General features: G+C 41.3%; 1 protein-coding gene across 1 annotated transcript; it reads right to left on the reverse strand.

Annotated features, from left to right (window-relative positions):
* Positions 1–13,750: 13,750 nt before the first annotated feature.
* On the reverse strand, positions 13,751–33,588 carry LOC112117766 (beta-1,3-galactosyltransferase 2-like). Its single transcript, XM_026646942.1, has 3 exons — positions 33,538–33,588; positions 24,980–25,121; positions 13,751–15,295 (listed from the first exon to the last, which is right to left on the reverse strand). The coding sequence occupies exon 3, from the start codon at positions 15,021–15,023 to the stop codon at positions 13,869–13,871; it is 1,155 nt and encodes a 384-aa protein (XP_026502727.1). The 5' UTR covers positions 15,024–15,295; positions 24,980–25,121; positions 33,538–33,588; the 3' UTR covers positions 13,751–13,868.
* Positions 33,589–72,089: the final 38,501 nt, after the last annotated feature.

Consider the following 72,089-nt stretch of genomic DNA (forward strand, 5'->3'; position numbering starts at 1 on the left):
GTTCTAGAACAGGTAAAACCTAGTCTAAAACAGCCTTTTCTAACAATTTCCATTTTATGGAAATGGCTAAAATAAAGATCAGGGAGGAAACTCTGGAGCATGCAGACAGTATTATACAACATGTGTGCAGCCATGACAGCAATTATAAAATCTGATTATAAATTATTTTTTCCTCTGATGTACTTTTGGGTACCACTACAAGCAGAAATATCAGATTTTATTAGTTGATATGTCCTAATAAGTAACAGTAGATTTGATTGGTTTTTCCTGACATTAATATCGCCTGAGTGCAATATTAGTGTTTCTACCTATCTGATACACTGATTAGCTACTTTCACTTTGCACTTCCATTTTTTAATGTTGCAACAGTTGGATCTTCTGATATAGTTAAGGCTCTATCAGTCCCATTTTTAATATATGGGTAATTTATAGTGACACCAGGCTAGGTATAACGGTTCTTACATTTCACCATGATGATGTGGCTGTTGCCTCAGCTTCCTTTGTTTTCTAGGTAGGTTAGTCCTCTGGCTAAAGCAAAACATCACTGTTTCTGGGGTAAATGGAATCCAAAGTGCCCCAAACATTCACCCAGTCTCTGGCACAGCAGGTACTTGAACCTTGGTCTCTCATGTCCCAGGGGAGGGCACTAATCATCAGTCTATTGGTTATTTTAGCATGGGGGTCTCTTGTGTTTTTCCAATTTTTTTCCCCACACAGGTCTTCTTTTCATTCTGCATTGAGACAAAACAAATTCAACATTTTTAATAAACGGAAATCTTGTTTTCTGGCCAGCCTCAGGTCTGATCTCTACTTCTCCACACAGGGCCGGCTCCAGGCACCAGCATTCCAAGCAGGTGCTTGGGGCGGCAATCTGCAAGAGGCGGCAGTCCGTGTGTTTTTGCCCCCCCAAGCAGCAGGCCGAATTGCCGCCGTGTGACGTTAGGGCAGCACGTGCGTTTCCGCGGCGGCAGCAATTCGGCGGCAGCTTCTATGTTCAGCTGCCCGCGGCGGCAATTCGGTGGCTTCTGTCTTCCAGCTGAAGACAGAAGCAGCCGCCGGATTGCCGCCGCCGTGGAAACGCGCATGCCGCCCTAACGGCACACGGACTGCCCCCGCCGTCCGCAGCGGCAATTCGGCATGCTGCTTGGGGCGGCAAAAACAGTAGAGCTGCCCCTGTCTCCACACTTCTCATTGCCCCAAGGCCACTTCCTCTGCTCAGCCAAAGTCACTTATTTCCCCCCTTTCAGGCCTTGTTTCTCAGTTTGACCATGAAGCCCAAACACCTCTTCTACTCAGCTTTTTCCTAGATCTTTTCACTGGCTTTTTTAAAAGCCCCTCCTAGGCCTTTGGACTGGAGGGACCTGTCATAACAATTGGGGCCAGTAGAGATAATGAACCTAACATTGAGAAAAGTGGATAAAAGTTTAGAAAATGGTCCAATAAATGTTGATGGGAAAAGGAAACAAAATTCCAATTTAGCACATTGCTATTTTTTGTTTGTTTTTATAAAGAACAATAAAAGTGAAAAGCAAAAAAAAAAAAAAAAAAGACTAGGTTAGTCAAAAAACAATCAATCAATCAATCTAAAAAGAACTGTATTAAGCTCATGTTTGGTAAAGAGAAGTGTGGGATTGGAAATCAGTGGACCAAAAGTTGTGCGTTAGAAATTATGAGGGGCTGGGCTATTCTACCGATGACTCCCTTTTTAGGTGACCCCAAATGGAGGAATTTGGTTTCTGCTGTTAGCGCCACCCCTCCTGGGTCTTTTTCCTCCTTCTCCTTTTTTCTTCTTTTTAATAACATTCTGGCGTAGCCAGCCAAGAATGTGTATTTTGCAATACCGCTGAGACCAAAGAGGAAGCTCAAAGCAATGTGCTAAACAGCCTGATGCTGGTAAAAGTTTGCCTAGTCTTAGACTGGCTGATAAGGCCTTGTGCTATGCTAAGTTCCTCCAGCAATGAAGCTGCAAGTGAGAGCCAGCACCAGAGACAAAATGCATTTTCTCTTTTTGCTGTTCTTTTCTCTCTCCCTTTGTTTTGCCTTCTAGGAAAGTGTCAGACTTTAACAACAACTTCAGCCCTTTTCAACCACCTCCCCCGCCCACCCCCAAAAAAAGATATTACTATTTTAAATGTCATCTAATAAGAATGGCAAATAGATGTTTTCCTTCTAAGCGCTCTCCACAGCTGAAAGAAAGGAAATAAGGGATGTTGTTAAAATAAAAGCCTTCCTACTTTGCATTTCAAATGCTTTAACTGTTTTCCCTTCTTTTTTAATAGAATGTTAATAGAAGGTTAAAAAATAATAATGGTGCCACAGGACTAAGTAGGCCAAAGTCTCTGTACTCTGAACCCCAAACCTGGTTTAAAACTTAATGTTATACAGTAACAGAGTCGCGGTAACACATTTGACTCTATTGGCCCAATTATTCCATCAAAATTAATACAACACAATCACCAGCAGATTCTGCTCCTTTCAATTCTCTCCTGATAGAGGGATTCACATCACACACATTCCTTAACCTCTTAGCTTTTGTAAGGACAGGGATCTTATTTATAATCATTTCCTTTCCCAGCAAGCCTTGCTCTATCCTACAATTCCCATGATCCCTCTGGGAACTACAACCCCCAGCTATACCCTGGTTATTGGCTGAAACACTAATAATGCTGAACTGGGTCTTTAGCCTGTCTTAAAGGGTTGGTACCTAGGGAACTGATTTTATTTGTAAAATAGTATCTAGAGTGTCAACAAACATAACAAATTTAATGCAAAAATGAATGTTAGGTGCATTTATACTAACAGCTAAGTCACAAATGGATGACTGTTGTAAGATAAAATGTTATCATTTCTTAATTACTCAATTGCCTTTTGATTTTTTAAAAGGTTTTGGAATGGCTCAGACACGTCAACATAAGCATAAGCTCCAGGAAATTATAGAGGCCTTCAGTACCTTTCACAACTGTTTTTTAATGGCTTGTTCTCACTTTCTGATGGTAGGTATATGTCTCTGTTTAATAAAATTAAAGTATTAACATTTTTTTCTAAATGTGCATGATTCCTTGTTCTTGATAGGTCAGCTCAGACTCTGCTGTCTGTATCATGCATGGTGAGTGGTACTTATACTAGTACTTCTGTCGAATGCAATGGGACTACTGGCATGAGCAAGTACTTCTAAACATGAGTAATGTATCAAGAATCGGACCCATTCTCAATAAGAATAGCCTGATCCAAAGCCCATTGAAATCAAAGAAAACCTCTTTCCATTCACTTCAATCATCTTTGTATTAGGCCTCAGAAGTATATATTGCACTTACAAATAAGCAAAGACTAAGGGCTTGTCTACACGGTGCAACAATACACACTCAAAGGGTGTGAATTCTAAGTGCACCATGTTGCATGTTAACTGGCCTGTTATATGTCATGCTTATAAGAAGCACACGGGATCTTTTTCAGGGGAAAAGGCAATACGCCGCGTTTATTGGAGATATAACAATTAGCATATGCATTTAATTACACACACACTGTCCTGCCAGTCCATGTTATAGTTACCAGTCCAGAGTTCGGATCAATCTAGTGGCCAGCTAGGTTGATCACAGATAGGGAGGAGCCGGGTTCTTTCGGTCGTGACACGATGCTCCGGGGAAGCTTTGGCAGGACGAACTCAAAGTTTCATGGAAAAGCACCCTGTTTATATAATGATTTTTCTTTATTGGGACCAATGAGTTTTGCAGCATTGTGCTGTAATTAATTGTTGTTTGACGAGTGCTTGTTTTTTAATTTTTGTTTTTTGTTTTTGTTTTTTCTGTTAGTTTTTAAGGGAGTTACCCCATGCTGGTTTTGATTACATCTATTTTGTTCCCATTGATGGGTGCCTACCATATTTTTTAGAGTCGTCAATTTGCCCTCCTCTGACATCTCAATAGGGGCGTGTTGCAATCTCCTGGCGGTTTTACGACCGTCCTTGATTTTTCCCTAGAACATCTGGCCTGGTGATGGCCTTCACACTTAATTTTTAACACACACATTTCTTATTTACACACAGAACAGGATTGATTTACACAAAGGAAGAGGAACATCAAATTGCAATGCAGGAGAAAACAATCATTGCATTCTTTGACTTATTTTAAACTGCTAAACCTATAACAAAGTGGTCTGTTACTTCCTTGAAATCAGCTTCAGACACAAGATTCTGGCTGATGCATCTTTACCAATGGCACATTAGGCCATTCCTTTCTGAAAGCAATATGGTGCACTTTAGAATTCACACCCTTTGAGTGTATTTAGTATTTACCAGCAGGGTCTATATGTTGCATGTTAACTGGTATGCACTAAACGTTCTGTAGTTCTTATTAGTGCATATGAATAGGAGCTCCACAGGCCAATTTAGTGCACAACACATTTGTGTGCTAATTCACACCATTCTAGTGCACATTTCCACACTATGTAGACAACCCCAAAAGTCCTTCATTTTTAATTTATATTAAATGAGGATTCGTCTATGCACTATACAAAAGTTTTAATAAAATCTTTTTGGCCATGGAGGACCAACAATAATATTCCTCTGCAGTCAATATTAGAGAGTAGTCATTAGACATTTAATATAAAGAAGACAACTGTCCCTTACTTACAGGAATAATTCTGTGCAAAGATTTAGAGTTAGATGAGAGTTTTTGAATAGCCCAATACTTTTACCTTTTCCTTAGTTTCATATACAATATTTTGCTAAATATTCTTCCAACTTTGTTGCCTCATCCTAAAAATCACTCCATAAATTCATCTTTTTTCTTCTATATGCACTTTTCTCTTTACAAAGAAAAAAAAAAGTAATGCAAGGACATTTCTCTTTGGTGAATTTTAAATGCACAAACATGCAGTAAATAACCAAGTGTTAAAAACGGACTGCTGAGAGACTATAGGAGTGAAAAATTATTCACCCAAAGCAGCTGCCAGAAAATTTATAACACATTTTCTTATTGAACAGATATTACTAGACATATGATGACTGGACCTGTCCAATCTTGTAATTATATAGTTTTAGAAGCAGTTTTTCATGATTAACTGTGTCAAGTTTCCTACTGAAATCAATGGCAATATTCCCTAGCAAGCAACTTCAGCTTACTTCTTGATATAAAAAAACACAAAAGGAGTTAGCAAAGTCACATAACCTGAAATACCTTAATGTAGTAATTTAAAATCTTTCTGTAGTACAGATAGGAAACAATTTCCCCCTGAGTTTGTAATCAGTTGTGTCTGCATAACTCTTTCCCATTCAATAACACTAAACTATAAAAATATATACTTAAAAAATGCATCATGCATTTTATGCGTACACTAGAGTCCTCTTATCTCCCATTGGTACATTCACTTTTTGCCAACTTTTCATAATGTGATTTCTCTGGGTATTTGGAGCTTTGTTAACTTCATTGGTCTAGTATACTTTTAGAAATAAGCAAATTTCTCTCTTCTTAGTTTATATACAATATATTTGCCACACTAAGCTCCACTTCTTCCTTCTTGTACAGAGAGATGTACCTTGAGATGTCCCAAGAATATGCTAAGCCAATATATATATATATATATTTGTAACCTTTAGCGGTCATCACAATCCTTTCTGTAACTAACCTACTTTCTTTAAACGGTTTGCAAGATTTCAAATAAGTGGGGGGGAGGGAGGAGGGGGAAGAGGGAGGAAAAAAAGGATGTATATTGGTAGGAGAAAATATTTCTTTAGAGAATTTTTTTAAGTGATTTACAAGCAGGTTCTCCAGACTTTGGAAAATCACTGCCATGACATGTGGGAAGGTTGAATGGGAAATATAACAATCAAAGAAAAAAACAACACAGACAAATATAGCTGTATTAGACAAGAAATATGGCTAAGTAATATGGAAAAATGAGATATTTCTAGCTTTATCAATGGCATAAGGGCAATTTTTGAAGTCAGTATATCATACTATATGCCCAGTAATGCACATTGAAGCATTATAAGATCATTACTAGAAATGGGAGAAACACATTCTGATAAAATAAGATCTGGAACCTTTGCTAAACACTTGAACCAAATCTGATCTATTTTTGAAGATCAAAATCAAAATAAATTAAAACTAAAAATCACAGCATCGTTTTTCATTTCAATGTGCTTTTTGCTCTTTTTCATAAGTACAAAAAAATGAAAGTTATTTAAATGGTATTTTGTAGAGCTGGTCAAAAACAAACAAAACATGGGTTTTGTCAAAATTAAAAAATTTTATGGGAATGTGTCAAATTAGATGGAATTTTTCAACAGGAAATATTCATAACATAACATTTCATTTTGATAGAGTTGTTTTGATTCAGTTCATTTTGATATTATGCAAAATATTATATTTTTATTATATATCATATTTTCTATTTAAAATGTTAATATACAAGCTGAAACTTGGTCAATGAAATCAACACTATGGATCCAAAACTTTTTGATGATTTTGAATCAAAAAGCTTTTTGGAATTTTATTTAGAATACTTCTGCACAATGTGATTTATTTATTTGATTTTAAATGTTGGAATTTCCCACAGAATAGAAATTCCCGTTTCCAACCAGTTTTCATCATTTGGATCTGAATGAAAACTAAAGATATAGGAAATCTCGTTAGCTAGCCTGATATACAGTCTGGATTCCAAGACCTGCAAGGTTTGGAAAAATATGCATAAGTATCCAGGAGTTTGGAATTTGCCCCTTTCTAGCTATTGGCCCACCTGAAAGACTAACACTCACCTGGTGGATGGCTGTCTTTTTATAAAGAAAGCAGGGTACTAGTAGTTTATGGAGTACAGGCATACTCTTCACTGATAAGCCATATGAACTAAACATTGCACTCAGTGCACTGAGCCCATAGCAAAAACAAATTGCTTTCCTAGTAATGTCAACCACAAACATTCAATCATAAATCATGAAATATTGAGATTTTTAAAAAATAATCATTTTTAGGTTTTTCTTTAATTTTCCTTCTGGTTCCTGAGCCTTTAGGGTGTACTCAGTTTATGTTTCCAAACTTTTTGCTGCAATCACGAGGGATAGACACTACCCTTTTCTATGAAAATTAAAGCTGAGATTTTCAAACAGTTCAACTCCAGCAGCTGAGACTATGAGGAAAACATTCCAAATCATGAGGTCCTTAATAAAATCATGTAATTTGGCAACACTTCTTTCCTCTTCCCCATTGTGGTGCACAAGGCAAAAGGCACATTTCCTTCTATGTAATCTTAAACACAATTAAAACATTTTATTTTGCCTCTCTTTCCATATAGAGGATGATAATGGGGGGCACTGGGTTTGTCTTCTGTCCTGCTCCACACACAGCAGAATAGGAAAGAGCATTCAGCTCCTTGACAGAAGGTGCCACATTTGTCTACAACTCCCGCAGGGCACAATGATCCTGCTAGAAATCCTCTGGGCTCTTCACTCTTTAGCCAGGTGCAGTTTGTACCATCCATGATTGATCTTTACCTCTCAGTCATGACACCATAGGTGTGTGCACATGTGATTCCTTCCTGCTATCATCTCTGCTTTCCAGACAGTCAGACCTGATTTTCTATAATTTCACAATTAACCCAGCCAGTTGCTTCTTCCAGTAATTGGTGTACTGGCTCCTAAGCATTGCTATGACTAGCAGCTAATGTCTTATATTTTTGGCTGGTTGGAGGCTCAAAGTAACTGACTTACATAGACATTTTACCTTGTTAAGCGTTATCTCCTCCTTTAGTTATGTGGATATTTATTTATAATATTATATATTATGTGGATATTTATTTTCTTCTCCTTTATTATACATTTGTGACACTTCCAAGAGGGCCCAGGGTTGTGAAGCACCTCATCGCTCTCCACCCCTCGTGTGAGGAAGTCTTATCTGTGCCTGCTGTGGATCAGCTCCCTGAAAGCACCAGCCCCTGGGAACACAAGCACTGCCTTCTACAGGCCTCCATTTCTCTGTACAGGTTAGCGATGGGCACACAGACACCCCCAAGTCTTTCAACCGACCCTTCCAGTGTCCAGCCCCTTATCCACTGAACACTCACAGAATTGCTAGGCCTAGTTACAGGTACTAGTTATACCTTTAGAGCAGTGGTTCTCAAAGACAGTCCGCCGCTTGTTCAGGGAAAGCCCCTGGCAGGCCGGGCCAGTTTGTTTACCTGCCGCGTCTGCAGGTTCAGCTGATCGCGGCTTCTACTGGCCGCGGTTCGCCTCTCCAGGTCAATGGGGAATGTGGGAAGGGCAGCCAGCATGTCCCTCGGCCTGCGCCGCTTCCCGCAGCCCCCATTGTCCTGGAGCGGTGAACCACGGACAGCCGAACCTGCAGACACAGCAGGTAAACAAACCGGCCCGGCCCGCCAGGGGTTTTCCCCAAACAAACGGCGGACTGGCTTTAAGAACCACTGCCTTAGAACATGACTTTGCTGAACACACAACACAGATATACTTACAATGAAAACAAGAATAAGTTTATTCTCAAAGTACAGAGATTCAAGTGATAGTGCGTAAGAACAGGGGAAACAAACGGTTATATATAAAACAAAATCATAACCTGCTTTCTGGAGAGGAAAGCTAACTAACAAGTCATTCCCCTATCTCCTACAAGAAAGCTTACATCAAGTTCTTTCTCCAGCTTTTTCAGGCAAATATCCCTTTTCATAAGATCAAGCCCACTTACAGCTTGTCCTCTCACACTGAAGGAATAACCTGGGGTTCTTCTGAACCCTGGGCAAATATTTTCCCAAGCCAATGTTTTAGTTTACAAAACACACAACTCCCCTATGGGCTTGTTTTTTTCCTATATGCTTCTTTCACATTGATTTCCTATCCCTCCATAAGTAAGTGAATGGGCCTTCATTGCGAATCATATAGTACTTCATTTACATGTAACCAGAGAGACAAACTTTTGTTTTTAAACCTCCTGTTGGGGGGAACCCTTCTACGATAGGTCACTTTACATGCTTTAAGAACTATTTTTTTGTACAGACACACAACTCCTTAAATATCACCTGTACATACATCTTACAATGAATAAAGGGACCAGTATGACACAGGATTTCATTAGAGAGCTCACATGACCCCCTTTGGGGTTCCCAAATCCCTATATACCAGGTGTGGCCAAACTGCGGCTAATGAGCCACATGCGGCTTTTTTACAGTTAAGGTGGTGGGGCTAGGGTCTTCTGTCCTGTGGTGGGGTTAGGGGCTTCTGTCCTGTGGCGGGGTGGTGGGGCTAGGGACTGCTGTCCTGGAGGGAGAGGAGTCTTGGGGCTTTAGTCCTAATACCCACACCTAAAAAGGCACCACCCTGTGGGACAGGTTATCATGTCTTGCAGCTCTTAAACTTCCGAAGATTATCATATCTGGCAATTGGAATCAAGAGGTCCATGGGTCACAACAGCATCCCCCTATCATAACTCTGAAGGGATACATTCCAGCATAATAGCGGTGTGCCTGTTCTGCTTGTGTACTCCTACCTTGTGTGTGGTATGTTCTTCATATACATGGCTGCAGACAGCAGCAGCATCCATGTACACTAACATGAATTTGCCAAATCCTACTGTCAAGTTTTCTGAAAAATAGTTTATTCTGCCTCAGTTTCTAACAGTGCATACCAATATTCCAGCATAACACACGAGTAGGTCTGAGTGGTCACTCACACTGATTTGCCAACTGAGTAATGTAAATGATACTTGTTTAACTTGCATTATTTTCATCACTATTTAGTAATGAAAAATTAACTTATTTACTGCCTCTTTACTCAGTGTAACTAGCTGACATAACTAATCTTTGAAAATTATACAAGGACTGAGCACATCCTCATATCCAGCTGTATTCCCAAACAAAGCCTGGCTTATTCTTTGAAAAATTAATAGAAAACTGGTTTAGTACTCACTAATCACAACTAATTAATTAGTTATGTCAACTAGCTACATTAAATAAATTAGCAGCAATTCATAAGTAATAAAACACTAAGGAAAAGTGAAGGCTGAATAATGAAAACTAAACTGCTTAATTTCCACATTCAGTCTGGCAGAATTTGGAGTGGTCCAGAGGCTGGCCTGGGGTTGGAGAAGTGAAAAATGTGTGTGAAGCCATTTCCCTAGCTTCCTACTCCTTAGTTCATACTTCCACTCACAGACCCGAGAATTGGGGTATGCATGTTTAAGTGAGTTTACAAAGAAACACAAAAAGGACACACTGGGTTTTGTTTTGGTATGCTTGGTAATTTCCTTTTTCCAGCAAGTGAAATAAAACACTCACTTAACATCACTCGCTCAAGGAGGATACATTTCAAGCATTCATTCAGGTATTTCAGGCATTAGACTTTTTGAATATGTGAGCCACAGCTAGGATATAGGATTATGGGGAAAAACCTGCACAATAGAACAAATAGCTTGAATATGAACATCATAAAATGGAGCTACTATTTGGAATCTTTTATATCAAATAAAACTTTTTGATTCAGTCAATAATAACAAATACTGAACCATTAGCACCCTTTTGAGATTGTTCTTCAAAGTGAGATTCAGCACTGCATGTCTAATGCACCACACAGAACTTGCAGACAGGAAAACATGGGGGGATGGAGTGGCGGGGGGGCTAAAGCAACTTTAAGCCACCCTTGATCCCTAGGCTGCTCTGGAGGCTGGAGAAGCAAGTTTCTGACAAATTTAATCTGTATTATTTGCAGAAACATCCTGCCATTAATTCTCATTAGTCAATACCAGCTGGATACATTTTCTTGAATCTGACTATTATGCAATGACTGAGTAACGTACGGATTTGATATGTTTTACATTTTCTTTTTTACCATTTGACAAAGAAATAAGATGTGAGAAAAATGGTGCTTAATTTGCAGCAGGCTCACCAGATGGTCCGATTCTCTACTGCCTTGCACCTTGTGTAGTCTTATCTACCTCTGCAAAGTAGGTGTAAAGGGCTTTGCATCCACATCCCACAGGTGTAAATAACCTCACAGGGCAGTGAAGATTCAGGCCCAAAGCCCTTAGAAATAAAGCAAACATTAGCCTTGTAAAAGGTTTTATAAGAATAATATTTATCATCTTATTTATTTGTAGGTGTGTGCTTTGTTGCTCAGTATTGCTTTGGGCTTTTATACTGGTCCTGTGCTCCACCCAAGAGATGGCTGTATTTCAATAGCAGTTGATCTCTCACTATAAATAATTTGAGTAAAGCCTGTGCATTATTATTTAAATACTACAAATGTTATTAAAATTAAGTATTTAAAAAAAGTATTGACATTAAAAAGGTACTTTTACTTTCCAGTTTTCAAAGGCTTAAATATATATATATATATACACACACACACACACACACAAAGACATTTGGATAGTCACAAAGCAAAGAACCATTATTTTACAGAACAAGGCATTAAGGAATGAGAGATGCTTGAACAGACTTCATAGAAAGGATTAGTTCTCCACACAAAGCCTTGAAGACTTCTTTCTTTTAAAATAATTAAAGCTCTAGTATGTGGGCAGTATAATAAATAGATACATAATAATAATAATAAAGGCATTCTTGGGAGCATGGGGGATGAGGGAGAACAACCACCACCCAGAAATGGGAGGTATGAACATGGAGTCCTGTAAGAGCTTCATAGGATGAAGTTCAGGTGAAATCAGGAAGATGTGTACAGGTAAGCCCACAGGCTAACAAGCCTAAATTGAGCCTTGAGCTCCCCAATATCAGTGGCTGGGCATTCTCAGTAGAGGGCAGATTTAGAAGCTGCCTCCCCAGAACTCCTTAGCCCCAGTCTCCTTGCCCAGCCAGTCAGTTTTCCTCTTCACAGCTTCTCCTCTGATCTGGTTCTTTCCCCAATCCTGCTTCCAATTGCCCTACCCACGTTCCCCATCATCACTGGTTTCCAGTCCCAATCCCACTCCCTAGGCTCTTCATCCAAACGCAGTGCCCTCTCCCCTCATCCCAGTCTCTTTGCCCAGCCAGTCCCAACTCTCCCCCTATACCCTTGCTCCTTGTCAGATGTCTCCCCAACTCCTTCCTCCACTCCACCAGTTCTAAGGCCCAGTCCCAGACATGGCAAACCCGTGGAAAAAAACACAGAAATTGGTCTTGTGTTTAGCTTAATTGGCTTGTGAGTTGCTTGTTGACTAGTTTTTGACTTGTAGTTTGTTGCTTCTTTTTATTGAGCTGAGGGCTAAGATTCTCTCTTGGCCCCTGGTTAGAGCTGTGTGGCATCATAGCACAGACACCCTTTGCTGCTGGCATAATGGAGGGATGGGTAGGCCAAATTTGAGCAAGGAGCATTGAAGCATGGGTATTGTGACCTGTTCCATGGCATTGCAATGTGGCTCAAATTTGACCTCCCACTTTTGCAGTCTTTCCAGCACCAATAGGTAGGTGGCAGGTTTTCCCCTCACCCAGTGAAAGGGACACACACCATCCGCTATTCCACACAATAAACACATACATCAATTACTTACTCTGTTCCTTCATCAGTCCTTGCAGAACTCAATTCCCCAAAATATAAGAGTTTGGAGCAGGTGAATAGAGATCATCATGCTGAATCTTAGGTCCTGCAGACTGAAACCCAATTGCATGACTGCATTGGACTCATTTTGTTTGAACTTGCCCTGCTCTGGAATGCACCCAAGAGGAGAACGTAGCCAAAGCTTGGAAAAAAAGATGTGAAAGAAGGACTCAAACTGTCCTCTGCAGAAGCAGCTAAGGGAATACACGATAATTTTCCTCTATTTCTGTAGAGAAGGAAAGTAGCCACGGTTGTTGCATCTTTTGGTTTAAAAATCAAATACAGGTAATTATCAAGGGACGAGAAGGTAGCACAAGATGCTAGTACATGAGTAAACTATAATGTGTTAGGAAATAAAAGAGAATTCACTTATTTAATTCCTTTATTTGAAACTCATTTTGAAGTGAAGTAGAATAAAAGTTCCAAATCATTGCAAAGTTCAATCACATTTATACCAAAACAGTACTTATGCTGAAGTTGTTCTGTGGGGTAAAATACAACTTCAGTATAAAAAAAGTTTCTTTTTGTAAATATACATTAAATTGAAACCTTAATGAAGGATATTGTGTCAAGTCTGTCTCTTCCTCCATAGAAGGTTCATGGTGAACTCTGTCCCCATATCTATTCTAGAGACACCATCATAGGACTCAACCACATCAGCCACACCATCAGGGGCTCATTCACCTGCACATCCACTAATGTGATATATGCCAGCATGTACCAGCAATGCCCCTCTACCATGTACATTGGTCAAACCGGACAGTCTCTAAATAAAAGAATAAATGGACACAAATCAGACATCAGGAATGATAACATACAAAAGCCAGTAGGAGAACACTTCAATCTCCCTGGACATTCAATAACAGATTTAAAAGTAGCCATCCTTCAACAACAAAAAACTTCAAAAACAGACTTCAAAGAGAAACTGCAGAGCTACAATTCATTTGCAAACTTAACACCATCAATTTTGGCTTGAATAGGGACTGGGAGTGGCTGGCTCACGACACAAAAAAATTTCTCTCTCTTGGTATTGACACCTCCTCATCAGTTATTGGGAGTGGACCACATTCACCCTGACTGAATTGGCCTTCTCAACACTGGTTCTCCACTTGTAAGGTAACTCCCTTCTCTTCATGTGCCAATATATTTATGCCTCTATCTGTAATTTTCACTTCATGCATCTGAAGAAGTGTGGGGGATTACCCATGAAAGCTTATGCCCAAATAAATCTATTAGTCTTTAAGGTGCCACCAGACTCCTCATTGTTTTTATTCAGCAATGGTAAGGCTGAAATACTGTAGAAGCCAATATTGTAATCTCAGACAATCTCTGCCATACATTTGCTTTATTTACCACAGACATATTTGTTACTTTGCAATGTTTCCCAGTATGTTATCTGTTCATTTGGATAAATTCCATGGGAGGTAATCAGTCTGTTGTATGTACAAGGAGAAAATGGGACTTTATATAGATTAAACAAATCGTTTTTAGGTGGGGGTACCATATCAATTCCCTCTTGTTTGAGACAAAGAGCTACATAAATATCTTCCAAGTATATATACTTGACTTTTAAAGATGCATTGACAATTTTTGAAGCCAGGGTTCCAGATAAAACATACCCAGTTCCTGAACAAAAATCAGGGTAGCGCTCAGCTGAGTAGACTTCCTTTGGCATGTACCATTTGCTTTCATTATTTCGATGAGGCTGGCCATTTCTTAAAAGGTAGCCAGTGAAATAATACTGTGGAGGAGGCATAAGTGGTCTTAGGAGCCTTTGTATTAAATATTCTGTATTAACAAAAACATCACTGTCTGTTTTCATGACAAAATTTGCACCACCACAGTAGGTGGCAACCCACTTCAAGCCCATTATGGTTTTAAGAGTTAGGTTCTTGTAGGTGTCCAAAAAGTCTTGTTGAATGATGTCATGATATTGACTGCTTTCCCTCAGTAGGGCTTCATTTTGCTCTTTGCTGTTAACACCCAACATAAATAAGCGAACAACCTTTATTCCTGGAACCACCGATTCATTTCCCCAGGTTTTCCTGATGGCTTCCCTGTGCTGCTTTTCATCAGCTTTGGTTGCTATTAATAGTATTAAAAAAGGAGTTATTTCATTACATATATCTCTTTCATTAATAACAAACCTAAAGGATTGAATGTAATTGAGTTCACTAGCAAATGGTGCCGCATTTACAGTTAGTCCCCCTACCTTCCTGTTTAGTAAGAATTGTTTGAAGCTGGAAACATTGCTTCTGAAGGAAATGGTTTTTTTTGCTGTCTCAGGTTTGTCATATTCTTTGGCAGGAAATGCAGATCTTTCCATTAAACTCAAATCAATGTTTTCTTTAACTTTGATTTTTGCTAAAACAGCAAAGTAATTAAAAGTCTTAGGAATGAAAAACAAATATATCCCTAGAAAACAGATGGAGCCAATCAAGAAAATACACATCATGGAGCACCTCCAAGAAATGAGAAAATATCTTCTATAGCGGGTCATGTTGGTGGTTTTCAAATTGATACGGAACAAACTGCTCTTAGTCACACAGATATCTGAAGAAGAGTGTTTGTTTGCAGCTGATTGGTTTCCTCCATGACAAGTTCAGATGATCAAATCACTTTCATAATATTGATTCTTCAGGGTTCTTTTAATTAAAAATGTCCCCTAATTTATGTTCAGACTATACGCTGTAGATTGGTCATTTTCTTGTCAAAAGAACTGGTATCCAATGTTTGGACTTTACTGATACCTTCATTTTCCAACGTTTCTTTCTGAGGATAATACAAAAACAAAATTATAAACAAAACACTTATTGCCCATTGCAATTTATACCAAACTTTACAAAACTGGTCAACTTTTATAATATGAAAAACAAATAGCAGCAATGCAATTTCAGTTATATCCAAAATATAACTCCAAATGTTTTCCATATCCTATATGTGTTTCCATTAAAAGTGTGGCTTTAACACTAATGGACGTATCCTTTTATACTGAGAGAAGAGACCCCATAGCAAGCAAATATTTATGAAGAATACAGAGCACATTCTATTTTAAATATGTATGTTTACAAAACATGCTAAAATGAACCATATTTGCAGTAATAACAGCAACATCTTGACGTACAGATGTTTTATCTATCTATATCAATCATAGGTCAATTTGATATATACTCAAGCTCATCACCACCCTGCAGGTGAAAACTACATGACTGTACCTTCAATTTTAGTTATAATTTGTAAGTGTTTATATTCCTTTTATGATGTCATTGTATTTTTAAGTAAAGTGTTCTGCCCAATTGGGGCTAGGGGTTCTTTTAGGGATTCTCGGTGAAGGACTGAGTTGAATGACCCGGGACGAGGAGAACTGGATACAACTCAATTTTATTATAGGATGGTAAGTATAACAATTATTAATGCCACGATACCTTATCAAACAACTACAACTACAATACTATATAACTAAATTTAAACAAGTAAGGCAAGGGAGGGGAAGCACGTAAGAAAAACAAAAACCTCCCCCCCCCCCAACGAAAACACAATGGGGAGATAAGCAAAAACAAAGCAAACAGAAAATTCTGTCTAGGTAGTTACTTACGACCATGCAAATGACAGCCAGATGGGAGAGCATATACATAGTGAATTCAACCGGCAACACGACACGCACTCGGGCTGGATTCGAGACCTGGAGGGTCAAGTCCTGGTTGATCAGACCTGGACTGGTAGTGATGTTGAATCGTTTCGGGACACCTCTGATTGCTATACAGGGACGACTAAGTATATAGTACAGAAGGTAAGTGTGGCACGCATTGATTGGCTTCTTAGTGCCTGTCATAACTATAAAGGGAAGGGTAACAGCTCTCCTGTGTACAGTACTATAAAATCCCTCCTGGCCAGAGACTCCAAAATCCTTTTACCTGTAAAGGGTTAAGAAGCTCGGGTAACCTGGCTGACACCTGACCCAAAGGACCAATAAGAGGACAAGATACTTTCAAATCTTGGGGAGGGCGGGAAGGCTTTTGTTTGTGCTCTTTGTTTTGGTGGTTGTTCGCTCTTGGGACTGAGAGGGACCAGACATCAATCCAGGTTCTCCACATCTTTCTAAACAAGTCTCTCATATTTCAAACTTGTAAGTAAACAGCCAGGCAAGGCGTGCTAGTTTTTATCTTTGTTTTCTCAACTTGTAAATGTACCTTTTACTAGAGTGTTTATCTCTGTTTGCTGTACTTTGAACCTGAGGCTAGAGGGGAATCCTCTGAGCTCTTTAAGTTTGATTACCCTGTAAAGTTATTTTCCATACTGATTTTACAGAGATGAGTTTTACCTTTTTCTTTAATTAAATGCCTTCTTTTTAAGAACCTAATTGATTTTTCCTTGTTTTTAGATCCAAGGGGGTTGGAACTGTATTCACCAGGAGTTGGTGGAAGGAAGGAGGGGGGATGGTTAATTTCTCCTTGTTTTAAGATCCAAGAGGTTTGGATCTGTATTCACCAGGGAATTGGTGAAAGGTTTCTCAAGGCTTCCCAGGGAAGGGAATTAGCTTAGGGAATGGTGGCAGTGGACCAGATCTAAGCTGGTAGTTAAGCTTAGAAGTCTTCATGCAGGCCCCCACATTTGTATCCTAAAGTTCAAAGTGGGGAAGCAGCCTTGACATGGTGGCATAGCGGTGGGATTCATTTTAAACCCAAAAGCCAGTAAGATTTTTTTTTCCTTCTAGCTGCTTGGAAAGCAGAGCTGAAGGTAGATGCATATCTTATCTCTCCTTGCCTGAAGGCAGAGGTGTTAAGTTTTTTTAACAAGAGCCTTTGTTAAGAGAAGGGTTCAATTAATGAGCAAACAACTGGTAAAAGGAATTTACAAGCTGAATTGTTTTTTTTTCTTTTTACATCCTCGGGAGTAGTTAGTTAGAAAGTCTCTGTTAACTCAGCAGCAGCCTGAGCTGAGTGCATCCCAGTTTCAGTCAACTGCAGAGGGGTGTGACCCAGCACAAGAAAACAGGAAAATGACTACAAAAGAAGAAAAAGCCAAAGAGGAGGCCCACAAGAGAGAGATGGAGCTGAGAGAAAGAGAAGAGAAAGCCAAAGAGGAGGCCCACAAGAGAGAGATGGAGCTGAAAGAAAAAGAGATGGAGCTGAAAGAAAAAGAGATGAAGGAGAGAGAAAAAGAAAGGAAGCATGAACTGGAATTAGCAAGGGCTAGGCCGGATACAACAGCCAATCCTAACAACCCCTCTCCAGGTACCACTTCCCATCCCAGAAAATTCCCCACCTACAAGGCAGGCGATGATACTGAGGCCTTCTTAGAAAATTTTGAAAGGGCCTGCCTTGGATACAGCATCACTCCAGACCAGTACATGGTAGAGCTGAGGCCGCAGCTCAGTGGACCCTTAGCAGAGGTGGCGGCTGAAATGCCTAAGGAACACATGAACAGTTATGAACTTTTTAAAAACAAGGCCAGACTCAGAATGGGGCTAACACCCGAGCATGCCCGTCGGCGGTTCAGAGCCCTAAGGTGGAAACCAGACGTGTCATTTACCCGGCATGCCTACCACATTGACAAAAATTGTGATGCCTGGGTATCAGGAGCAAATGTTAAATCTCTGGAAGATCTGGTTTCCCTAGTAAAAATGGAGCAGTTTTTAGAGGGTGTTCCTGAGGAAATAGAAAGGTACATCCTAGATAGGAAGCCCAAAACTGTAACCGAGGTGGGGGAGATTGGAGCCAAATGGGTGGAGGTGGCAGAAAAGAAAAAAACTAGTAGCAGTTGGAGCGAATACCAGAAGGGGCAAGCCGAAACAAACCTTACCACCAGGGACAACCCAAGGCCCCACCCACATCCCAAGGGAAACCCCAGACGCCTTCTCACCCCACCCCACCAGTCTCCACCAACCAACATCGCCCCGGTGATACCTTAGCAGGGCGATGTTTTAAATGTAATGAACTGGGACATATAAAGGCTCACTGCCCCAAGAACCCCAACCGATTACAGTTCATTACACCCCAATCACACCAAAGATCCCCAGACCCAGATGCCTCTCTCATACCCTCGGAGCGAAGGGAAACCTTGAGAGTGGGCGGAAAGAAGGTTATCGCTTGGAGGGACACTGGGGCACAAGTGTCAACTATCCACCAATCCCTAGTGGACCCCAAACTCATCAACCCGGAGGCTACAGTGACAATTCAACCCTTCGTGTCACAGTCTGTAACCTTGCCTACAGCCAAGTTGCATGTCCAGTACAAGGGCTGGTCAGGAATGTGGACTTTTGCAGTCTATGACAATTATCCCATCCCCATGCTGCTGGGGGAAGACTTGGCCAACCATGTGAAGCTAGCCAAGAGGGTGGGAATAGTCACCCGCAGCCAGGCTAAGCAAGCTTTCACCCCCATCCCTGTTCCTGAGCCGTCCACCAGGGCCCCGTCTGTGTTACCAGAGACCCAAACAAAGGTGGTGGAACCGGATCCCCTGCCAACGACTGCAACAGCCATAGTGGATCCAATCCCAGAGGCCCAGCCAAAGCCAGTCCCAGAACCGGAACTGGCAACGCAGACAGCACCAGAACCATTGCCAGCACTGAGTCCAGCGCTTGCAAACCCGTCTACAACTCCAATGCCAGAGGGCACCAGCGAGCCTGAACTGGCGGAAGCAGCAGATAACCCTACCCAAGAGGCTCAGCCAGAGCCTGAAATACCACATAGTGCACCAGCGGACAGCGGTTCACAGTCAATGGAAACAGCCCCAGCACCTGCATCGCTTCCAGAGGGACCAAGCCCCAGTCCACAGTCCAAGGAGGAACTGATGTCTCCAGCATCAAGGGAACAGTTCCAGGCCGAGCAGGAAGCAGATGACAGCCTTCAGAAAGCTTGGGCGGCGGCATGGAGCACCCCACCACCTCTCAGTTCTTCTAACCGATCCCGGTTTGTTGTAGAACAAGGACTTTTATACAAGGAGACTCTTTCTGGTGGGCACCAGGAAGACTGGCATCCTCAAAGACAGTTGGTAGTTCCCACTAAGTATCGGGTAAAGCTCTTGAGCTTAGCCCATGATCATCCCAGTGGCCATTCTGGGGTGAACAGAACCAAAGACCGGTTGGGGAAGTCCTTCCACTGGGAGGGAATGGGCAAGGACGTTGCTAATTATGTCCGGTCTTGTGAGGTGTGCCAACGAGTGGGAAAGCCCCAAGACCAGGTTAAAGCCCCTCTCCAGCCACTACCCATAATTGAGGTCCCATTTCAGCGAGTAGCTGTGGATATTCTGGGTCCTTTCCCAAAGAAGACACCCAGAGGAAAGCAGTACGTACTGACTTTCATGGATTTTGCTACCCGATGGCCGGAAGCTGTACCCTTAAGCAACACCAGGGCTAAAAGTGTGTGCCAGGCATTAGCAGACATTTTTGCCAGGTTAGGTTGGCCCTCCGACATCCTTACAGATTTGAGAACTAATTTCCTGGCAGGGACCATGAAAAACCTGTGGGAAACTCATGGGGTGAATCACTTGGTTGCCACCCCTTATCACCATCAAACCAATGGCCTGGTGGAAAGGTTTAATGGAACTTTGGGGGCCATGATACGTAAATTCGTAAATGAACACTCCAATGATTGGGACCTAGTGTTGCAGCAGTTGCTTTTTGCCTACAGGGCTGTACCACATCCCAGTTTAGGGTTTTCACCATTTGAACTTGTGTATGGCCGCGAGGTTAAGGGGCCATTACAGTTGGTGAAGCAGCAATGGGAGGGGTTTACACCTTCTCCAGGAACTAACATTCTAGACTTTGTAAGAAACCTACAAAGCACCCTCCGACACTCTTTAGCCCTTGCTAAAGAAAACCTAAAGGATGCTCAGGAAGAGCAAAAGGCCTGGTATGATAAACATTCCAGAGAACGGTCCTTCAAAGTAGGAGACCAAGTCATGGTCTTAAAGGCGCTCCAGGCCCATAAAATGGAAGCGTCGTGGGAAGGACCATTCACGGTCCAGGAGCGCCTAGGAGCTGTTAACTATCTCATAGCCTCCCCCACCTCCAACATAAAGCCTAAGGTATACCATGTTAATTCTCTTAAGCCCTTTTATTCCAGAGAATTAAACATTTGCCAGTTTACAGCCCAGGAAACAGATGACGCGGAGTGGCCTGAAGGTATCTACTACGAAGGAAAAAAGGATGGTGGCGTGGAAGAGGTGAACCTCTCCACGACCCTTGGACGTCTGCAGTGACAGCAGATCAAGGAGCTGTGCACAAGCTTTGCACCAATTTTCTCAGCCACTCCAGGACGGACCGAACGGGCATACCACTCCATTGACATAGGTAATGCTCACCCAATTAGAACCCCACCCTACTGGGAGTCACCTCATGCCCAAACTGCTATACAAAGGGAGATCCAGGACATGCTACAGATGGGTATAATCCGCCCCTCTAACAGTGCATGGGCATCTCCAGTGGTTCTAGTTCCCAAACCAGATGGGGAAATACGCTTTTGCGTGGACTACCGTAAGCTAAATGCTGTAACTCGTCCTGACAACTATCCAATGCCACGCACAGATGAGCTATTGGAGAAATTGGGACATGCCCAATTCATCTCTACTTTAGACTTAACAAAAGGGTACTGGCAAGTACCACTAGATGAACCCGCTAAGGAAAGGTCAGCCTTCGTCACCCAGGCAGGGGTGTATGAATTCAATGTACTCCCTTTCGGGTTGCGAAATGCACCCGCCACCTTCCAAAGACTTGTAGATGGTCTCCTAGCGAGATTGGGAGAATCTGCAGTTGCCTACCTCGATGCTGTGGCCATTTTTTCTGATTCATGGACAGAACACCTGGAGCACCTGGAAAAAGTCTTTGAGCGCATCCGGCAGGCAGGACTAACTGTTAAGGCTAAAAAGTGTCAAATAGGCCAAAACAGAGTGATGTACCTGGGGCACCAGGTGGGTCAAGGAACTATAAATCCCCTACAGGCCAAAGTGGATGCTATCCAAAAGTGGCCGGTTCCAAAGTCAAAGAAACAGGTCCAATCCTTCTTAGGCTTGGCCGGATATTATAGGCGATTTGTACCACACTACAGCCAAATCGCCGCCCCGCTGACAAACCTAACCAGAAAGAAACAGCCAAATGCAGTTCAGTGGACTGATGAGTGTCAAAGGGCCTTTAACCAGCTTAAGGCGACGCTCGTGTCTGACCCTGTGCTAAGGGCCCCAGACTTTGACAAATCGTTCCTAGTAACCACAGATGCATCCGAGCGAGGCGTGGGAGCAGTTTTAATGCAGGAAGGACCGAATCAAGAATTCCATCCTGTCGTGTTTCTCAGCAAGAAACTGTCTGAGAGGGAAAGCCACTGGTCAATCATCGAAAAGGAATGCTATGCCATTGTGTACGCGCTGGAAAAGCTACGCCCATATGTTTGGGGATGGCGTTTCCAACTACAAACAGACCATGCTGCGCTACAGTGGCTTCGTACCGCCAAGGGGAATAACAAAAAACTTCTTCGGTGGAGTTTAGCTCTCCAAGATTTTGATTTTAAAATACAACACATTTCAGGAGCTTCTAACAAAGTGGCTGATGCACTCTCCCGGGAAAGTTTCCCAGAGTCAACTGGTTAAAATTTGTTCTTGGAATGGAACATATTGTTAGTTTTTATATAATCAGTAGTATGTCTAAAGGTACATGTGTCTTATTAACTCTGTTTTCTCCTAGAGCTCCAGGAAGAAATCACAGCCAGTGTGGAACTGGCTGTCCAACACTATCTGTGATTTGGGCGGCGTGTCATAACTATAAAGGGAAGGGTAACAGCTCTCCTGTGTACAGTACTATAAAATCCCTCCTGGCCAGAGACTCCAAAATCCTTTTACCTGTAAAGGGTTAAGAAGCTCGGGTAACCTGGCTGACACCTGACCCAAAGGACCAATAAGAGGACAAGATACTTTCAAATCTTGGGGAGGGCGGGAAGGCTTTTGTTTGTGCTCTTTGTTTTGGTGGTTGTTCGCTCTTGGGACTGAGAGGGACCAGACATCAATCCAGGTTCTCCACATCTTTCTAAACAAATCTCTCATATTTCAAACTTGTAAGTAAACAGCCAGGCAAGGCGTGTTAGTTTTTATCTTTGTTTTCTCAACTTGTAAATGTACCTTTTACTAGAGTGTTTATCTCTGTTTGCTGTACTTTGAACCTGAGGCTAGAGGGGAATCCTCTGAGCTCTCTAAGTTTGATTACCCTGTAAAGTTATTTTCCATCCTGATTTTACAGAGATGATTTTTACCTTTTTCTTTAATTAAAAGCCTTCTTTTTAAGAACCTGATTGATTTTTCCTTGTTTTTAGATCCAAGGGGGTTGGAACTGTATTCACCAGGAGTTGGTGGAAGGAAGGAGGGGGGATGGTTAATTTCTCCTTGTTTTAAGATCCAAGGGGTTTGGATCTGTATTCACCAGGAGTTGGTGGGAGAAAGGAGGGGGATGGTTAATTTCCCCTTGTCTTAAGATCCAAGAGGTTTGGATCTGTATTCACCAGGGAATTGGTGAAAGGTTTCTCAAGGCTTACCAGGAAGGGAATTAGCTTAGGGAATGGTGGCAGCGGACCAGATCTAAGCTGGTAGTTAAGCTTAGAAGTCTTCATGCAGGCCCCCACATTTGTACCCTAAAGTTCAAAGTGGGGAAGCAGCCTTGACAGTGCCCAAACTGTCTTTCCCTTATTAGGAAGAACAATACAATGCGGAAACTGCAGAAACGGTTTCTGCAGTAAAAACTATGGAAATAACCCACATAAGTTTCCTGTGGTAAGCACTGTGCCCTAATAAGGTCGTGCAGTCTATCATGGGCCTCTTTTCTTACTCTGGGTTCGCCGCGGGGTTTAGAGGCAGCCTGGCCAAAACCGGGTGAGGGGTTAGGCTATATTGACATAAAGCTGGGTGAAGTTTTTCATTTGAATAATTTGTTCACCAAAACAAGTTAGGTTATACAAGGGTCAGGTCTTTGGTTAATTATTTTGGATGAATAAAAAAACCTGGAAACATTGAAACAGTTTGTTTTGGCACTTCTGAAACAAAATGTTTTGACTTTTCTTTTCAATAAGCTTTTTCTTTTCAGAATTTCACTGAATTTTATTTTAAAAAAATATAAAAAGGAGGTTAAAAACATCAGAAATGAAATATTTCATTTTGGGTTGAAAAAAATGTTTCCTTTGACCTGAAACTTGTTTTTAACTCTTTCATTTAGTTGGAAAGAAAGTAAAAAAAAATAAAAATAAAAAAATCATTGTGTATTGTATTGACCCGAATGGAATTCTCTCTTCTTTTTTGGTTCAAGCCACCAAAATGAAAAATTGGCTACTCTCTCTGTTCTGTGAATTTTGAGCTCATGAAAGGTGCTAGATACTGAAAGGACTAGAACTACGTAAATGACTTAGGGAGTCAGATAGAAGTCCTCTATCCACAGACCCTGGAGATTATGGGCAGTGGTAGTGCAGGTTCTATCACCTCTCTCCACTCTAAGCCTTATTTCCAGATGGACAGCTTCTAAGGCTTGTGGGTAATTCTGTGTTCATTCTGCAGTATGTAAGGGTCAAACTCCAGTTTCTTCCCCCGCCCCAAAGCATTGGGGGAAAGCTAGGCATATTACCTGTATTGAACTGCCTTTCACAAACTGAAAGGGCAGAAAACCTGTGAGCTGCACGAGTTTAATTTTGTTGAAATAAATTAGTGCTTAGCCTGTATGTTCTCCTCACAGAAAGTCAGGCTATTCAGAGAGGAGATGCATAATGAAAGTCAGCACTGATAAAGCAAAGGTTCAGTAAAGGAAACAGACTGGTTCCCTACAATGGGATCCCCCAGCACTGTCCAGAAGGAGTGGCAGAACTCAGTCTAGTTTGTAGTTCCTTTCACAATCAGCAGGAAGCCTGACTTAGAATAATCCAGAATGAAGTAAGGGGGTAAATCCTACCCCAGTGGCAATAGACCAGATTACCCCTGCTTTTAGCTCAGAATGCATGTACTTTGTATTGTTATTATTTATTATTATTATTCCCATCATAGGAGAGGATTCTGCCTCTCCTTCAGGAGGATGTGATAATTTGATCCTAACTCTCTGCTGAGACCTCTATCAAGTTTAACAGTTTTGATGGTTGCTTTTTTATGGTATGACTTCATTCACAGATTTTAAGACCAGAAGGGACTATTATGAGCATCTAGTCTGATCTCCTGCATAACAGGCCATAGAACCGTATTCAATAATTCCTGCATCAAGCCCATAATTTCTACTTGAGCTAAAGCATCTTCCAATAATATGTCCAGTCTTGATTTTACAACTTTAAGTGATAGAGAATCCTCCATGTCCCTAGGTAAATTGTTCCAATGGTTAAGCTAGTATCAGCTTCAGCTCCCAGCCATTTGCTTTAACATTAAGTCATTAGGAATTGTCAACACCAAATCATTTCACACTGAAAGCCATCAAAGAGGAACCATGGATTTTCTATCACCCCTTACCTTATTCAGAAAAAAAAATACATAGAAAATGAAATGCTTCTTTTTCCATTGGCAAAACCCTGAGCATCAGAAAGAAAAGCATAACGATACCAAATGAAGGTTCTGCCAAAAGTCATCCTTCTGGAGAGTTGACCATTTTTTCCTGGGGAAAAAAAATAAATAAATCAGATACCATCTTATTGTATAAAGATCCAAAAAATAATTTAAAAACTGGCAGCTGGTCAGCCATCAATGATACAGAAGAAGTTATATTTTTAGGATCGTGCTTGTTTCTTATTGGCTAAAGTACAGAATAAAAATCCACACAGTTCTCACCATTTTGGATTTCTTACTAAAACATTATCAGGCTTCCGCTTTGCCATCTTATTTATTCATTTTAAAGCAGCTTGTCTGAGATTTGCTTAAAGGAGATTTTTTAAATAAAATACCGTAAGTGTCCTCTGAGCAAATAAGGACTCTTAGCAGCTCTTTTAGAATAAAAATAAAACAACATAAAATTTTAGAGCAATGTTTCCAAGACTAGGTTCCTGAATCAATATTGCAAAGCTCATATTCAAAAATCATGAGTTAGGCTTCCAATAGTCATGAGATTTAAAAAAAAACAAACAAACACACACCACTACTTGTGGAGTTCTTTTTTATTTGCCGTCTGACTTTTTCTCCTTCAGGGTTCAAATTTTCCAGCATTTTTCCACAACCATGAGGTGTAGAGGAAACTTGATTAAATAAAATAGAATAAATTAAAATAAACAAACACATTTTTAAAAATAGAAACTGAGATTCTGGTGTGTTCCCATGATTCGAAGACCGAGGTACTTAAGAAGAAGAACACACCAGATATTGTTAGATTTTAACATGATAAAGTTGCAAAAGTTGACAACTCTGCTAAACTTAGGCTCCAAAATCCATATTTAAGACTTTCAATTCAAATGGTCTCATTTTTAACCATGTACCCTCTCATTTTCAGCAGCAGTACCCTTTGAAAAGTCAGACCACTTTTACATAGACACCGAAATATGGACTTAGGAGCCTAAATTGAGGCACCCAGATTTGAAAGGCTTTAAGGTTATTTTATAACAAATATACTTGTGTGGTATGTGTGAAAGACAGTAATTACACATCTAAATAGATACACAATTGCACTTGTCTGTCCTTCAATATTTTAAATAAGTGGTTCTTACTACCAAGGAAATTACTGTATAAATAATTTGAAGGGCAGAAATTATTGACTGGACGTATGGGGTGGTCTCATCTAGTTAAGTACACAAGATCCATTTTCAACATGATGAACCATGGAACAAGGCAGCATGGGTCAGCCGATAGGCCACTGAAGTGGGATTTAGGACACCTAGACTCGATTCCTGGCTCTGACCTGCTGTGTGATCTTGGACAAGTAGTTATAATATAATACTTGGATCTTGGACAAGTATATATAATACTTCAGAGGAAGTTGAACTCCTTTGTAAAATGCACTGGGACATTTTTTCCCAGTGCTGAATACGAGAAGGGGATCATATGGTACCACCCGCAACTTGCTAGATTAAGAACCTTTGCTACTGGATTTGCAATCTTATGTGCCAGATTTTTTGATATTCTGGGACGGAGATTATCTAGTCCTCTTGATTTGAGCATATTAAACTCTGTGAGTTTTGCTTCCACCTGGGATGTGGTAATTTCCATGTCTATACAATCATTCCCATTAGCCATCCTGCCTTTGCTCCCATGTTCTGCACTATCATCCTTATTGAAAACTGAGGAATAATATTAATTTAATTTTGGGGCCATAGATAGTTTATTGTTAAACTCTTCCCTACTCTTGCTGCATAGCAGCCCTGCTTCTTTTCTTGTTCTTGTCTTACTTATATAGCTAAAAATCCTTTTATTATTTGTTTTAATTTCCTATGGCGTGTGTAACTCTGCTTGTCTTTTGGCAAATCTCACTGTATCCCTACACTTTCTGACCTCCAAGATGTAGTTTTCTTCATTGATCATTGCTTATTTATAATATATTTATTGAAGTGGTTATTCATCCAGTTAGGTCTGGAACACTTTCCTACAAGGCTTCCCCTTTCTTTGGGCACAAATTCTAGATAGTTTTTGAACCTTTGATTTAAAGAAATTTCAAGCTTCCTCCACATTCAAATCCCTGAGCTCTTCAGTCCAATTGACTTCACTGACTTCCACATTTCAGGAAAGATGTTGACAATTGGAAGAACATTCAAAGAAGAGCCAAAAGAATTATTAAAGACCATGCCCTATACTGATAGACTCAAAAAGCTCAATCTGTTTAGTTTAACAAAGAGAAGATTAAGAGATGACTTGATCACGGTCTATAGGTACCCACATTGCGCACAAATATTTGATAATGGGCAATTCAGTCTAGCAGAGAAAGGTATAACACAATTCAATGGCTGGAAGTTGATGCTAGCAAATTCAGACTGGAAAAAAGATGTACATTTTTGACTGTGAATGTAATTAACCATTGGAAGACTTTACCAAGGGTTATGGATTCCTTGTGGATTCTCCATCACAGGCAATTTTAAAAAAACAAGATTGGATTTTTTTAAAGATATGCTCTAGTTCAAAAGGAATTATTCTGGGGAAATTCTATGGCCTGTGGTACACAGGAGGTCAGACTAGATGATCACAGTGGTCCCTCCTGGCCTTGGAATCAATGAATCTAACTAGTTCCCTTAATTTCACAAAGCCTGCCCTTTGGAAATTGAAATCCCTAATAACTGACCTGTTTTTGATTATCCTTCCATTTAATTTAAACTGAATCACCCCATGATCACTCTGTCCAAGATTATTTTCTATAACCAGCTCTTCTGAAATGTCCTCACTGCTTATCAAAACTAAGTGTAAAACAGCATCACGTCTTGTTAGTTCAGCGATTATTTGGTGAAGAAATAGGTCTGCTATCACATCCAGAAATAATTAAGTCCTACCACTATTAATAGCATTTGTTCTCTATCTATATCTGGGAAGTTAAAGTCTCCCATAATGGCAATTTCCAGTAACAATTCTTCCTCTCTAATAATATTAACGAAATCTCTGTCCACCAGTAGATCCCTAACACTAGCCAGATAGAACCTCTTTTACAATCCTTCTCCAAAATGATTTTGACCTAAACCAGTTCTGTTTTATCCATTTCATCATTTATTTCTTTATAGTCTACTGCATTAGTGATATAAAACTCTACCCACCAGCTTTATCTTTATTCCTCTATCTCCTGAAGAACACCTGTGTTTCAGTCACAATTGCTATTCCACTAAGGTTTGGTTATCCCTATATCATCTTTCTTCACCAGTAGTTCTAGTTCTTCCATTTTGCTGTTTAGGCTCCTCACATCAGTGTACAAGCATCTAATTTGTTTCTATCTGACAACCCGATTTCCTAATTTTTGAAAAATCAAGTTCGTCTCACTGGCCACCAGTCTTTCTATTTTTTATACCAAATAATTTCACACGCTCCTCTTGGAAGGTTGTTTATGTGCATAAACTATACTGGTGCTCACGTTTACAGAAGCATTTATGATCCAAATCAAAAATCCCCAAAGCACTACACTGGCTAAAAGAATTGCAGGCCCAAAAAGATTAGCCCAAGTCAAATTCTGCACTCTCATCCTGAGAAGACAGAGTAGTGATCTCAAAAGATTCAGCACAACACAGAATTCTGCAAAAAAGGGTATTGGGGGGCGGGGCGGGGGGGGTTAGCAATCTGGTTACCAGACAGTAATTAGGCAGTTAGACTGCAATCACATATAGGAATTATTATGATGTGACAGATTATGAATAATTAATAATTATAGGCATAATCATGGAGACGTGGTATGCCACCTCTGGGTAATAGGCAGGTATTAATCTTGTTATGATCACTGGCAAAATATGGTTGGGTGTCTGATATGTTACATAAACATGGGACATAAAATCCCCAACCCAGCTCCCTATTTTTTGGGGTGCTCTCGGGTTCCTGAACTGGTGTCAAATGGATCCATGGCCTTCTGAGGTGTTCTATTAATTTTGTATTCTTCTGTTTTTTCCTTCTCAGTGCTGTAAATATGCGATAACACCTTATTAGCTTAAAGATCTAGCTAGATTTATTTTTCGGTGCTGTGCTATTATAATAATCAGTGGAACTGTATGGTTTTTATGTACAGATATAATTGAATATATATATATTTCAGTCACAAATCACGCCAAATTCATAATGAAAGATAAGTGTTCCATAGGAGAAACTTCTGTGTATCTCACTTTGGGAAAGAACCTGTGATCAATTGATAAATAGTGTAAGTATGTAATTATTAATAAATATCATAAGCATGGAAACTTATAGTTTCATTATTGACTTGGCTATAGAATGGAACTTTATAGGTTTTGCTATACAGGCAAGGATGCCATAGTGGAGAAATGGTTATGAAGTCACAGAATCACTGACATTTTTCATACAAGTGTTATTTCAAACATCAAGCCCTTCTGAGCACTGCAGGTTGGACAGATTTCAAAGGATTTTTGTTTGGAATATAAAAAAACAGTATGTCCACCCAGTGAACAAGACTGGAAATATTTTAAGACAGCTTATGTTTGAAAAATACATTGTCCCAAGAGCACTGCCCGTAAGCCACAGGCGTGCCCAGCATACATAGAACTGACTGTGGAGGGATGAGGGAACGGCTCTGTGTCCATAATGCATTCATCCCAAGTTGCACGTAGCCATCTGATTTATGTTTTACAATAGAAGCTGATTCAGAGGTAATTGAACAGATGCAGAATGTCTAGGTAAAATATCATTATGTGCACAAGTTTAACAGGGGATTCTAAGGTGACAGTTTAAAGCTGTGAATGCTGGCACAAAATTTTAAAAAGCTCTCATATCATGTATATTTCAGTTCTCACCCAGTTACAGAACCAAAAAAAAAAAAATTGCTTTCTTGACTATAGCAGTGCTCCACCTAACAAGAACTGCTAACCAGAGTGATACAAAAGTGTAGGAAGCTGGGACAAGTAACGAGAATGTGATGCATCATGAGGGAGCCTCCAAAAGTGAGGACTTCAGCTGAAATCTGACCTGAAGCTTTAAATCTTCATCTGCTTCTCCCAATATTTTGTTTTGAAGTTAACTCATCACTGCTGGTGGCAAATGAAAAAGAAATGGCTGTGACACAAAAGGCGGGAAGGCCACAAAATGGAGAAGGACTCAGGCAGTGTGAGAGTGGTCAGATATCGAGACGACTTTCAGACCTTGTGTGGAAAATAGCAATAAGCGATGACACTGTTCCAGGGCTACAATTCCAAGGGTTCCAGCAAGTTCCAGAAGTTACCAAAACTTCTTGAGCTTTGCTTTTGTCATTCACCATGTTCCTAAAAGTCCTCAGTGGGAACAGATAAGTAATTAAAGGTTGCCAATTATGTAGATTGTTAGTATGTTATATTTTAGTGTTTTATTTCATTGGAGGTTTTTTGTTGTTTTTTGGGGGTGGTGATGGGAAGTGATGTCTCTTGGAATTGCCTGTTGCACTTTACTTAGAAAATTAAGGGGAAAATAACAGTTTCTAAACAGTAAACATACATTATGTTTTCTTAAGATTAATCATATGTACACTGTGTTGAAATGTGTACTTAAAATCATTCAGTTAGCATGTAAATATATTAATCTGAATGTTCTATGACTGGGTATTTGTAAGTGAACTTAAAGGAATCACTGGATTTTAACACAAAAGAAGATAAATATAACTAAAAATTAGGAAGATTTTGTTGGTAGTGTGTCTCCATATGTAATTTGTATACTACCAGAAGCAGGATCTTTAACATTAGGTGTTAGATAGCAACTGCAAGAAGAAGATATAACCAAGGATAATAAACAAGCTAATGATCATACGGATAGTACTGAAAGCATTTTTTAGTATAATAGCTTTGCAAGATAACTTTTATGCTTTACTGGATGGTTTCATTTTCAATTATTATTTTTTTACATTAATATGCCACTCTTTGTTCTTTTGTTTTCCTGTTTCTTCCAATGCTTCATTTACCTCATAGTTTTCCTCCACTTTATTACACATTAAAGTAGCCTGATGAAAATATTGCATCTTTTCTTAATATACTCTAGTGAGACCATCTCAAAATTGGTGATTATGACTGACTGAAATATTAAATTACAAATATAGAGCAACTGTAATGCCAAAAGTGCCAATCTATTCCCATTAAGTTAATGAAAAAACTAGCATTGAGCAATATATATGAATGACAGGAAGAAAACAAAACTAATTCATTTTGCAGGTTTTCTTCTCAGAGTAACTCATATTCTTCACAGAAAACGTTACTATCATCATCTTCTAAACAGATCCATTCTGTTGGGCAACATATATGCACAGAGTAGCACACAGAGCTGGTAGGAAATTTTCTCTATATGAATTTCTGATGGAAAAAGCCTTTTTGAAAAAAAATGAAATTTTCAGAGGGAAAATTTCACATTTTCTGAAAATTTTTCATTTTTTGTCGGAAAAAATGAAATAGCTTCCTGGCTGAGCACAAAAAGTGAAATTGATAAAAAAAAAACGTTTGCAAGAGGACACCTGACATGCTGAAAAAATCCACTTTGGTTCTCCTGAAAGGGAATTTCTCAATATTTCTGATTGGCCAAAAAAAAAAAAAAAAAAAATTTTTTTTTTTTTTTTAAAAAAAAGCAATTTCCCACCCCCTTCCCCCAACATTATCCAAAAAACATAAAAAAAAAAAAAAAAAAAAAAAAAAAAAGTAGTTTTTACTTTTCATTCTGAAGCAGGGCTATTCCCCACCCCCTTCCCTCAACATTTTCCGCAGGACATACATTCCATTTTCAGGCCAGTTCTACAAACAATCCCTACCCTGAAAAATTTGCAATCTAAATAGATAAAACAAAACCAGTTTGAGGGGAGAGTTATTACACCCAAACAGAATTACCAATGTGATGGAAGCAAACAAGGAAAGATTTTTTTCCCCAGTATATCCAAATGTTTCACTAATATTGTAGAAGACAACAGATCTGACCATGGCATGGTGTACCACAAAGTCCCCAAATGAAAGAACAATTAAAAACAAAACAACAAAAAAGCAACACCTTACTATATTTTGATATTAAAGTATAAAATGCAAAAGTATCACCTAAACTAAGGGCTGTGACAGGATCAGGCCAGATGGCTGCAAGAGAGTGGTCAAAGGTAGATACGTTAGCTCCAGGTTAAGCATGTCCCTTTTCCCTGGACTATTCCAGAACACTCAGGAACTTTCTAGAACTAATTAAGGCAGGCAGGCTAATTAGGACACCTGTATCCAACTGGGAAGTTACTAGAATTAATTAAGGCTAATCAGGACACCTAGTATAAAAAGGCTCTCACTCCAGTTAGTGAGGTGTGTGTGTGTAAGGAGCTGGGAATGAGAGGATGTGCTGCTGGAGGACTGAGGAGTACAAGTGTTAACGGACATCAGGAGAAAGGTCCTGTGGTGAGGACAAAGAAGGTGTTGGGAGGGGGCCATGGGGAAGTAGCCCAGGGAATTGTAGATGTCATGTAGCTGTTCCAGAAGGCACTCTAGACAGCTGCAGTCTACAGGGCCCTGGGCTGGAACCCAGGGTAGAGAGTGGGCCTGGGTTCCCCCAAAAACCTCCCAACTCCTGATCGAACACAGGAAGATCTCTAAGGCTAGCAAAATCTGCCAATAAGCGCAGGACTCACCAAGGTAGAGGAGGAACTTTATCACAGGGCATTGTTAGAATTTTGGAATTAGAAGCTTCATAGCTTCTGCCCTCCCAAAAGATTTCCCACCCAACTACTGATCCAAGCAAATACCATATTCGTATGGTATTCTCTGCCAAAACAAAAGTACTCAGTAAATACATTTCAGATTAAATTCTTGCTGTTTGTGGATATTCCTACAAAGAATTCTTATGAATGTCCAAAAGCAAAATGAATGAAGGGCTCACAAACATGGCGAACCAAAACTTGGTATTTAGTTTGTGAAACAGTTCATGAATAATTTATCACTATTTGCCCACTTTTACATGCAAGTATATTAAGATAACAGCAAAGCCATATAGCAAACTGCATGTTATATATAAATTATCACTTCAAAATATGAGAGCAGTTTTTCTATTAGTAAATTGTCAACTCACATAACTAAAGCAATGGACATTTTTTTTTCTTTGTGCTTTTCCTGAGCACGCTGAACCTGCTCGGTATAATTGTCTTTTGCTTACGTTGTTTTTATACCACTAACTTTTTTGGATGAAAGCCTGGGTCCATTGAAGAGGTGACAGCAAATTCCTAGAATATATTCCCTAAAGCAGCTTAGAACATTCACATTTCACAGTTTGATAAATAATTATATGATTGGGTACAGCATTCATGCTGCTGAACAAGGCTGTATTCATATTTGCAAATATTCATTGTACTTTACACTTTGCACTTTTGACTCTTAAAATACTCTCACAGATAGACTCAGCACCAGCTCTCTTTTCTATTAAAATCTTTCACAGAAAGAACACTACTAAAATTCATTTTGAAAACAAGAAACTTTCTTACTTACATAGATTCACACAGTAGCTTAAGCTGATTTAGAGTTCATGCAGGTTTACTCTTCTGACTGAGGATTTAAACTCCCAATTCCTTAGAGCACTAGTTAATGATCATCTAAACTGGCAAAAGGAAATATGGGAGTGTTTTTTATTTATCAAGGTTGATTTTTTTCATGAGTGGATGGGACCTACAAGTTAAAGAAAATTCTATTCCATTTTGATAACGCTTTGTTTCCTTGTTTGTTCAATGCCTGAAATAAGAGAGGTTAAAGTTTAGTTGAATCTTGCTTATCTAACTTTATCTCTGTTCTGCTATGGTTGGTACTAAAAATTGTAGAGTTTTTCTTCTATGGAATTTAGAATTTTTCACAATGCTAAATTTTCAGGGTTTTTTTTCTTTGTTTTTTTTTAATCCAAACTGGGAAATTTAAGATTGACATCACAGTGAAAGCAATGTAACAATCTGTGAAATTAGAACAGAATTTAGCCCAAGATCCAGTAGGGTACTTAAATTCATGTTTAACTTCAATGGGAATCTTCACATACTTGTAGTTAAGAAAGTGCTTACTGTTTATTTGTATTAGGGCTGTAATATACAATTGTAGGAGTTGTTTGTTTGTTTCTCCCCCCCCCCCCCCCGGAAACTGGGCAAGGACATGCTCCTGCTTCCATTGAGTTCATTACAATCAGTTGGGGATCAGAGTGTAGAATTACAGTGTAATACATCAGATGACAGAATATTAAATATGTAGTGGGAAAGATCAGCTGTAGGACACATACCATACTGAAGAGTTGTCAACCAGATTTCAAAATTGAGAACAATTTCTGTCCATCTCTAAGGCAAGTTATCAGAAGTGAGATCTAGAAGCCAGAAAAGTTAACTGAATTTCCTTTTGCGTTCCTTTGAATATCCCACAACTAAAATGGCTAAATACAGGGGTAATGGAAGATACTGTAATATTTGAGTAGAGCTGAGCTACTAGCAGAAAAACATTCTGCAAATTCAAATACAGAATTTTGATTTTATTATATATGTGACCATTGGACGTTTGCTTTACATAGACCTTACTGTACTTGATATTTACTAGCATAAATACTTATGAAAAGTAAAGGTTAAGCTTGAATATTCATCAGAAGTTGATTTCTAATTGTGTAGTCAATTGTAAAATTGGCAGGTCATGCAATGTCAGTTGGTTAGAGTATGTAGGTCATCCAAATATTAAACAAAAATGATGATTTGTGACTAATGTAATGAAAAAACTCAGCATGAATTGCAAATACAATGAATGGAATTATATGGCATTAAATCATAAAACAAAAAGTTTAACTTTTTTATTTAAAGCTTTTAAAACACAAAACACACTATAGTCATGGAATTACGTTACAAAATATGGAAAACAAATATATCCAATTTCTAGGTAAAGTCACCACTCAACCAGTCAGTCACACACACAAATTACAAAACCACACACACAGATCAGTAATTCAAATTCTGATTGATTACATTAAAATTAGATTCTTAAAAGTTCATGAAAGTCATTCTTTTCTCCACACTGCACGTGTGAGCAACTACTCCATTATTAGCTTTTGAGCTACACTATAGACATAGGAACTTGTAGCTGATTAGAAAAAAATCAATACCTAGTCTGCATAAACTTGTTAGATAAGAAGAGGACACCTGTCAAGTTAAATCTAGATCTGAATTCACATTTCTTCATAATTTAGATCCACAGCTCTGCTTTGTATTTATCTCTAGCACTCAATATAGTGTGAATGCTAGGAATGTGTTTGGGAGAAATAGGAATTGACCCAAGCCTAAAGCTGTACAAAGGATGGAAGATCCATTTTGTGAAGGATTTTGAAGTGTCACAATTTGGCTTTGCTCTGAATAGGCATGAAAGCAAACATTTTATAACCTCTCCATGAAGGGAAATTCTGGAAAAAAGTGTTTCTGACCAATCAAAATGTTTTGCTGCTATTTAGACTGCTTAAATTTTGTATTACATTATAATATATAATATAATACATTTTTAAAAAAATAATCAAAATCTTTCATTACAAAATGTCAAAATGGGATGTTTCAATATTTCTGGGATTTCTCCTCTTCCCCCCTCCCCACCAGATTTCTATGAAATGAAAGTCTAGTGAAAGTGACCTGATTTCAAAAAGCAGTTCAATTTGGACAGACTATTCCAACAAAATATCTCCCAAGGAGTGGAGGAACAAGACAAGAAGTTTATTGTGGGGAGCAGGTTTCTTCCTCACTTTTTAAAGTGACTAAAGCTTTAACCTTTCCCATGTCCAGCAGGACTGCAATAGCGAGCAGGTAGCATAGATATTTTGGAGACTGTACCTTTTAACAAGAGGAACTGTCCCCCTTCCCTGCCACACACACAAGTTTCTCTTCAGTCGAAGCCCTGACCATTTCAGTCCTGTCTCGCTTTATAGTTTCTCCCATTGTACCTATGTCTGTTCATTGCAGATGTCAGTCATTCCCTCCCTCATGCAGTGTTTTTCTGTTTCCCATTTTGGAAGCAGCAGGTTTTTTGGCCAGACCAGTGATGTACTTCAAGGTGTTTCATTTGGATGAAGCTGATTTAGATGGGGTGCATCACTGCACCACAGGTGCCTCATCTTGCTGAGGCGAGCAGCAACTTGACCAGTTTTATAGTGAGTCAATGGCTCAGTTAAGGAGAATCCAGCCACCCTCATGCCTGGTCTAACAAGAGCTCATTGTAATGTGCACCATCCTATCTTGTACATTCCACTGCTCCCTGGTGGACAAGAACTAACATATGTGGAGCCCAATGTGGCCTGCAGACTCAGTTATCACCTAGATATGTGGTGCATGGAAACTGGGTACTGGACTGTGCTGCTCCCTGGATCCAAGCACCCTGTGCACAGTGCATGTTGGGACCTGCAGGCTGAATTGAACATCTGTTCTGGCATGACTGAGGGGTGGCCAAGACAAATTGGAAAGGCATTGTGAGTGGGCAGCGGGAGGTGTCCATGCATAACCTGAAATGATGTCCTCCATCATGCAATTCATCCAGACCACCATCTATGAGTGCCAGTGTAACCCACACACCTCCTGGGTGTGGTGTTCTGTCCCATCTATTGGCACTGAGAAACTTAAAGAGGGAGAGAAAATGAGTCTGCTCTACAGTCTTAGCTAACAGCCAGTTGGCTTTTAGCTCATGCAGTAGAGGCTCATGCACTAAGCTCCAGAGGCCCCAGGTTCAATCCTGCCTGCCGAGGATCAGGGTCTGTTGGTGTTATAAGTGGGGGTCATCCGGGATTTTAACTTGGAAGACTCTGAAGCTCCAGATGCTATTCCTCAGCTAGGGGAAGTATGTAACCCATACACGCCCTGGGTGTGGTGTTCTGTCCCATCTAGTAGCACCAAGATCACTTAAAGAGAGAGAGAAAATGAGTCTGCTTTACAGCCAGTTGGCTTTTAGCTCATGCGGTAGAGGCTCATGTACTAAGCTCCAGAGGCCCCAGGTTCAATCCTGCCCACAGGCTACTGGGCTCCACTGGTGTTACATTAGCACCAATTCCGGGACCAGCACTGAAATTGCTCCAGCCTATTGGATTCCCTAATGGATTATCATCTTCAGCTGAGGTAAGACACTTTGCTCACCTATGAAATGCTGCCAGCTCTGGGGTGAGATATGGCACCTGATCAGCAGGAACACCACACAGCAATTTAGGATAGGATGTGAACAGGAATTTTTTATCCAATGGGGGGGGGTGTATGTGGGAGGGATAATTTAGGGGTACTGAATGTAATTCTCCACACTGGAATTTGGCCAGGACAATGGGGTGAACACAGACACCACTCTGGAGAAATCTCCAATGGGTCCACATGCAGCAGTCCATCTGCCTAGTAATACCAGAAACAGTGGGAACTTCAGAAAGTTCTGGGTCTAAACAGAAAAAAAGGATTCTGTGCAGATATAAAATTTCAATGAAGAAAAATACACTTGGATAATGCCTATTGGTGGCGATCCTGGTAAAGCCTTTTGTACTTTGGGTCAATGTGAATTCATTATTGGACATGGAGGCAAAACTGACTTAAGGCAACATTCAGCAAATGATGGATACAAGAAAAAAGCACAGGTCAAAGGTCTGAAATTCTTTGTCTCTTCAAACACTGAAAGTGACAAAATTGCAGCATGTGAAATTGCAACCATTTATCACAGAGTTAACCACAGCATTATTGCCAGTCCATGCTGTTAGTGAAATGGTTCACAATGCAAACATTGCTAACAAATTGCCTTGTGCAAGAGCTATTAGTGACCACTGTTTTGGCCCCAGAATCTGTGAGGGATTATTTACAGGATTAAGTAACATCACCACCAGAACAACCCATGTATTTCTCTGTAGCAATTGATGCCTCAAATAATATAAATCAATTACAAAGCAATGTGCTTACAATACCATATCCAGGGGCGGCTCTATGTATTTTGCCTCCCCAAGCATGGCAGTGAGGTAGGCTTCTGCAGCATGCCTGCGGGAGGTCTGCTGGTAACGCGGATTCGGCGGCATGCCTGCGGGAGGTCCACCGGTCCCGCGCCTTCGGAGTACCCGCCGCCGAATTGCCGCCGAAGCCGCGGGACCGGCGGACCTCCCGCAGGCATGCCACCGAAGGCAGCCTGACTGCTGCCCTCACAGCGCCCGTCAGGCCGCCCCCTGTGTCTTGCCACCCCAGGCACGCACTTAGTGCGCTGGTGCCTGGAGCCGTCCCTGACCATATCAGATGGCATTCAGTGCAAGTTGCTTGACTTTTATGAAGACTATGATGAATCTGCAAGTGGCATTCATCTTGCTGTAAAGAACTGCCTAGAGAAATACCAGATAATGTTAATTGTATTACCACATACTCTAAGGCAAACATGAACATTGGCAAACACGATTCAATATTTCTGTTATGTACCAAAAATGACCACGTTCTGAAGGCCAACTGCCTGGCATACATAATCCACAATATTTACAAATATGCAAGTGATCACCTGTCAGTTGATAAATGATTGTGTTGAAATTTTACAGCCATATGTGTGTGTCCACACAGGTCAGAGAAGAACTCAGAAGTGGAGTTTTTTTTCCCATTCAAACTGAATGGAAAGTAGTACAGTAAAATGTGAGTACAAGAGGGCTATCCCTTAACATGGCAATTGACCAACTTTTGAGAAAGTGGCCAGAGATTACAGCCTATTTCAAATAACTAAGGGAGTCTTGCGAAGCAACTTTAAAGAAGATTTTCACCAGAAAAAGCATCTATACTGGCATTGAGGACATTTACATGTGGAAAAAACACAATGCAGCTTGTGTCTTCAACAAACTTGTGAAGAAGTTGGAAGAACCATAGCTATGAATTACTGGTGTACAAGCAGAGATGTACCATTTTAAGATGAACATGCTAAACCAGAAAGATGTTTTTTATTCAAAGCCAAACTGATGGAAAAACTATTTCTACAACAAAAAGTGAAGGTAAAACAAAGCTGTATTAAGTTTTATGACTACGTTTTTGAACACTGATAACTGGATTGATTTCTCTTCTGACAATATAATGATGAAGCTGAAATCCATTAGACTCTCTGGGAAGCTTAGTTTCTCAGACCTTGAGAATGTAACTAGCACTCAGAATTAAGGAAATCAAACATTGATCACCTCTTTGAGGAATTGTGCACCAGATGAGATACCATTGATACATCAAGAACTGAAATTTTAAGTGTCAGTGAAAAGTGGATGGAAGTGTTTCTGAAGCATGGATATAAAATTCTGAAAAACTTGTTTCAAACTGTGTGCTTTCTACTTACTGTACCAGAATAAAATGAATTTGTAGAGAGGATTGTTTTTCTTGTTGTGGAATAAATGATCTGACCATGGAACAGCTGCAGCATAGATTTAATTAATTAAAAGCAAAACTTCAAATTTGCATAAACTTCCAGTTATCTTCCAAAGGCTTCTTTATCTCCATACAACAGGATCAGGAGTTAGCAGCAAGAAATACCCCTGGCAAATGGAGATGGGTATGGCTTATTAATTATATAATTAGTAGTAGTAGGCTCAAGTTTCAAAAGTCACCATCCCTGAGGTGGGGGCAGAAATTGCTACCTCGTCAGGTGCCGTTGGGGTTGGGGGCTAAGAAATCTGTCCCTTATTTTTTAAATATAAAGTTGGGAACCCTATTCTCCAGGTGCCCTTACCAGGGCAATACCTCCCCCTCACAAGCATTGAGTGCCTTGTACAAAAAACAAAAAGACTGACTGACTGTCAATAACAAGCTCCTGGCTCTAGGTCTCCAGAGCACAAGGCTTGAATCAGCACTTGAACTTTTGGGTGCTTTTCCTAAGTAAACACACCAGGGTTCACACATCACAAGGCACAACTCCCCAGCTGTGTAACATCCAGAACTCAGGGCCAGCTCATCGTCTGGTTAAACCAGGGTAGCTCCACTGACTCCCACTTTCACTTACCACAATGTTCAGCAGCAGTCCATGCTTTCAAAAGATTTGCCTGCATGTTCTTCCCTTGTCTTTCACACCCTTCTGCTCCCTAAATGCCACCAAACTTGCCACTTCACAGCCCTCTGTGTGTTCTTATCAGCCACCCATCTCTGTTCCTTTTGCACACTGAATCCTGTACTTGCAATACATTTTTCCAAGCTGCCCTTGCCTGGAAGTTACCGTGAAGTCCTCCAGTCCTAATGGCCACACCCAGCTGTGTACAAATTTGTATCTTGTTTGTAACTAGAGCTAGTAGTGGGAACAATCTTTGTGGAAAATTGATGACAATATTTTTTTCTTCTTCATTTTAGTTAAATTTTTAGCAGCAAATTTCAATTTTCCATCATAAAACTAAAAACTTCAAAAAAACCCTCACCCTATATTTTTAAGTTTTCTGACCAAAAAATTAATTATGATGATTTTGTGGGAAACAGACATTTTACACACACACACTTTTGCTTGAAAACCCAACTTTTCATTGAAAAAAGTTTTCACAGAAAATTTCCCATGAGCCCTACTTGTCCATCTCTAGCTGTGCTTTAATTGCTGATCTTTATCTCACTTCCATTTAAGAGAGTTTTGCTCTTAAGTTTCACTGGGTGCATGATTATGTAACCCTTCTGCCTGGTGCAGTTAGCAGCAACCATGGTTGGATTGAATATCTAGGTGTTCCTCTTAACAAAACAAAATAGATCTGGCTCAAGCCCCTCCCTGGTAATCTGGGAAAATATAGCTCTACCCTGGGCACCTCTAAGAGGCAGTACTTTCCCACTGAGTCTGTGTATAATAAAAGAGAATTTTTAATAAAAGGGAAAAGGGGACCCAACGTTAATTTGGGAAAACACCAAAACCACAGTTCAAAAGTGTCTGACCATAGGCAAACAACCACTCCACAGTGTGTTGGGCAGTGTCCTTTGCCTCAGTTTCTTGCAGTGTGAAACAAATGTCACTCTTCATATCACTCCCTTCCTCTCTCTCCTGTGCTCAACTCACAGTTGGCTGTCCTTGGTTAGCGAAGACCCAGCGTTCAAAGATCTATTCATAGTGGTTCATTTCCCACCCCTGGGACCGGCATTGAGCAATGTTTCTGCTGCTGGCTCACAGCTGCTGCTGTCTCTCTACTTCTGCTGACCACTTCCTCTCTGCCACTGCCCTTTCTGAAGTCACATTGTGAGGTTCCATCACTTAATCCACCTCTTAATGATTTTAGCAGGTAGTGGAGAACCTCATGCCCAGTGCAGTTTCTGTTGTCTTTCACTGCAACATTATCTCCACCAAAGGTTTAAGAGTTAGCCCCTAGACCAGGTCAGCAGTGACATTAGCTCCAGGAATGGCCAACCAAAACCAATTACTCTCAATTGAGTCTAATCAGCAGATTTTGAAGAACAGTTTATTTTGAAAGAATCCAGAACAGCCCTGCTGTAAGTGGAAGTGGTCTGGCAGATGACAACATGGTGTCCAGTCCTTGAAACCATTACTAAAACTCCTGCAAAGTAGTCTTGTGCATGTGTGAAGTCTTTATTCATGTTAATAGTTCCAGTGAGGTGAAATTATTGGGTGAGGTCTATTTACGTAAGTAATAGTTTGCAGGAAGGATAAAAAACACTAACTATTTAAGGGGACATGAAATAACTCCTCACTTAATTCATATCTATAAGCCAAGAAGATTCCACTCACCCAGAAGATCCCAGGCCAATCACCTGTTCAATTAGGGTTGCTTTAAAGATAGTGTGTACTTTGGATTCTCGTTGGGGTTCACAAACATGTTCTCGACCGTTTATAATCAATCCCCATACAGATATTTCAGGTTCTTTCAGTGGGACTAACTGAACATTCTCAGACATGAGAGCAAAGACCCATTAAATGTCCTTATCTACTCTCACATGTCCTTTAGACAGATTTCCTGACTGAGTAATTTTCCCAGTGCATGGTGACTCTTTACAATCACCTTGCTTGCTCTGATGATTGCCTGAGCTTTTTGTAGTGTCCAGTAGGCAGCAAGAGCACTTTGCTCACAAATTCCCAGTTTGCTTTCTGGACCTGATAATGCTCTGCTATAATAAGCAACGGGTCGTTCCCCAGCACCAGTGTCCTGTGTAAGCATACTAACAATACAGAAATTCTTAACAGTAGGGTACAATGCAAAGTGGAATTTGCTGTTAGGGGCCGTGTAATAGTCTCTGCCGAGGTTCGGCCCTCAGCGGGGCTGTGGGGTATCCCACCGCCTCGCTCTGGTCCGCCGTCAGTCCTGGTCCAGCGGCAGTCTGGGACAGCAAACACACGTTTAGGGCCTCAGGCCCGTAAGCAGGGGCTGAGCCAAGGAGCAAGAGGTCCCAGCCTCTCTAGGCCAGGAGAAAGGGGGAGTCTGCCACCCAAGGAGTGGGTGGCAGGGGGGACGCAGGCCCTCCCACTCCACTACATCCCAGCCTGGGGCCCTAGCAGCGGCGGAAACTCGCTGCTGTCAGTGGGGATCCTGGCCGCAACACACTGACATAGGCTCTGGCAGTGCTGCAGCCAGACTGGGGTCGGCTGCCCCCGGGCTACTTCCACACTCCCCCTCGTAGGGTACCTGGGCCGTACTAGTGTCCTCGGTGCTCTCCACCAGCATCGGTTCCTCCGGGTAGGTAGCAAAGGGTATGCTCGGCTCCTCCTCGAGATAGCAGGAAAGGGGCAGGCTCGGCTCCTCCTCGGGATAGCTGGAAAGGGGCAGGCTTGGCCAGTCCTCCTCAGGGTACTGGGCGAGGGGTAGGCTCGGCTGGCCTGGTGAGTCAGCAGGCCAGTCGCGGCCTGCTGCTGTCTCCCAAGCGGGAGCTCGGCCACAGACGTCTGCTCTCTCCGCCGGCTTGTTCTCCACTGAGCTCTGCAGGCAGACTTTTATACTTCCGGGTCGGCGCCGTGACCTCTGAGGGGCGGGCGCCGGACCCGGTGGCTCCGCCCACGTTGGTGTTAGGGGAGGTTCGGCCCTCAGCGGGGCTGTGGGGTATCCCACCGCCTCGCTACAGGCGGCCAAGGTAGGTGCCTCCATTAATCCTTTTTTTCAGGCTTTCCCATGCATTAGTTGCATCCTCTGTCCAGGTCCACTGTGGTCTTTTAAGTAGTACAGGGGACCTGCCTTCTCTGCGTACCCAACCATAAATTCTCTGCAGAAATTAGTGAGCCCCAAAAAAGATTGCACAGATTTAGTATCTATCGGCATAGGGAGGTTAACAACACACTTCACTCTTTCCTTATCCACAGACCTTCCCCCCGGTACTGAGTTGAATTCCAAGATATTGCACTTCTTTCTGTTTAATGTGGGATTTAGAGGGGTTAAGTTTCAAGCCATACGCTTAGCAGCTAGTCAGTAACTGCCACATTAACACTGCATGTTCCTGTTCTGGTTCACTGACTATTAAAATGTCATCTACGTACTGGACTATTCTTCCCATTTGTAACAGTCCCTCCTTCTCTAGCATATTTCTCACTACAGTATGAAATATTGTGGGTGCATCACAGTACGCCATAGGCAAAACATTCCAGCAATATTGCATACCCTGGAATACAAAAGATGTTCTATATTGATACTATGGGTTTAAAGGTAAACTCCAAAAGCCATTTGCCACGTCAAGTACTGAGAACCACTTCATGTCAGGGGTTACTACCTCCAACAATTCTGGGTAAGCAGCCACTACTGGTGCCCTCCGTTTGACAGTTCTGTTTAACCCCCGATAGTCAATAGTTAATCTCGATGTTCCATCAGGTTTTTTGACTGGCCAGATTGGTGCCATGTTAGGCACTGAATACCTTCAAATTAAGGTTTTCCAATTTTTGTTTTTCCAATTCTTCTATAACTTGCCTTAAAGAATATTTTGCTTCCTGAGGTATTGGGTATTGTTTTATGTATGGGGGTATGTCTCCTTCTAATGTAATGGAGGTTTGTATTTTTCCCGTATCTAGGGAGTCCGCTGCACAGATGGTTTGAATCTCAGCCGACCAACCTTCCCAGCCTTCTGGCACAGGAGGTGGCTGTTTGGGCTTTATTGCTTTCACCGTCTGAGTAGCAAGTCCCATGGGGATCAGGTTAGCGCCATTTGTACATCCCGTTACAGTGAGAGTTTGTCTGATACAAATATTTGCAAAGTCCAGGATTAATCCCAATCGTTTGATACTTCTGCCCCAATTAGATTTTCTCTCCCTGCAACAGCACACTTCTCCTGAATGGTATGTACACCAAACTGGAGATGGAGGGTTTTAACATCATATGTTTGCTTAGTTCTTGATATGCCCTGTATTTGTACGGAGTCCACAACTGGATATACATTAAATACATCTTTTACTATAGGAATTCCAGCCCCAGTGTCCAACAGAAAATCTGCAAGCCCATCCCCGACTCGTATGCTTAAGTGGGGGCGTCCCCAGACATCTATTGTCATGGATTGCCGAAAAATGCATTCCGAGTTGCAGGGTGGGCTGTCCTATGCTACTGGATTACTAGCAATCGGGTCATTCAATCCAGAAGCCAAGACAGTCGCCTTAGCCACCTTCATCACTGCCTTTTCTTCCTCCTTTTGAGACTCCTTGCCAATCATATATGCCTGTAGCTGAGCCCACAGCTTCTCATTCTCTCCTGTAAGGTTCCCCTGTTTCATAACTCCAGGTGATACCCATTCACTCTATTTACTCCTCTACCGCTGTTCATTGCACAACCTCTCCAACCCCAGCCATGGCCACGGGGAGAGTATCCAGGACCCTCTGTTTTCCACTGTCCTAACTGTGTTCGCAGCTCCTTGACAGAAGTTCCTTCCGCTGTTTAACCGCAGTCTCCACTTTTTCAATCCATTCATTCCAAGGTATGTCTCTGCCTCCATTCTCACACCAAGCATTCATCCATTCTATCAACCAGAAGGCAATGCCTCCAAAACAAGTTGATTCAAATCCTCGAAATTAGTAACCCCTGCTGTTAGCCTAGTATATATTTGTATTCTGTCAGCTAGATTAGCCGGAGCCTCTCCAGGCATTCTTGTATTTCCTTTAAGTGCAGCTAATTCACTGGATAACTTAAAATGCTTTTGAGCCACACATTTAACCATTTGCATATCATCACCAAAACCAATGGTATAACAATTCAGTGGTCCCAAAAGGGTTTGTACTAGAATTGGTTCCTGTAACATGTCAATTCCCACCACATTTAACAACTGCGAGCACTGCCATAAACTTATTAAAATTCTCAAAAGGCAGGGAGCCGACAGCTCCAGTTAACGCAGTTAGTTCAGTAATTTTTAAAGCGTCAAGCCTGGCTGTTAAGCTGCTAACTCAAGGTGGGCAAGGTGTATATGTACACTTGGGTGCCTGATTCATTTCCCTTTCTGCATAATTGCCACGGGGTCATTGCTCCCTTAAATTGTCAGTTAATTTTTTCGTTGCAGTTTCCACTGTGTTCCATAACCTCAGTGAAGGTGGAACATCAGTTTGAGGGGTAGCATCAAGGGTAAAGTGGGGTGTGGGTAGGCTGTTAGGGTCAGGTTCTGCAGTAAGGCATTCTCTCCCATTTCCCCCCATTTCTCTTGTTTTAACAGGAATTGATCTAGCTTTTGGAGAAAGCTTATCCTGAACTTGGTTCTCATCATAAGGTGGCGGTTGTGGTGCTGTAGCCCATCCCACGGGTCAAGAGAGGATGATCCACTGGGTCATTCCACATTTCTCCATTGCAGCATCCATTCCAATTGTGCCATGTTCCATCTTTCAATTTAGCTAGGACTACCTGTTTCCATTTCTGTCCCCATACTTCAAGTACTGTAAAAGCACTCAAAGTCTGTTGAGCAACAGGGGACGGTATCTTTTTCTTTTGAAGGTTTTCCACAGCTGTCTCCAATTTTTTATTTTCCTGCTTTATCTGTTCAAGCATATCATGAGTCTGGACCGCCCGTTGCCTGGTTAAAAGAGCTTGGGCTTTCCAGTGCTCGACTGCCTGGGTTGATCCCTCCAAGACCTTAGTTATCTCTTCTACTTCCCTGATTTTCTCCATTACTTGCCTGGCCAGTATCGTGGTGAGTTGTTTAAGCCATCTTACTGCCATAGACAATAATTGCAAAATTCTACCTTTTTTACTTTTGTTGTTATTTTTAGAGCTTCTGTTTCTACCATTGCTTTACATATGCCAGTCCATGTTTCCCCACTTTCTTTTTAAAATGTATATGGACCCCCTTTACTGGCAATCCAGCAGGTCCACGAGTTATCAAACTCTGTGGGGATCTGAAGGGACGGGATAAGGGTGTTCCCTTGCTCGTGGTTTTCTGTCATGTTAGATCGCGATTCCTACAGCGGGCAGTTCGCTTACTCACCAGATCAGCGGTCGGGGTCACCAATAGCATCAGACGTCACCGGTGTGGCGCTCTGCTCTGTTCAATGATAATAGTTGGCTCTGTGTGTGTGTGTTCCCTTTGTGTGCTGTCCCAGCTCTGCGCAGATAGCTGGCACAGCAGATCTCGAGCAAACTGCCCATTCACCACAGACTCCGATAAGGTACAAAGGCACCTGGCCAGGTTTATTGCCAAACAAAGCACAGTCTCTAGCTCCCTGGATCAGATGTCTACAGTTTTGCTAGTACATATGTGCTCCCTGACAATGGACTGGCTCAGGGAGTGGTGGGATTTACCACTGCCCCCTAGGCCAGACCAAGACAAGTCAGGCTGGATGGTTGTGGTGGTACCTTCTGGTCTTGGAGTCTGTGAATCAATGGTTCCCCCGTCCAACTCCTTCCTTCATGGGCTATGGGGAGAACAGGAAGCTCTGCATTGTCCTCAGCATGCTCATAACATTTGCAGCTCTGCATTAAGATAGAGACTATACTCAAATTGCATGCGTTCAGACTTCAGCTGGTTACCTGCAAGGTCAGGACGGAATTTTTTCCACCAATGCACAATTGGCCAGATGTATGCTATGTTTCCCCTTCCCCCATCTACCTCTGAAGCATTTAAGATTGGCCACAGCTGGGGATGGAACCCCAGGTGAGATGGACCAATATTCTGAGGCGGTATAGAGAATCCTTTCTAAATGGCTGGCTGATGTATCTTGCTCATTTACTTAGAACGGGCATTAGGAAGGAATTTCTCTAGGCCAGATAGGCAGGAACCTTGAAGGTTTTTCATCTTCCTCTCTCACCTAACCAATTCCCTGATATTGCAGAGGCCTCAGGCATCAGTGACACCATGCTCTCTCCTGTTTTTCCAAAAAAATTTTCTTGGTCATTTTTCATCCAAAAACATTTCAATACAAAAATTTCAGATAGTTCTGCCAGCACATGTTAAGCTTTATTAAAAAGTCTGCTTGTGCAACATTTGATGACCAAAATCCATGTAAGGGTCAAATTTGGGATACTTCTCTGAACCCAACTGAATCTTTCAATCACTTGAGCATCACCTGTCAAGAGTTGGAATATGTTTCCAGTTGATTGCTTCTAAGTGAGTCCATGATTCTGGACAGAGAGATCAATTTCATGCTCTGATACAAAAGGCTTTGATCTTACTGGAGGCTGGTTTGAGAGTTTGGATTGATACTGGTTGGTTAAAATCAGTGTAGGTACTTCTAGTAGGCACTGGTGGAGGTTCCAGGAAGTTTCCACTTGGTACCATGTTATCCTAACCTTATTCTGGATTTTTAAGAATAATTTTGAATTGGTTTAGTTAGTGTTGCTATCTTAAAAAAAATCTGCATAGGATAGTATGTAATGGTAGCAATAGGTTGCAAAACCATATTAGCATTCATCCATATTCTGTGTGATATCAGCCTTGCACTCACATCTCTCTCTTCCTAACAAGAATAGTAATACATTGCATAGAAGATTTTGCTCAGGAATCATTGCTCATTATGAACACTCATACTAATGGGTGCATACACTCGAAAACTATGCCACCATTCCAATTCTTTTGAGATTTGGCCACACACCAGTAATCCCCTATTCAGTATCAAGTCTTTGGGGACCTCTGTAGTGATTTCTCTAAACTTCTGAAAGAGAGAATCAAGGCATCTAAATTTATTCAGGCTCCCTTCTTTTGGCTATAAGTTTTCTGACATGCACATATGCTAAGCCTTATCCAGGATTTGGATAATTTTGTTGACAGCTATGTGTATTGAGGAAGGCAAGAATTAGGCTTTCCATGACAAATTAGTGGGATAGCAGGCCAAATTGCAGAAGGTGAGGATCCTCTTTTCTATGAATACTGGTGATTTTAGTTGACCCTGTCATGAATAATAAATCAGACAAGTTAGGAATAGAGAGGATTACTATGGCACATTTGGCCATAGTGCAGCCTGCTTTAAAATATGGAAGCCAGAGTTGTCAAACTCATAAGCTCAGAGGTCATATTATACTAATTAGGTTTCTGATGGACAATTAAAAAAAGCATGCAATTCCTTAATATATCTCCGGACGATATGAGTAAATGTCTTTAATACCAGGATCTCCACAGTGATCTTGCAAGAGCAGAATTTCAATCTAAACTTTTGAGCTAAAAGATCACACCTGTTTAAAGATACAAATAAAAGGCTGACAAAAAGCACAAAGCTCAGTTAATATCATTTCAAAAATGTCAGTTGATGATCAGACCACAGTATCTCGACTACTCTCTTCAAGGCTGAACTGATTAAACACACACAGGACACCTGCAGTATTGAGGAAGTAATATGCTCATTATTAGTGCCTTTGTTTAAATGACTTGCCTCACCTCAAAAGAGGCAGGTCTATCAGGGGAGGGAAAGGGGCTGACTCCTAACCCAACCCTCTTGTTCCAATCTCAGGATGGTGTTAGAGGGGAGCTTGCCAGGGGCTCTGCACCTACCTCTTTTCCTCCAAGGGACCTATGTCTTTTCCTCCAACTGTCCTGGCAGGGGCAAAAAGGCATTCACAATACTAGTGCTGGATTGGGTGGTTTCCTTTGAGCAGCTCCCTTGACTTGACACTCAAGGTAGGAGGGGAAATGGGAGTGAGGCACTTCCCAGCTCTGCAGGAGGCCTCACTAATACACTCTCCTCCCTTGATGGTAGAGAACAGTCTCTGCAGGGGCGGGCAAATATTTTTCCTGAATCAGGGGATAGCAATTTCTCTCTTCCCATCACTTTTTGGTACAGTTGAGAAAGCTTCCTCCACTTCCCATTCACCAAGTCCTCCTAATAACCTCATAATTGTTCCTTATTGCAAAAGGGGTGGTTCTGAAAGAGATCACATGGGCTGTGCTCATCTCTGAGGCTTGTGGATGTTTTTCAGTCAAGAGAACACCAAGCCTACTGTTGATTGGGATGGAGAGAGCTTTATTGCCACATGAAAATTCCCCAACCTTGATTAAAATGGAAATACTAAGGTGCTGGTGTTAGACTACCCTAACAGGGCAGATATTACCAACTTCTATGTCAGGTTCAGGAAACTATACTAGGGTCCAAAGGCCTCAATATTTTTATTCTATTTACAAGGGAGTTGAAGAACAGCCTATGGGTCTGGCAGCAATTTTTAAAAGGATATCTCAGTGTCTCATGCTGGTGGTCAGAATCTATTTTGGGGGTAGATTCACTTCGATACTTTTGGTGGTATTAAATTTGGTGTATTTTTGAGTGGAAATTGCCATAGGAGAACTGGCCCTACACAAGGAATTTTGGGGTCAAGGGTCTTCTAATCAATCATTTTTTTCCACTCTGGTGGCAGTTCTCATGTAGGGTGAAAGATTCAGGAATCAGCAGGTTTGTGTCTGGTTTGAAAATCAAACCATGCTTCAGATTACCAGCAGCCAGCTGCAGTGGTCTTCTAGGGTCATGTTGCTGAAGTGTGCATTTTTGATAGGGTGCCTAATCTTGGATACCCATTTAACTGTTTGTTTTAGCACATCCTTCAAACTGGCAACTGTATTGTTGATACTTTGTCCTGTTTCCAGGAGGATAGGTCCTTAGACATAACACAATGCTATTATTTCTGTGGACCCATGGCATGGCAGCAATGGGATGGGAAGATAAATTAGTTGCCCCCTAGGAAATGCAGAAATTACCATGATGTTTTTGTGATTTCACGTATTTCAGGGTCTCTCATCTTCCCCTATCATGGTTCATATCAAAAGGAGCAGCTTCCAACATTTCTTGTACAGCAGAGACTGTAACCATCTACAGTACCCTCTGAAAGAGCAGTCCTCTCATTCTGTGCCTGTTTGGCGGTTTTCCATGAACCAAAAAGGGTTTTGAGAGGGATCAGACCCCCTATAGGTGGACACTCGTTCCCAATCACCATGATGCTGTTTCAGCTCTTTGGAATATTAACTCCAAATGCTCCAGTCATAGCCATCAGTTTAAACCATGAAACAGCATGGAGTCTTTATTTCCAATCTCTTATTGCCTTGATAAAATAATGCAGCACATATATGTGTTGTGCTAAGATTGTGCAGTATAATGATTATTTTTCATTTTATGGTAAATATTGTCGGAAAGATTTGCATAAATTTATTTCTAACTTTGGACTAAGTTTATAATTTGCATTAATGACTTGGCATTCTTTTGCTTATAATGATTGCAGCAATTTGAACAACAAATGGCTCTATTATAAGCAATGGGAATTAAGCACTTTTAAGATACCACTACAAAACTATGTTGATTACATTTAATAGCACTTAATGGGAATATGGAATAGATTTAACAGCCTTTGAAAGTATTTATTTTCTAAAGTTATAAAAATTGTATTACAGTTAATAAACTTTTGAGATTTGTTCTTTTTCCATTTAAATTGGTCTATTCTGAGTTGTTTAACCTGATGAAATGTTACTTATTTATATTCACAATACTGTAGTGCATTTCTTTTTCCACTGCATTTTGCAAAACCATTCCTTTTAAATGGAAACAAAGCACACAGAGGACTTCAGCCTTCATGGCTATCTCCCTGAGTCATTTAACAAGTACAACACTGACTGGAAAAGAGTCTTTAAAGGAGAATTGAAAAGCAATTGTTACCATGCAATTAAAAATAATAATCTAAGAGTGACACTATCAGTTCCTAAGAAAAGATCTAGTCAATGAACTTTGCACAAGATGAGCAGTGTGTGTGCTGAGGGAGGGAAAAATATAACATCCCCCATATCTGTTACTAATACTATTTCCACGGTCCATAGCTGCAGCCAGGGCCTACTACCCTAGTGCTCCACATCCCTCCTTGAATGCATGGTTTGGGGTGAGTGGATCCTACTGGCAACAGTCCTATCCATTCCCTGGTCTCTGTGGCATGCAGAAGACTGCTTGTATGATATCTCTATGTCATGGCTGACCCAGGCAATTGAACCACAGCAGTTCTGATCCATGACTTCTCTGCAGCTGATAGGGCTTGCCCCAGCTGAGTATTTTCATGTTACACCAGTCCATCACTCTGATGGCCCGACATTTTCACAGGATTATTTATATTTTTCTACGTTGTTTAAATACCATAAACAAGGCTCACTTACCCCAGACACACATGGGAAACCTAACTCCATTTTGCAGAAGCAAGTAAAGAGGACTTAATTAGATGATCAACATAACACCTCATGCAGATGGCAATACCTGAGCACAATTAAAAAGACAGCACAATAAGTATTCTAGTGAAACTATCATCTTCTTATAAACATGTGATGAAAGTTGTGATGCTTGATAATGAATATTGCTTTGGACCCAAAACTGTGTTTTATATATAGGATTCCTGAGATGGAGGAAAAAAAGATAGGTTCAGCACACTCCCCTGCAGACATGAGGCCTGTGATTGCAAGTCATTAAAGCTGAATGGATCTAACTGCCAAACAACAGAGCAACTGTCACAAGGCCACGTTCTTAGATGGCCTGGCTGACTGACTAGGAAAACTAGTCTGAGGGAAAAGGAAAGACTTCATGCCTAGGCTCTGTAATGAAGTCCATTGAACAATATGGGAAATAGGCTCAGGCACACATAGGAAAGGTAAGAATTTGAGAAAAGGGAGGTTTTTTTCTAAATAGGAGAGCAGTTTGGGAGACTCTTCAGAAGACAGACTAGGTCTCAAGAGCTCCTGGGCTTCCTAAAAAATGCAAGTTTTGTCCCTTGTCCTGTATCTCAGGAGGGAATCCCATCTAACTTACTTTGTAATAAGGCAGAAGATTAGATGAATCTAAATATGCATGTACACTGTTTGTTATTTTGAATTAATTTTCTCTGATGCTTTGTTCTGTTTGCTATTAGCCCTACTTATTTAAAGGCTGTTGTTCACTATATTACTGGTCACAGGCTCCAGAGGGGAAGACATGCAAGTGTCCAGTCATACCTCCACAGTAACAAATCTGTTGGCATGGATGAGGTGATGCACCCGAATCTTGGTCTAAAAGTGGAAGAATCTCAAAGTTACTTCCCAAGACAGCAAAGGGAACAAGGCCTAACAGCTAAGGGGGTGCACTCAGAGTCCTCAAAAGGAACGGGAGGCAGTTAGTCCTGTAATCATGACAAAATACATATCCATAATTTCTCTCTCATATCTTTAACTTGAACCAGCCTCACCAGAAACTGTGGATGATAAAGGTTTATTTTATTACACTTATGTGAAAATCAGAAATGGGACTGTCAAGGCTGATTTCCCCACTCTGGCACTTCGAGTGCAGAAGGTGGGGGCCCGCAAGGATTCAAAAAATTAATACTGGCCACTCCAGGCTTGTATTAAACTCCCAAGGTTACATCCTCTCTCTGACCTTGGATGGGTAGATGCTGCCACCACACAAATGCAAAACCCCTTGGTACCCAGGAAGGCGCACTTGGGAATTCCTCAAGCCCTTTCACCTCACCTCTGGGGAAGCTGAGAAAGAAAACAAAGGAAATCAGCTGTTCTTAAAAAAGGTAAATGTTATTAAAAACAAAAAGAAAGAAAATACATCTGGAACTTAGGCTTTTGCTAGATTTAAAAAACCCACTTACAAAATGTAAACATCAAGAATAACCTTCCTGAAGTCCAGCCTAAAGGTTACAAGCAAAACAAAAAGCATTTGGGGTTAGCACAGAGGAATCCACAAGCCAATAAAAAATAAACAGAAACAAACCTAAGTGTGTCTTTCTAGACATTTTCTGATTTATGAGTAGGTTTTAGGTATGATCTGATGATTTCCATACCTGACAAAAAGCTTTTTACAGTATAGTCCCAGCCTTGTTTCTGCTTTGTCCCCTCTCTCCGGAGAACAACAACAGAACAGACAAAGGGAAGTTTTTCCCAATTTTAAAAAGTTCTAGTCTTCCCATTGGCTCTTTTGGTCAAGTGCCCACTCCTTTCCTTTTACCTGTGGACTTTTTAACCCTTTACAGGTAAAGCAAGTAGAGAACAGCTACTAAGAGGGATTTTATAACTAACTGGCTGGCTGGGTGTCCATAAAAGGGAGCTTCCCCCTCCTCCCCACTTCATTCATCACAGGGACCGAGGTACAATCAGCCCTGTAACCATGCAAACACACATCAATAATTTACCTGATATTTTAAGAGGCCCAAGAGTCAGATTTTAAGAGGCCCAATCTCACCAGAACTGTGGATAACGTTTAACAATTTGTATTATACTTACATGAAAGTCTTCTCTGTATTACATGCAATAAACCATCACATAAAACACATACAGTCATAAGTAGTCACGTAATTATACAGTACACCATAAAGATTATTTTTAAAATAAAAAACAAAGAACTACACCTACATAGACCATTTTGTACTATCAGAATATACTGTTGTCTGGGTTTCCTTTGCAAGGCAGCATCTGACAATATAGAAAAAGGACTCATGGAAATATGAAGGTGATATAGCCTATCAGTTACTTTTGGATAACAGGTATCAGATTCCTTTCCCAGTTCAGATATCCTTTAAAATAAAATGTTTTCTAGGCAAGTTATGCAATTATAGACACATTTAAGGAATATTTGAGCAGGGCCGGCTCTAGGCTTTTTGCCGTCCCAAGCAAAAACAACAACAACAACAACAAACCACCCGGAATGCTGCCCCAAGCACGTGCTTGGTTTGCTGGTGCCTAGAGCCGGTCCTGTATTTGAGGCATTTGTAGGATACAAAGTTTGCACGAAGGAAAGCAGTACTATAGAGTACAGGGGCTAAGTAAGGGAGTGGCATTAAATGAGAATGATTAGATGAAGGCAGGGACATTGCTTGCACAGCCTTGCATATGGTAGCTTGATTAGATAAGGAGTTTAGTTTTGATGCAGAAGATGTAGTGTCACTGAAGTGAATCTGAGAGAGGGTTGCCATGTTGAGCGAAGTTGGTAAGCGTGGTGACAGAATTCTGGACAAAATGGAGGGATGTGTGATGGAAGCTGTCATAAACAGATAGTTAAGGGTTAATGCCTCTTACCTGTAAAGGGTTAAAAAGTTCACCTAGCCTAGCTGACACCTGACCAGAGGAACTAAGGGGGGGGGGGGGGATAAAATGGTTCAAAAGGAAGGAGGGACTTTCCTTTGTTTAAAGTTTAGTTTCAGTTTTGACCGGAGTGGGAAAGCTCCAGAAATCAGCCTCTTATCAAGTAGTGAGTATTAGTGAAGGGAATAAATAGGTTTATGTTTATTTTCTTTGTAACTTGTCTTGGGCATTAGGGAATAATCAAATTAGGTAATTTTTTTTGCCAGGGGAACATCCTCTGTGTTTTAAATCTGTTGTCTGTGAGAGTAGCTGGTATGCTAATCTCCCCCAGAGGATTTTTCTTTTACCTTTCTTTTCTTTAATTAAAAGCCTTCTTTTTAAGAAGCTGATTGATTTTTCCTTGTTTTAAGATCCAAGGGGGTTGGATCTTGATCCACCAGGAATTGGTGGGGGAAAGGTGGGGGGATGGTTAATTTCTCCTTGTTTTAAGATCCAAGGGTTTGGATTGGTGTTCACCAGGGAATTGGTGGAGGAGTCTCTCAAGGCTACCCAGGGAGGGAAAGGTTTTTTGGGGGGAAGACTGAGTTTCCCAAATGACTCAAACTATTTGGGTGGTGGCAGCAAAAGCAGATCTAAGCTGGTAATTCAGTTTAGAGGTTCACATGCAGGTCCCCATATCTGTACTCTAAAGTCCAGAGTGGGGGTGAAACCTATGACAGAAGCCAGGAAGGCTGAAAGAAAGGAGACCGCAGTAACCCAAGTCTGGTTTCATCAAGTCATAAACAAATGTTTTGGCAGTAGGTGTGGAAAGGAATTAATAACATCTGTTAACAGACTAGAGATTAGAGTAGAAGGAGAAGGAAGTTGATGAAAGATTTCATTGTACTGCAGTACATTGTACCACAGTTCCACTTTAAATCAGCACATTGGTTATTTCATCTTGCACTTCTTTCACAACCATATATGCAAGATATTTTGATATACGCTATATCTGAAAAAATTATTTACTATAAAACTAAACAAACGTTACTACAATGTGTAACCTTCGCCTGCAGCATAATGCATTTCTTTAAAGGCACTGGTTTCTTTATCAAGGTTTATTAAAGAAATTTTTATCCAGGATACAGAAATAAATTACTTTTATGTAGATTTACTTATTCACTTAGAGGCTTTATTTTTTGAGCCTCTATCTTTAAAATAGCATCATGTATGTTTTAATAGCTAAATGTTTTCATGGATAGATTCTTTCTTTATGCAGTCATCTATGCAAAGGAATATCAACTTTATGAATAGCATGGAGACAAGTGGGTAGAGAGAAGATGCATTTATACTAAAGGCCTTTAGATTTTGGTCTCATAGAATAGATAGAAGAGCCACTGTAACTATTTTGTACTTTTAAGTTCAGATGTTAGGTTCTACACCAATAAAATGCCTCAAGTTGGCTAGTTAAGTCATTTTTAAAATACTAGCAAATTGTGAATTAACGATCTATAAAGCTTCATGAAATACTGATTTTTCTGGAGATATTCAAAAAGAGTACTGTAACAGGTTGCAGACTCACCACTGCGGCGCCTCCTGCTGGTTGCTCTGGGAATTAGCTCTGTCCAGCTCCAGAGCACCCTCTGTGGGTGGTGTCTTGCGGGTGGTATTTTGCTCTACTCTGCTGTTTTGGACCCATGTTGCTCCCCTGCTCGGCGGTGTCCCTCCGGCAGTGCCCACTACTTCTTTCTCACCCCCATTCCAGGCGTCATGGCAGTCCTTTGGCTTGCACCTGCCACAGGGCCCAAAGTCTAGCCCCTCACTTCAGCGACAAGTTGTAGTCTGTATTGGCCATGTTCCTCTGCGGCCAGGTGCAGTGCAAAGGGGAAGGGGGGGGGGGGGGCCCAGGCACACCCTCTACTCAGGGACCCTTTAGCAGCAGCCTCTCTGCCCAACTTCTCTCCCCTTGTCTGCTTATCATCCCTGGGCCACTTCCCCTTGGCCCTTGCACCTTCTTGCCCCTTTCTGGCAAGGGCCTGCAGTCTAGCAGGTAACAGGCCAGAGCTCACCCTCCACTCCCCTGAGCCTACCCAGCACTGTCCTATATCAGGTGCTATCCCTGGAAGCCAGTCCTCCTCCCTTGCTTGTCAGGGAGAAATTCCCCTCTACTCTGCTGGGCAGCTCCTTATATCTGGGCTGCCCCAACAGCTGCCTTCTGTCTGGCTCCTAATAAGCCTTGCCCTAATTGGCTGCAGGTTTCCACAGCCTCCCTAACTGCTTCTGCCCCACCCCACCCCAAGTACAAACTGCAAAGTCTTGGTCAAGTTACTGATCTTTATTTACACAAGAAGCCTCACAGAAGTCAGTGGAACTGATTATGTAACTATGATTTTGCATGACTGGACCCTTATTGTGTGGGCAAAATAATCTTTTACATCTGTTAATGGTTACTGGTAGAGCTGGTTTCCAACAGAACAGTTTGCCATTGGAAAATGCCGATTCAATGAAATTGACATGTCACAGGAATGTATTGATTTCATTGATGTTTTGGACCAAAGAGTATCAATGAGTTTTGTTCCAATAAGGTTTAAGTACTTCATTTCCATTTTATTGCTCTGACTTTTATAATATATTGCAATATTTTAAATAGTAATAGTATAATATAAATGTCAAACAAAATTGAAATGAAGCACTTCAACTTCATCAAAATGAAACACTTCGATAAGGGCCTTTTAATATTTCTAAAAAAAATTTGTTTTGTGAGAAATTTCAAAATTTTAATTTCTCATTCTGATTCGCGGGGGTGGAGGCAGGAAGTGTTAAATAGTACAAAACCTAGGGGCAGGGGCGGCTCTATGTTTTTTGCCACCCCAAGCACGGCAGGCAGGCGGCTTTCGGTGGCATGCGTGCGGGAGGTCCGCCGGTGCTGCGCCATCGGCGTCCCCGCCGCTGAATTGCCGCCGAAGCCAAGGGACCGCCGAAAGCCACCTGCTTGCCGCCCTCACAGCGACCATCAGGCCGCCCCCCACGGCTTGCCGCTCCAGGCACGTGTTTGCTGCACTGGTGCCTGGAGCCGCCCCTGCCTAGGGGAGAAAGAGGGCCTGGTTTTCAGAAGTACTGGGTATCTACAACTTCAACTGACAATTTTAACAATGTGTTTTCTGAAAATGAGGCCCAATTTTTTAAATTCCATTAACAGCAAACAAAAACCAAAAATAGTTAGATTTTCATGTTTCTATTCTACTGAACCAACTTTAAAAGCCTAATTACCCAGCAATCTGAAGAGCTGCTTTTGCCAAAACACCTTCATGCACCAGCAAAACAGGTCTCTCGAGGACATGCTTAGGAACTTTTAGACCAGGGACTGTAGTATCTGCTTTCAAATAAAAGAGGACTATCATGAGCAGCAGTTCACAAAATTCCTTTGATGGATGGGTGACTCAAACCTGCCTCAACTGCATAGCGTTTTATGAATTACAACGCACCATTTAAATGGATACAGTGTTTAAATGGAACTTGCTCTTTTCAATATGGAGATGTGACTCTTAAGTGCAGCCTAATAAACCATGATTTCATCTATTTGTACTTCTTTCTCCAGAGAGATGATACAATAAGTAGGTATGCAAATCCAATGCCAGGTACACAATATAGTCTGCACAGGTGCTGACCTTTGTTTTTGCCGCTTGGTGCTTCCCCCCTTCCAGTATCACTATGTGCTAGGTACATATTGCTGCCACTTACTGGTAGCTTGTGGGTGCTGAACACCCCGTCTTTTTTTTGTGGGTGCTTGAACCCCAGAGCACCCACAGAGTTGGCGCCTATGATAGCCTATTTACTTCATAGTTTCCTTGTTTCTGAGAATCAGGAAAAAACACTTTTGCTGCCGTAATATTACACTGTAGGTGTTTTTATTGGTTATTGATATAGCAGCAGTGCCCAAAATATACCACATGATTTCCTAACTGACCCTGCTTCAAAAAGCTTTTGGTCTAAAGAAGAATCAGATGAGGAGAGGGGGAGAAGAGAGGAGAACACACAAGTAAAGCGATTGGAGATAATGTCATCTTAGTTCTATTTTATTATTATGGGTCAGAGATGGGATAAGAAGGAATAGCAGGAGAGGGTGATATAGTAGGAGCAAGATAGCATGAACAGAGTGGAGGTATAAGAAGGATACTGGAAGGAAAGGAGGGGACAGGAAGTAAGGAGAGGATCATGGAGAGTAAGGTAAGCAGCTCAGGGGCTGTGAGGGAGACAGATGGGAGAAGCTTGAGGAAACAAAAAACAAAGAAAGATGTCCAGACTTTAAATTGCAAAGTGCAATCTGCTGGCATCACTGGGACTGGGAGCTGCAAAATTAGGGAGGACACAGGGGGCCACTAAGCCTCTCTCTACCCTACATCTATACAGATGCTCACGGGCTCCAGCCACGGGGCTTCTCTGTGCTTCATTCTCCAGTCTATATGACTTGAGAAAGGTACTACTTCAGATCTCCCGGAGGGATACACCCTAGATTTTAACAAAATCAAATTTAACTGTTAAACATGATTAACGAAGACAGGGCAAGGGGCCTGTCTGTAAACAACACTTCCGTCAGTGTTTATCATTTGAAAGACAAATGCCTTGGAAGTCTCATGCCTGATCTTTTGGTCCAGGTATGACAACACTTGAAGGCTCACATTCACCTATAAACTCATTTTCCTGAAAGCTTGATAAACAATAGAGGATGCAAAGGGGCCAGTTCTCTTCTCACACTACCTTCATACAAGCAGTCACTCCTGATCTACAGAGGTGTGAGTGAGCTCATGTTCAGGTCCCACACAACAAAACTCAGACCTACCTACTACACAACACATATTGCTCATGTGAATACACTCCCCTTTGCAATGTTTCCTGAAAGGGAAATAAGAACAAAACCAAATATTTGTACTGGGCATTGCTCAGAGATAATTACAGGTATTTACTGTCCACATATGCATGCCAGTGCCTGTAATCTTCAAAAGCAGCAAATATCATTGTATGGGTATTTGTTCTCCAGATCAAGGAAAAAGTCACATACACAGTGATCCAAGCTATAGCCTGAGCTATTCATTGAGAAGGCAGAAGCCTGAAAGAAATATTGAAAAACAGTGGAATAGTAGTTACCAAGCTCAGTATGAAGAGGGCTAAAAATCTAGTTTACTAATCTAATGCTTCATCAGTGTTTCACAAACACACATTAATTTACTTTTCACTGTCAGCACGTATATGCAGAATCACGCGTTATGGAACTGGGTCACAAAGCAGCTGCCCTTCCAATCAATAGAGACATGATTTTAGGAATTTCTGATATTGTATTTCTCCAGCATCAAGCCCTATGTCTAACAGCCACAAACATGCCAAGTGACAAACCCATTTGGTTTGGGTAGGGGTAGGGACTTTGGCCTCATTCCTCTCATAGGCTATCCCTAATGGGAGGTTCAGGTCAGAGCGGGGACCTCTCTTGCTAGGACTCCTCCACCTATGCTGCCCTCTGCTGCTACTGCTGCTCCTTTAAGATTCCCAGAAAGAGTTATGGCCTTTTATAAATGACACCCTGGAAGGACTTTGGCCCCATTAACCAACTGTCAGCCAATAGAAATCACAGGAATAACATGCTGTCATCTTAAGAAGCAGACTGCTGCATTCTTAACTGGCTGTGATTTCTAAATGCTGTGAATATGTACCCCTATGGAGAGAGCATCATGATAGGGTTAAATGAGATCAAAATGTCATGGATAAGCATGGTGAGGATGCATCCAAATGAAAAACAATGCAGCCTTCTTGCCTAATGAAAGTATACACTATCATGTGAAAGCTGTAAAGAATCACAGGAAGAGTTCCATTCTTCCAATTCTGAGTTAGAAACTTCACTATCCTTGTATCAACCAGGCAAGCTATTAACAAACTTCAACAGAACTTTATTTACAGTGGAAATCTCTTTACCAAGCTGCAGCTGCATACTCTGTAACTCTCCCAGCCTCCTCAATTCCTCCCCCCTCCTTCCTGTTTCCTGTCCTTTCAGACTCCCAAGTTCTAATAATCACATGCAGCATCTAAACACCACAACTATGCGATAAGAAAACCTCTGATCACTCTCTCTGGCACTTGTCATTAATATCTTAAATAGCTGTCTAAACAAAAAGGGTTAGGATGGACAGCTTGATCTTCATCCAGGAGGAGAGCAAACCGACACCAGTAGCGTAGCTTCTGTCGTACACCTAGATTTAAAACCAAATTGCTTGGGTTCAAAGCATTCTGAGTCCCAGCAGACAGCATTGTTCCCACCCTCTCAGACATCCACAACTGGGCACTGAAATGATCCAGCCAAGACAACTAAGAACTGGAATACAAACCTCCAAAGAAACAACTCACCCAAACCAATCCACAGCATGCCCCACCTCCACCTACAATCCTCTTTGCCCTCCAGAACTCACCCAGACAAAAAGAACCATCTCTCAACGGCTAGAAACAGTAAACAAAATCAATCCCCAAGCCCCATGAGAAAACCATGGAAAACCAATCCGACAGAGCTTTTACTTCCTGCAGTGGAATGTTTTTTTTCAAAGACCATAGGAAATGGGTGGAACACAGCATATTCCATTTCCTCACCATGAAACAGCCACTGCCAGGAAAGGAGCAATGAACATCCATTACTCCTCTCACAACAGCCAGAGATGATAGATAAAAATCCATAAACACTGATTGGACTGTAGTGTACGTAATGGGTACCTGGCTGTGTTACAACTTTTTGTGTGTGTGTTAACTTCTTAAATGGGGACAAGCAGCTTCCATTTTGTGTTTAAATACAGTCTGCTATCATGAGGCATGTGCGCAGTGCCCTCATGTGTCTGAGACCTTACATCTGTCTTATCTTCTTCCCTTAATATAATAAAGGTCATTCAGACTAAAAGTATATGGCTGATGCTTGCAAAGAAACACATAACAAATCAATGCCAATCATAGAGGTGATTCTTGGGTGGTACCTTCCCAGCCAATCTATTCCTTCTCCTTGGAACTCATGCTCCTGGGAAAAAGTAAACAAGAAACCCATAGCCTTCCCATCAAAAGGAGTAGAGGTGCAAAACCATACACATACATCCAACCCATTTATTCTCACAGAATTGTCCTCTTAGAGAAGGGACAATAGGTACACCTGTAAAGGCCAGTGGATTTAGACAGACAATACATCCTAATTCCCTGCATACTGCAGTGTCCCCACAGAAATCATGACCCTTGTTAATTACCCAAGTTAGTGTAGTGACAAGGGTGTGTCACTTTACCAACAGCAAAAAACAAGCAAACAAAAGCCTTATATCATCTTTCCTCCTTAGCCTTCCCCATGAACCTATCATTATGAAAAGCATTATGGGATCTTTAATGGTCATATGTGATCATGGCCTTGGTTGTACATCTTTCTTCGAAAGATGGCACTCCAGCAGCCTAGTGCCTCCTAATGACATATTCTGTCCAGGCAGAGGGGAAGTGCCTCCTATGGGCTCTGAAAAATATTTTCCAATCTCAGTTTCCTTGGCAGTCTCCAGTGAAAATACTGATCAGGCCCTGCACTGCTTAGCTCATGAGAGCTGAGTGATGACAGCAGAAATAGGGTGACCATATTTCCCAAAGGAAAAACGGGACACCTTGTGGGGCTCACCACTCACCCTGCCTGTCCCCCACCCCCATGCAAGGCTGGGGCTGGCATCGCAGCTCACCCTGCCTGTTACCCGTGCAAGGCTGGCATCCCCCGCCCCCAACAAGGCTGTCAAAAAAGTCGGGACTGTTGGGACAGGGCTTAAAAAAGGGATTGTCTCGGCCAAAACGGGACATATGGTCACCCTACAGCAGAAGGCAGTGCAGTTATAGACAAAGCAATAAACTTCCGTGCAAGGCCAAAGTGATTATGTCCATCTGACATATACTGTAGAATGTATATCATCATCAAACATTTCACCCTTTAAAGATAAAATAGACAATAACTTTTAATATTAGTTTAGGGGAAAGCAGGGGAGTTCATGTTAAAACCATAAAACGTGTACAGATGTCTGAATAACAAACACTGGTAAATACAAAAACATCGTTGTGGTTCGCAGGCACCTGAAATGAATAGTTTTGTAATGGCTCCATCTTGTGGTCAAATGGAAAGTGACATCCTGCTTTAAATTACAAAATGTGTATTATTCCAGAATATTAATCCCATTAACATGAAAAATGTTGGTGGCGGGGGGGAGGGGGAAGACTGACAAATGAGAAGAGAAGTTTTTATTCCCTAGCCTACATGGAATTTCTTTCATGGGGTCAGGGTTTCATGGGGCAATAATCAGGGATGGGAGGCGTTGCCACAAACAGTGTGTGGCTGGCTCCCCCCAGATGGGATAATATTTCAAGCGGAAGTCCAGCTACATGTTTCTGCAGATCAGAGCAGTGGTAACTCCCCATATTCTGTTATAATCCTGGGCCTCCTGAGGAAGTCATGCTGTCCATGCTGTCATAAGGCAAAGGAGAGCTAAAGGAGCTGGGTCTCTGTGTAGATGTTCCTAATCTCGGTGGTTACATTCTTGAGAGCCCAGGAGTCTATGATATCATGACTACACAAGTCAAATCTAGATTTATTTTTAACTGATGAAATTCAAACCAAAGAAATGGGGAAAATCCAAATAATAAGATTCATGATGCTTATAAAACCTTATTTTTGAACAGGAAATCCCTCAGGTAATATTCAAAAGTATATCTGTTTCTTGATTTTAATGTAGGCAAGTAAGTATGAGGATGGAACCATTGTTTCTTCTGTAACAGCAGCTTCATTTGGAGTATTCAAAATAAAAGGAAGGAATTTTTTTTTTGCATGAATTCTTCCCCTAATTGATATTCTTGAATGAAAACCCAATTCATAGCTGTTATGAAGAAAGGGGTCTTTTGTTCTGCAATTTATATTAGAGACTATCTGATTCATTTGTATTTTTAATTAAAAGTCTTCCCAAAACTGTTATTCAGATCAAGTGCTACAAAAATCAACATAAATATAATTACAAGTCTTGATATGTGGGTAGTTCATAAATAACTAGTCTTTGGAATTAGTCTCTCAGAAAGCCTTATTTTGTGGATTCCTGTAAAAGCAGCAGGATTCCAGATGCTACTGATCATTCTGCCTTTCTCTCCCCCCTCTTTATTAAGGTCATCACAAATGTGCATCATTTATTTCAGCTACACATGCCACACATCTCTTGACCTATATAAAAGCTTTCACCATTCTCCAGAGGCATGAACACAGAGTTCCCAGTCATGCATTGGGATCAACGCATGGTATAATCCCTGCACCCACAAGCAGTCCCTTTTAAACCAGTGAGGCATTTGCCCACATGGGGCTCATTGGAGGATGGGGGCCAAAGAGATAACTTAATGGGAAGGAACAGAGTGGGGTTATCCAAGGACTACATGGGTCTTTAAACAATCTGATCTGGGCACAGAATTTTCAGACCAGGATATATTTATTTTTACTCTACAGGAAAATTTCTACAGAATTTAAAATAATATATCCTTCCTGTGGTGGTGTGTTTTGTTTGAGTGTTTGTTTTGTTTTGAAATCATCCAACAGAATTTAATAGATAACTCCTCAGTGTATTCCGCTGAGATGCAGGTCACTTTACTGTGAATGTAGGATTGATCCAGAAAAATCAGGATAAGTGGACTGACTGCTGCCAGTCCTGTAATTTGGCCAGTAACATCAAGAAGCTTGCCCTAGCCACTGAGTTTGCCCACTGGAGTACAGTAAGTATAATAAAGCTCCAAGAACCATTTAATTGAGGACTAGTTTTATTAAGAAAAGATGCAGAAAAGTCAAAATAATACAAACAAAGAGTAACTGAGGCCTATCCCACTTCCCCCCAGGTGGGGAGAGGGCACACTGTTCCCAGCAAGGCAGCACTTCCTGGCTATCACATAGTCCTCCTGCCAGAACCTCAGATTAAACCAAGAGCACTCCTTTATATAGTCTGCAGGCAGTCTCATGATGCTTAGTCAGTTGTCTATTCTCCATCACACCCAGTCTCAAGATTATAATTCCCAGCAACCTCTAGTCTTAAAGGGCCACATCATAAAGGAACATGGTGCTAGGATGCACACAGGGATGTGATCAAGGACCAATAATCTGTTGTACCCACCTGTAGCAGAAATTCCCAACTCAGAATCCGGTTTTCAAAGAAATGCCAAGGAAGCCACTAATTCTCTAGTCCTTCAAAGTTTTGAAATTTAAAGGGAAAGGAATTTTTTCTCTTAGATAAGGATCTCTTAAAATTTTCCATTTAAAAAATCAAATCTAAACAATCAAATCCAACAAATATATGAAGTGAAAAATATATACTACTGGAATTGTATCCATCAATTCCAACCTCAACTAAAAGAATATGCAACCCTCAAGACACTCTGCGTAGTTTGTAATGATTTAACCACCATGTATAAAAAAAGAAAAGCACTTTAGGCATATCCATTAAACTGAATGTATTCAGAATGACATTCTGGCAACCCTACTGGGCAAGAATGTTTATGTTGTATATACCTGCAAACCTCTCTCACCTCCGAAAATAAACCTTTGTTCAGTTGTGGTTAGATATGTAAAGTTAGATTCAGGTTTTGTGTGTGTGTGTGTGTGTGTGTGTGTGTTAGGTCATGTTAATAAAATGACTGTGGCACTGTTGTATATAATATTTGCAGCATCTAGCATAATGGGACCTTGGTCTTGATTGGAGCCTCTACATATTACTATACTACTACTAATAATGATGACTCAGAAGAGGGGTGAAAGTTTCCACACTCAATTATCACTTACGTTACCAGCCAAAATTCAGCTCAAAATAGTAGGAACAACAACAAAAAAACCCCAAAAAACAACCCCCCCCCAAAAAAAAACAACAACAAATTAGTCCAGTGGTTAATGGACAAGTGTCCACATCACAGATTCCACCATCACAATTTTCATTCTTATTGACCTGGAAACTGAACTTCCATCCCAGCACAAGTCATGGTTTAAGCACATTGCTGGAGTAGCGTGAAAAAAATTCACTAATTTTCACTAATGGGAAAGGGTCCAGGAGACTGGCTATATTTTAAAGAAGCCTTATTGAGGGTGCAGGAACAAACCATCCCAATGTGCAGAAAGAATAGCACATATGGCAGGCGACCAGTTTGGCTTAACAGTGAAATCTTCGGTGAGCTTAAACTCAAAAAGGAAGCTTACAAGAAGTGGAAATTTGGATAGATGACTAGGGAGCAGTATAAAAATATTGCTAGAGCATGCAGGGGTGTAATCAGGAAGGCCAAGGCACAATTGGAGTTGCAGCTAGCAAGGGATGTGAAGGGTAACAAGAAGGGTTTCTAAGGTATGTTAGCAACAAGAAGAAGGTCAGCAGGGGTGAAAGTAACTTAAAGGACTTATGCTGAAGTCCTGAGCAGGGGGCGTGGCCTCAACCGGAAGAGGTGTGGGCTCAACCGGAAGAGGCAGGGCCTTTAAATACTCGGGCCCTTTAAATCACCCCCGGAACTACCAGCTGCAGAGGCAGCTGGGAGCCCCAGGGGTCAGGGACTATTTAAAGGGCCTGGGGCTCCGGCCGCTGTGGGGAGCCTCGGGCCCTTTAAATCACTGCCAGAGCCCTGCCGCCGCTACCCCGGGGCTCCAGCAGCAGGGTTCCAGCGGTGATTTAAAGAGCCCAGGGCTCCCCGCAGCGGCCAGAGCCCCGGGCCCTTTAGATTACTGCCGGAGCCCTGCCACGCTATCTCGGGGCTCCGGCAGCAGGGCTCAGGTGGCGCTTTAAAGGGCCCGGGGCTCTGGCCACTGTAGGATTTAAAGGAGCCCTGGGACCTCTAAATCGCCAGCTTGGGCAAGCCAGTCCGGTCCGGCACGGCATACTGGCTCTTGCCAGTATGCTGTACCGGACCCGACCGGCTTACTTTCACCTCTGAAGGTCAGGGGATGGGGGAGGCAACATAGTGATAGATGATGTGGAAAAAGCTGAAGTACTCAATGCTCCCAGATAACTTCACTGAGCAACACAGTATTGGGAGGAGGTGAGCAGCCCTCAGTGGTGAAAGAACAGGTTAAGGACTATTTAGAAAAGCTGGACATGCACAAGTCCATGGGTCCAGATCTAATGCATCCAAGGGTGTTGAGGGAGTTGGCTGATGTGATTGCAGAGCCATTGGCCATTATCTTTGAAAATTCGTGGCGATCGGGGAAGGTCCCGGATGACTGGAAAAAGGCAAATATTTTTAAAAGGGAAAAAAGAGAACCCGGGAACTACAGACCAGTCAGCCTCACTTCAGTCCCCAGCAAAATCGTGGAGCAGGTCCTCAAGGAATCCATTTTGAAGCACTTGGAGGAGAGAAAGGTGATCAGGAACAGTCAACATGGATACATCAAGGACAAGTCATGCCTGACCAATCGGATTGCCTTCTATGATGAGATAACTGGCTCTGTGGATATGGGGAAATCGGTGGATGTTGTATATCTTGACTGTAGCAAAGTTTTTGATACAGTCTCCCACAGTATTCTTGCCAGCAAGTTAAAGAAGTATGGATTGGATGAGTGGACTATAAGGTGGATAGAAAGCTGGCTAGATTGTCGGGATCAAAGGGGAGTGATCAATGGCTCGATGTCTAGTTGGCAGCTGGTATCAAGCAGAGTGGGACAGAGGTCGGTCCTAGGGCCGGTTTTGTTCAACATCTTTATTAATGATCTGGATGATGGGATTAATTGCACCCTCAGCAAGTTCGCAGATAACACTAAGCTGGGGGTAGAGGTAGATATGTTGGAGGGTAGGGATAGGGTCCAGGGTGACTTAGACAAATTGAAGGATAGGGGCAAAAGAAATCTGAGAAGGTTCAACAAGGAAAAGTGCAGGACTCTGCACTTAGGAAGGAAGAATCCCATGCACTGCTACGGGCTGGGGACTGACTAGTGTGGGGGAAAAACGGTCAGGGCCTAAACTTTAGTTAAGCAGTCTGTATAGTATGGCCTGAAGGTAGAAAAAGGGGGGGGGGGGAGGTAGAAAAAGAAGAAAAGAGAAATCATAAAAGCAGAACTAACTGTAGAAACTATAAAAGCAGAACTAACCATTTGTAACAGCTTATAATTAATAGCTGCCAGGTGACAGAGCAAGAAACCACAAAGGGCAAAAGTAAGGGAAAAACGGGAAAAGCTTGCTTTGCTTTATTCCTTATATAGATGTAAAACTTTAAGGAAGCATATGTATTTTTTGTGGTTTTATCCTATATAAGCTTTCGCATTTTATCTGTCGGAGGGGTGGGGGGGGGGTTGGGCTGCCTTGGCTGACTCCCCCATGCATGCATGTTTGATTGATCAATAAAGAAGCCTCCGGCTGTCTGATCCAAAATCAACCGTGTGGTCAATTTTCCACAACACTGGCTAAGCAGCAGTTCTGCAGAAAAGGGGATTACAGTGGACGAGAAGCTGGATATGAGTCAGCACTGTGCCCCTGTTGCCAAGAAGGCCAACGACATATTGGGCTGTATTAGTAGGAGCACTGCCAGCAGATCAAGGGAAGTGATTATTCCCCTCTATTTGGCACTGGCGAGGCCACACCTGGAGTATTGTGTCCAGTTTTGGTCCCCCCCACTGCAGAAGGGATGTGGACAAATTGGAGAGAGTCCAGCGGAGGGCAACAGAAATGATTAGGGGGCTGGGGCACATGACTTATGAGGAGAGTCTGAGGGAACTGGGGTTCTTTAGTCTGCAGAAGAGAAGAATGAGGGGGGATTTGATAGCAGCCTTCAACTAGCTGAAGGGGGGTTCCAAAGAGGATGGAGCTCGACTTTTCTCAGTGCTGGTAGATGACAGAACAAGAAGCAATGGTCTCAAGCTGCAGTAGGAGAGGTCCAGGTTGAATATTAGGAAACACTATTTCACTAGGAGGGTGGTGAAGCACTGGAATGGGTTACCTCGGGAGGTGGTGAAATCTCCATCCTTTGAAGTTTTTAAGGCCCGGCTTGACAAAGCCCTGGCTGGGATGATTTAGTTGGTGTTGATCCTGCTTTGAGCAGGGGATTGGACTAGATGACCTCCTGAGGTCTCTTCCAACCCTAATAGTCTATGATTCTATGACCTGCCTTTATCATATCCCTTCTGAGGAAAAAAAGAAAATTGTACTTTCAACCTGACACCTTCCAGAAGCGCCATATATATATATTTTTAAAAGATCGCTAAAGTAAATAGTTTGCTACATAAAACAAATTTCCATGGTTATGTTGGATTAAAATGGGTTTCTAAAATGTAGCATGTAGAGCTTTTTGGGTACAGGAATTTCCATTCTATAGGAAATTCCGACTTTTCGAAAAATGTTTAGAATTGGAGCATAAGACACAAATTCCATAGTTTCCCACGAAACAAACATTCAAAAATGTTTTCTTTTGATGGAGATGAAACATCAATATAAAATTAATCAAAACAAAGTTGAACTGTATATTATATAATAATAAATATATTAATTTTAATATTGTGATATAATCTAAAACTCACAATGAAATGTGCTGACATTGTCAAAATGAAACATTTCAACTATTTATCTTAGAAAGTTTTATCAAAATTGACCCATTCCCACAGAATATTTGTCTTTGATAGGAAACTCTTATGTCAATATTTTTTTCGGATTAGAGGGGAATCCTCATTGTGTGTATTGTTTCATGTGCATTACAAATATAATTTAATACATTTACATGTATTGAAAAGAACTTGTGCTTTTGGACATGAAGTAAAAATGTGCTGCAAATCTGCGGTTTCAGTTTTTAGGTCTAGACTATTATAGTCTTTCATGTTTTATTCCCTCAAATGGACAGCTGGGATTTAACATGCTTAGTTAAGGAATACAATTTTGGATCCCTCACTGTCAAGGCTGGATCCCCACTTTGAACTTTAGGGTTCAAATGTAGGGGCCTGCATGAAAACTTCTAAGCTTATCTACCAGCTTAGCTTTGGTCCGCTGCCACCATCACAAGAATTCCCTCCCTGGGAAGCCTTGAGAAACCTTTCACCAATTCCCTGGTGAACACAGATCCAAACCCCCTTGGATCTTAAAACAAGGAGAAGTTAACCATCCCCCCTCCTTCCTTCCACCCTCCTTTCACCAACTCCTGGTGAATACAGATCCAAACCCCCTTGGATCTTAAAACAAGGAGAAATCAATCTGGTTCTTAAAAAAGAAGGCTTTTAATTAAAGAAAAAGGTAAAAATCATCTCTGTAAAATCAGTATGGAGAATACTTTACAGGGTAATCAAACTTAAAGAGCTCAGAGGACCCCCCTCTGTCTTAGGTTCAAAGTACAGCAAACAAAGATACACACTCTGGTAAAAAGGTACATTTACAAGTTGAGAAAACAAAGTAAATCTAAGACGCCTTGCCTGTCTTTTACTTACTAGTTTGAAATAGGAGAGACTTGTTTAGAAAGATGGGGAGAACCTGGATTGATGTCTGGTCCCTCTCAGTCCCAAGAGCGAACCACTCCTTAAAACAAAGAGCACACACAAAAGCCTTTCCCCCCCCAAGATTTGAAAGTATCTTGTCTCCTTATTGGTCCTTGGGTCAGGTGTCAGCCAGGTTACCCGAGCTTCTTAACCCTTTACAGGTAAAAGGATTTGGAGTCTCTGTACACAGAGAGCTGTTACCCTTCCCTTCATAGTTATGACACTCACTGTCATTGACAATGCTATACTAAATTTATTTCCTGATAGTCTGCCATGTTAGCACCTTCCTGCTAACTGGATAGGTCTCCTATAGAAAAAGATAACCGTTTAAATCTCCAGCTTCTTCTTGTTGCCATGACAAAGCTTTCAGTCTTTCTTCACAAAGAAACTTTTGCAGTTTTAGTTTTTCACAGTGTTGGCATCTAAACACTCTTCTTAGTGTATGTGCAGGATTCATCACCAAATTTGGTCCGCTGGTTGGCTCATTAGCTTCCCCAGCTGAGGACGGGTACTGACAGGAAGTGCGACTTGAATGCTGACCCATGCTGATTTAGACTGAGTCAACACTACCATTCCTTGTGTATAGAAATGAACATTTTCATGGGCATTTGCAAATTTAGACCATGATCCTGTATTGTGATCCACGCAGGAAGACTATGACTCCTGCATGGAACCCCATTTATTTCAAATCCAGTCATTTGGGGCATAAATGCAGTGTGCAATCTTACTGTTTCTGTCAGAGATAGAATGTCTGATCTGACATTTCCATCACCTCCTAAACCAATGAGTGATTCAATAGAGTAAACCTGAACTGCTGGTACACACAAAAGATACAAAGCATTTTTTTTAACTGTATCTATTAAAATGTATAAACAATTAAGCACCACTCCATGCTCTGGATGTTCATGCACAACAATTTTCACAGTATCTTAATAGGCTGCTTATCCATTCCATCAATAGATATACATATATTCACCAGCAACCATAGTAAGCTAAGCCTCCCTCACTGGCAGGTCACCTATAAAGTGCAATAGAAGACAGCCCTGTGGGCTAAATTCACACAGTTTGCCTGAGCTCTCCTCCTCATCGTGGTTCCTGCAACTTTTCACATTTCTTTTATCTCTTACTGAGCTTCTTTGTCAGGTTGAACTCACCTTTGAATAGGGCAAACTGCCTTGAGCAGAAGGTCAAGCAAGGATATTTCCAGATGACCTGAGTTTATATGGTTTCAGAGATTCCCCCGTAGGTAGACTAATAAAAAAATGATGAGAAGAAATGAATACCAAAAATCAACAGTGATAGACAGTTTCAATTTTTAGAAAGATGAACTTATCATTTGTGGCAATTGCCATTTAGGCCAGCTCATGGCCTGTTTTAAAGCTGTTCCTGTCTATTCAGTACATGGCTGTACATTCTACAAATCCATCTATAATATCATAAAGACATTAAACATTGAGAGATGGAAACAATCAACAATAGTTCGAAATGTTGAATAAAACTATTGCTGTTAAATTAGTGCTCTTTTATCATGCTGTAAGGTTTTGCTTAAACACAGATTTCTGGCACTACCTGATCAGACTGTTTGTGTTTTCCTCGCATAGTCTTCTGAAGGGATGCTTGGGTCAGACAACAACTTGCCATAGGCAGCAAGGAGCAGCGCACACTACACACTTACATCAGGCCCCAGATGTCAGAGTAACCATACATGGGCTTTAAGTCCCTTTACATCTGCACTGGCTATGGCAGAGCCCAGACTGTGCTACTTGCTGCTGTCCACTAACCTGTCTTTGTAGAAGACTATACAGAAAGGGAACAAGGTAGGTATTCTGGGGTAGGGAAGTGTCTAATCAAGTTCAGGGTGTAGGGAGGAAGCAAATATTTTCACTCCTCTCATCCCCCTAGAGTACCTAGGGGAGGGAAGGAGGAAATGGAAGTGATCACTGCCCAAAGCCATTAAAAGTGGGCCAGGATGGGAGAAGTAAGGCTACTGGTGGATGCTGGACTGGGTGAGGTTCCTGGGCTGGAAAATGGTGGAGGGGGTGCCAGGCGTAGGTGGGAGGGAAGGAGAATGCTGGTTTGGATGCTGATAGGGTTAGCGGTGCGCCAAAGGTATTGTGCTCTCAAACACAGATGATACTTCGAATTTTGAAGTCAAGAATGGTACCTAAATGGTAGCCAACTGGTTAGAGGAGAAAGAGGTGATGCCAATAGGCTAGGAATGAAATCCTGAGTGTACGTTGCGAGAG

Source organism: Terrapene carolina, unplaced genomic scaffold, assembly GCF_002925995.2.
Source record: "Terrapene carolina triunguis isolate 2854851 unplaced genomic scaffold, T_m_triunguis-2.0 Scaffold49521, whole genome shotgun sequence".
Lineage (NCBI taxonomy): Eukaryota > Metazoa > Chordata > Testudines > Emydidae > Terrapene > Terrapene triunguis.

Bases quoted from the DNA above. Each gene is read 5' to 3' on its own strand.
- LOC112117766 (XM_026646942.1), bottom strand. From the start codon at position 15,023: ATGACCCGCTATAGAAGATATTTTCTCATTTCTTGGAGGTGCTCCATG.